The sequence below is a fragment of the Lygodium microphyllum genome, chromosome 9 (genome assembly GCF_053477565.2).
Source record: "Lygodium microphyllum isolate KBCC chromosome 9, Lygodium_microphyllum_v1.1.10, whole genome shotgun sequence".
Classification (NCBI taxonomy): domain Eukaryota; kingdom Viridiplantae; phylum Streptophyta; class Polypodiopsida; order Schizaeales; family Lygodiaceae; genus Lygodium; species Lygodium microphyllum.
The window spans coordinates 70,554,293-70,626,381 of NC_141143.1; the positions used below are offsets into that span (position 1 = coordinate 70,554,293).

General features: G+C 41.2%; 2 protein-coding genes and 1 long non-coding RNA gene across 4 annotated transcripts; 1 reads left to right on the plus strand and 2 right to left on the minus strand.

The window, feature by feature from the left end:
• Positions 1 to 5,877: 5,877 nt before the first annotated feature.
• On the minus strand, positions 5,878 to 7,411 carry LOC148031162 (uncharacterized). Its single transcript, XR_015691855.1, has 3 exons — positions 6,796 to 7,411; positions 6,660 to 6,712; positions 5,878 to 6,515 (listed from the first exon to the last, which is right to left on the minus strand). It is a non-coding gene; the product is annotated as an uncharacterized LOC148031162 (long non-coding RNA).
• An 85-nt stretch (positions 7,412 to 7,496) lies between these two features.
• On the plus strand, positions 7,497 to 31,939 carry LOC148031163 (protein DETOXIFICATION 16-like). Of its 2 annotated transcripts, XM_087684699.1 has the most exons (9): positions 7,518 to 8,231; positions 9,153 to 9,697; positions 10,472 to 10,558; positions 10,736 to 10,792; positions 11,314 to 11,552; positions 30,916 to 31,034; positions 31,276 to 31,362; positions 31,490 to 31,614; positions 31,698 to 31,939. In XM_087684699.1, exons 1-8 carry the CDS (start codon positions 7,824 to 7,826, stop codon positions 31,547 to 31,549), a joined length of 1,602 nt encoding a protein of 533 aa, XP_087540825.1. In that variant the 5' UTR covers positions 7,518 to 7,823; the 3' UTR covers positions 31,550 to 31,614; positions 31,698 to 31,939. The 2 variants fall into 2 exon arrangements, with proteins under 2 accessions (XP_087540826.1, XP_087540825.1); XM_087684700.1 differs by lacking the exons at positions 31,276 to 31,362; positions 31,490 to 31,614; positions 31,698 to 31,939 and adding an exon at positions 30,456 to 30,569 and having other exon boundaries at positions 7,497 to 8,231.
• A 4,709-nt stretch (positions 31,940 to 36,648) lies between these two features.
• On the minus strand, positions 36,649 to 57,526 carry LOC148031164 (transmembrane emp24 domain-containing protein p24delta3-like). Its single transcript, XM_087684701.1, has 4 exons — positions 57,067 to 57,526; positions 56,503 to 56,712; positions 37,376 to 37,452; positions 36,649 to 37,273 (listed from the first exon to the last, which is right to left on the minus strand). Exons 1-4 carry the CDS (start codon positions 57,271 to 57,273, stop codon positions 37,129 to 37,131), a joined length of 639 nt encoding a protein of 212 aa, XP_087540827.1. The 5' UTR covers positions 57,274 to 57,526; the 3' UTR covers positions 36,649 to 37,128.
• Positions 57,527 to 72,089: the final 14,563 nt, after the last annotated feature.

Genomic DNA, 72,089 nt, shown 5'->3' on the forward strand with positions numbered 1-72,089 from the left:
GCATGCAAGAAGGAAGGATTGACATGCATAAGGCCTTCTCTCTCTCTCTCTCTCTCTCTCTCTCTCTCTCTCTCTCTCTCTCTCTCTCTCTCTCTCTCTCTCTCTCTCTCTCTCTCTCTCTCTCTCTCTCTCTCTCTCTCTCTCTCTCTCTCATTGCATTGAAGGGGGCTGCCATGCTTTCTCGTAGACCATTTCAGGGGTCTTTCGATTTTATTGCAGGTTCTTCTTTTTTATTTTTGGTAAAGTGTAGTGGAAATTAAACACTAAAAGTCTCTTCCATTCCACAACTATGACAAGTTGTTAAAGGGTCACAATATCAACTAGATGAAAGCTAGAGTACTTGAATCGGATTTAGTCATGATTGTTAGTCCCAACCATGCATCTAGACTGGTTTCTAGGGTTGATAGAGGTGTGGAGTTGGATGCAATCATCAACAAAACTAGCATTGTTGGTATTGTTAGTGGTATGGATGTACAACAATGGGATCCCTCTGCAAACAAGTCCTGGACATTAAGTATGATGCTACCATGGTATGATTATCTACCTACTTCCTTTAGATTTAGGATGAAACTCTTTGTGTTATTGCCATGTTTTGGACAAAAAGCCTGATTATAATTCAAACCTTACATGTGCTTGAGGTGAAGCTAGCTTTGAAGGAAGCTCTTTCGGTAAAGGTTGGTCTACTGGTAAACCCAGATGTCCCAATGGTTGGGTTTATTGGTAGAGTAGAAGAGCACAGAGGATCAGATATTCTTGTTAAGGCATATTGGATATCCTTACAAAGGCAGTTCCCGAAATTCTAAAGGAGTATGTGCAATTGATAGTCTTGATAAGAGCTATGCATCTAAGAACTATCAAGTTAGTCTGAGTTGTATACTTGACTTTTATTGGCTATCCATTTCATATTTGGTTCCAATAGAGAGCATGCAAAAAATATCTTGAAAAGCAATTGGAGGATATGGAAGTTTTGTTCCCCGATAAATCTAGAAGGATAGTAAATTTCAACACGCCCTTGGCACACAATATTATAGTTGGAGCAAACATTATAGCATTAAATGTAGGCATATGAGGGCTCTCTCTCTCTCTCCTCTTTGTTGGGAGATCCGATACTCATTACGATCTTGCAATTTCCAAAACGGGTCACCCCTTCAATGACCTCAAGCATCATCATCAACACACCCTCAACTTCTGCACCTTCATCAATGACATAAGTTTGGGATATCTAATGGATTGCAAAAAGCCTTTGCTATTAATTTAAACTTCATGCGAATATTTTGATGTTTTGGAGCAGTTTGTAGTTTGCTCAAGCTCATTTTTTCTCTTTCCCCCATTCTTCATTTTTTTTTCTTACTTGTTTTGTTATGTACCGGGGAACTAATTTGCTTACTATGGCCACCTTGTCTTTAGTTCTAATGTAGATATAATTCTTACTCCATTTGACTCACATAAAACTTGCATTCACTATTTAAGAACTCATGTGATACATTGGAGTAGCTTTTAAAAATATAAAACATTGGCCAAGCCAGCTAGTTCCATATATTTTGATTACTCCCTTGAGTAGCTTTAAGGGCCAAGGATTATGTCAAATTTGGGCAAACTTCAATTCTCTAAGTGTTGGTCAATAAGGGTGGTTACACATTTCCTTGGATGACCGAGTTAATATTCAATTCGTCCACTTGACTTTTTATATATCTACAATGCATAAGCTTAACACAAAAGGTGGTATGGCCTAGTTCTGTCAACCAAGGATCACTTTTTAATAATGGAATTTATGTCGACTTATGGGTTGGGTGCGGATGCATTTTAGGGCAGTGTGGATACATTTTTGGGTGGGGGTATCCCCTATCCAAAAGTGTCTACCACCAAAGGATGGGGATCAATTGGATTTTAACACATGGTGTGATGAACATAGTTTTTTGGCAAATTTTGTCCGTTCGCATGATAGTGTATACCGATCTAAGGGTGGTTATGCACTGCCATTGCCTGCCCAATCTGCGCCCAATTGGTGGGCACATGAAAAGTTGACTTGGTCTTGTCTACCACCTGCTTACACATTGGGTAGTGGACACTTTTCGTTGTCAATAAGTGTCTGTCCATCTTTTGTCTGCAATTGTTTACACACCGGCCACCACCTACGCACCCGACACTTCTCGAATCACATGCGAATGAAGGGATGCTACGGATGATGATCATCATTCTCATAATAATAATTATTAGAATACTTGATTAAACACTTTAAAATGACTAATAAATCTAGAAGCATTATAAAACTTTTTAAAAACTGACTAATAAAATTAGTAATGAAAAAGAGAGCAGGGGTTGAACCCCTTCACCATGTTGTTGAGGCATGACTCTACCAAGCTCTCTGTGGAAAGGTGGAAAGAGGGAAATTTTTTTAGCACACCACCCCCCCTCTTTCCACCTTTCCACCTGCACTGCAGATGCTACAAATGTTTACTCACTGTTGTCTTCATCATCGATCTCCTTCGCACAGTCAGAATCACCAAAGACTATTCTCACATTTGTGTTCTCCCTCTCTCAAAACATGGCTCAAGCAATGTTGTCTCTTCGAGATGCCCCCCCAGGATGGCTTGCCATCTACTGCACCAACAACATACAGTATACCTCAAAGGGCCTAAAATGCATTTGCATATTTTTGCATTTGTTGTGATGTTGCCCACTTTTTTGTACATACCATGCAATCTAGATGTAGCCAGTGCATCGCAAAAGTCCACAATAGCCAACTGTATAAATGAAGTTGAGACTCCGTACAAATAAGCTATAAGTCCCAAATTTGAGCCGCTCACCAGGTGATGCAGAGCCACACAGACCCACTTCTCCATAGGTATTGCTCTTCCATAGTTTGTATTCTTGAGTCGCATTTGTGGTACTAACTTCGTGACGAGATATTCAAATGTACTCCTGCTAACTCATAACCTGCTTTTAAACATTCGGTTTGAATAACTCCCCAAAAGCCCCTACTCCATAAAAGTGTGTGGCCTTGGATAGGCCCAACGTGACCGTCGATCGTACTTTTGCTAACCTATCCTAGCTCAACATGCAACGTAAACTCGATCCATGCACTTCATCAAAGTATGCAATTGCATACTGTCATTGTCCCCGTCATCCAAATCACTTAACAATAGCTAAAACATTGCCATGACAAGAACTACAACATCGATGACACACATTATCAAAAGACTTTCATCGTCCATTTACCTATCAAAAGATTTCACGAAACTTTATGAGAGATGTATAGGTAGACTTAAAAACCTTTTTTTTTTAAAGTTCAAAATTCATCTACAGTTGAAACCATCGTTCCTTTTTAAGACTTTTGATTACATCTAACAGACTAAATACATAGGAGGTAAGTGTATCTATGATAACGAGCTTGCGCTCTTCAAATGCTTTTTTTTCCTCTGGGTTAGATTTTTGGTTGGCTATTAACATTGATCGGGCAGTGCTAGCCATGTCACTGAGAGACTCCTCTATCTTTATACCCTTCTTATTGCGTGCTCCTTGGTTGGTCGTTTGATCATGCCCGATCTTCGAAGGCTCATTGGAGCCAATGTCTTCCTGGGTATGGTCACTTGGATCATTGGAAACTGATGTAGTGTTGTCTACTGGAGAAGACAACCCACCAACAAACGAGGCATGTGCATCATTGACAACATTGGCACGATTCCACACATATTCATCCACAAGATCATACCACTGATAAATGATCATGTGATCATTGCATGATATGGCATTGTGAACCTTATCCTTTCTATATGATTCATAAATGTGTCCCCAATGTTTTATGCATGCCTCACCATCTTTGTTGAACTATGGAAATAGCGATGCTAACTGTGTGGCTACCTTGGACCATATATCCACTCCTTGCTTCAGTGGCTTTGAGAACTCCGCACTCATGGATCCTGGGATGTGAATGAGCTGCACTGTCCATGCATGCTTCCATTGCGCAAACGGTTTTTTTGTGGTTGTTGAATGATCTTGTGTCTCAGGTCCGTCATCCTGATTCTTTCCTTTCCACGCCCTCTTTGGTTTAGGAGGTTTTGGAGCATCAGACTCCAATGAAGCTCGTTGTTGTGGATGCTGCTTGTTGGCATTCTCAAAAGATAGCACCATTGGTTCTTGAGTCTGAACCAAGTCAACCTCTTCAGATGTGTCCTGGATTGCATCACAAGAATTTATCCCTTGTGGTTCTTGTTGTGGTAGTGCTGAGGGGTCATGTTGAGGACTATGTGTACTTGGACGAATAATTCCATTATTGTGTATTGTTGTGGTTCCCTCTATGCCTAATTGTCTTGGTGGTTGGAACGGTGCGAATGGACAAGGATTGATCAAAGGAGAGAGATTTGAAAACACGTTAATAGGAATACTGCCAACTGCACTATGGCTTGGAATGTGGCTTGGAACACCCACACTTTGACTTGAGAGGTACATGAAGTCATTATTGCATATTGCATCTTGGCTCATTTGAGTCAAGAATTGATGAAAATCCTCCATGGGAGTGCTCTCTCGAGAATCCATTGAGCTCCACCTTACGCATGAAAATTGATCTATCATTTACAATACGTGAATGGACAAACATGATTATTATTCTTTACATAATTGATCCATTATTATTATTTATGTAACAATAATTACGACAGCTCAAACAGACAAGTCCCTACAAATAGGCACCAAAATGGATACTATTTTCAGCATATGCATCCATGATTTATAGCAACATTCAATGCCACATTCGCATTGGTATTACGCTAATCAAGAGAGCTCAAACATGCTAAAATTTGAAGCCATGCACAAACCATCTATGAATGTCACGATGCGAAATTTTCCTTACATAATAGGCAGCACAATGGACAGTATTTTCAAACGATTTCAGCACAATGCTAGTATGCTAATTATGACAGCTCAAACAGACAAGTCCCTACAAATAGGCACTACAATGGATACTATTTTCAGCATATGCTTGCCATGATTTATAGCAACATTTGATGCTACATTCACATTGATATAACACTAATCAAGAGAGCATAAACATGCTAAAATTTGAAGCCATGCACAAACCATTTGTGAATGTCATGATGAGAAATTTTCCTTACAAATAGGTAGCACACTAGCCAGTATTTTCAAACATTTTCAGCACAATGCTAGTATGCTAATTATGACAGTTCAAACAAACAAGTCCCTACAAATAGGCATCACAATGGATACTATTTTCAGCATATGCCTACCATGATTTATAGCAACATTTGATACCACATTCACATTGGTATTACGCTAATCAAGAGAGCTCAAACATGCTAAAATTTGAAGCCATGCACAAACCATCTATGAATGTCATGATGAGAAATTTTCCTTACAATAGGCAGCACAATGGATAGTATTTTCAAACAATTTCAGCACAAACATGCTAAAATGGACAATGGACAGTTTCAAACAGTTCCATTTTATCTTTTTGCACAATGAACAATGGATAGTTTTAAAAAGATAGGCAGCACAATGGACAATCTTTTCAAACAGTTTCAGCACAAACAATAATTTCAAATAGTTGGCATACGACTACATTCACATTGATATTATGCTAATCAAGAGAGCACAAACATGCTAAAATTTGAAGCCATGCACAAACCATCTGTGAATGTCATTATGAGAAAATTTCCCTACAAATAGGCAACACACTGGACAGTATTTTCAAACAATTTTAGCACAATGGTAGTATGCTAATTATGACAGCTCAAATAGACAAGTCCCTACAAATAGGCATCACAATGGATACTATTTCCAGCATATGCCTGCCACCCATGATTTATAGCGGCATTTGATGCCACATTCGCATTGGTATTACGCTTATCAAGTGAGCTCAAACATGCTAAAATTTGAAGCCATGCACAAACCATCTGTAAATGCCATGGTGAGAAATTGTCCATGTGAATAGGCAACACAATGGACAGTACTTTCAGAATTGGTGCTACAATGGACAATATTTCAGCATTGGCGCCTTCTCCTCAAGGCCAAGAAAATCTCATTTCTTCTACTTTTACTCCTCTTCTGGTTATAGCAGAAATAGAATCTGCTATCATTCTTTCTCCTACCCCACTTCTTCATAAACACAAAGCAAACATTTGACCTGCTGCTGCAACAAAAGCAACCCCCTTCCGTGCGGATGCACTTGAAGCAGATGAAGAACATGCTTTCACCTTTGGTTGCGCCCCCATCAACAATACATAGCAGACAAAAGACCTGCATGATGGCAATTTCAACCACCTAAAGCAAGATACAACCTTGCTTGTTGCCCCTAATGTACTTACTAATCAAGATAATCTCTTAGTTAAGGTAGCCTCTCACCCTCCAAAATTAGGGCAAGTTGCATTACCTATGGGTTCCAACATAATTAAGCCAATTAAGCCCCTTGGCTTCTCCCTAAGGACCTCGTCCATTTCAATAACTTGCTCATCCTTCTTTATCACATTTCCTCCCCTCTGGTGGTTCGGGACATTTTTGTCCTACATGTGGGCAAAAAGAGCCTCTATTAATAAAATGATAGATGAAGCCAGAAAATTCTATCAATAGAATTTTAATGTGAGAGAGAGAGAGAGAGAGAGAGAGAGAGAGAGAGAGAGAGAGAGAGAGAGAGAGAGAGAGCATACCTGTGATAGATGAAGCTTGCAATCACCTGTGATAAGACCACAGCTACAAGCACCTACAACCAATTGGCCATGCATTAACATACAATTGGTTTCACTGACATGGATGGAAGCATAAGCATTAAAGATGGCTTCCCACCTAAGAACCCCAGATGAACACACAGGCATGGCAACCCCTGGCACGACGTTTGTACAACACCACAACTTCTTCACAATGGCTCCCACGCAATGGGCAACAGAGGGACGCGACCCCAAGCCTTGCTGATTGGCGAGCGAGATACCTGGAGCCCACAGCCTGGGCCTGCAAACGAAACTAGATAGGGGAGCTCCCCACCCTGCGGAACATCGAAACAAGGCGGGGGGAGCATTCAATACCCCCCTTGGATGGAGATGTCGGGTGCCTCCAATGTGTAAGAGGGGGACACCCTTTTTCACATTTGGTGCCTTTCTATTGGCCTGTAGACATGCACTTGGGCGGCCGCATTCTAGTGTGTAACCGGCCTAAGAAGAGGTTTGCACACAAAAATGGTCAAAGGAAAAGCTTGTGAATCCTTCCGTTCTCAAGAGCTGGAAACAGGCCAGTTTATCAAACTATCCAAAACTGGGGTAGTTTGATGTGTGAAGCTTGGTTTCCAAAATAAGACTGTTTTAAGTGCAGGCCTGTGGGAAAGGCCAAGGCCCTCTATGTATTCAATAACACTCGAGGTCCGGACAATGATCTTCTAACTCCATCGGAGCGATCTGATTCGTCCACGCCGGACGGCGGACACTCATAAATGGCGGCTGTGGGGACGTGTGCTCAGTTCACTGGTGCTGGTGGGCCGCTGGGCCAGTTGCAACAAAATCTCAAGGAAGCCGCAAGCGCTTCATCGATTGGTTGCCTGGACTCTGGACTCTCATAATTTCATTCATTCGTTGTTCCGTTGGCTCGTTCGTTCATTCATTGCAAGTGCGTGTCACAAGGAAGGAGTGGGTCTCGCCTTTTCATTCGTCGCAGTTTTGTCTGTCTGTCCAGAAACTCCACGAAGCACGACTGTCGGGAAGGCTTAGCAATACTTAGCGGTGGAAGAAGAAGAAGAAGAAGAAGAGGAGGTGAGGTGCTAAGAAGCAGACGTGGGACTCGGGAGAGCTTCTATTCCCCTCCCCTGCTTCTCTCCATCGGCTCCCATGGCGGATGACAGAGAATACCAAGCTTTGAGCAGCAATGGCAGTCCTGCTCCCCTTAACGGAGAAGAAAACCCCGCGGCCCTGCCCGCCTCTTCTTACTATGAGTCCCTCCATGGGAGCGCCTCCACCGGGGCCGTTTCCACCTATTCCGCCGCCTCCATGGATGAAAATGGCGGGCATGAGGGGAAGGAGCCGGGCTCAGGGAAAGTCAGTTTCACGTCTGAGTTCCTCAATTGGAAGGAGATGAAGACGCAGGTCTTGATAGCAGGGCCCATGATCTTTGTCAACCTCTTCAATCTCTGCATCCAGCTCATCTCTGTCATGTTTGTGGGGCACCTGGGCGAGCTCGCGCTGTCGCGGTCCACCATAGCCACTTCTTTTGCTAACGTTGTGGGAGTCAGTGTTGTGGTAAGTTTCATCCTCAACGTGTGCATGTTCAAGCTCTCAGGCAAGGACCATTAGAGCACATATACTAGCTGGAGATGCAGTTGCAAGCCACGCTTGGTGCACAGGACAGCAGAGTACAGTTCATTATCTAAGATGGTTACAAATAGAACCACGGTGCCACAGAATGGAATTGCAGAGTCCAGTGCATCAAGTCAGGACACAGGGAACAATAATTGTGCTCGGGAGTTACAATCCATTTGGTGAAGAGAGAGACGCAATTTGTGCTCAAAGAGTGTACTATTCATCAGTTGACGACATAGACACAAATTCATTCATGGTGTCCATTCTCACCTCATGAGCTAGCGTAGTACAGGAATATTGGCACGGTTTGCCTGGTGGACCTCAAAAGCTTGCAAAGCTTGGATTTCATTCATCGAACTGTCAAAACTGTCGCTTAAATTTGAATTGCTTGAATGCTGGATTCTAATGCTTCAATTTCTCCAATGCCTGGATTCTAATTCAGTAGAAGTTTTTGACAGTTTCTTGGGCCATGCGAGAAAAGGGGTTTCCCCCCTTTATTTCTCTCTTTATTGTTCAACATCATGAGCTTCCGCTTGAGAGATATTGTATGCCTAGCTAGGCGCCATTGGGGCCTGCCAGCGCCCACATCCACCCTGGGCCAGCAGCCCCCTGCCCCCAATTGCACCTAACTAGGTATTGCAGAAAGAAGCTCATGATGTTGGCATAATCCACAATGTGGGAATTTTTTGTGGTCCCTCCCTTGCAGAAGCTGAGGACACTGTCATTAATCACAATGTGGGAATCACAGAAAGAAATTATCTAAAGCTTCTTGTGTATAACGCGTCAATTGCCCTTCTTGTGTATAACACGTCAATTGCCTGAATGCCTGAATTGTAATGCTTCGGCTTTGCTTGACACCAGACAGGAATGGCAACTGCCCTAGACACTCTCTGTGGACAGGCATATGGAGCAAAGCAGTACAGCCTGATGGGGATATATCTGCAGAGGGCACTGCTGGTCCTGAATCTGACAGCCATACCATTGGCATTTATATTCGCCTTTGTGGGGGAGATACTGCAGGCTCTGGGCCAGAATGCGGAGATATCAAGGGGGGCAGGGGACTATGCACGCCTCCTGATCCCTGTGCTGTTCGCCATGGCGTGTTCGCAGGCCCATGTGAGGTTTCTGCTGGCGCAGAGCCTGGTGTTCCCGATGACGGCGACCGCTTTCATCACGCTGCTGTGCCACCTGCCGATCTGCTACGTCCTCGTGTACCGCACAGGGCTGGGCAACCGGGGGGCCGCCATAGCCACCAGCATCTCCACTTGGATCTATGCCGCCCTGGTGGTCCTGTACGTGAACTTCTCGGAGTCTTGCAGGAGAACGAGGTCTCCTCCCTCCCGAGAGGCGTTCCGCGACCTCAAGAAGTTTATCCAGCTTGCCCTCCCTTCCGCAGCCATGATCTGGTAATCTTCTACCATCTTTGTTGCACTAGGATATTCTTTGCTAAGATGATGAGCTAGGTCGCAGCAGGGTGAGTGGGGCGAATGGCTAAAACATTTCCTCTCTTAATCCTGAGGTCTCACCATGGCTGATAGGTGTGCTCAGGAAGACAGCGCTCACTGACTGTCGGTTTTAATTTCTGCAAATGGAAAAAGCTGATAATCTCATTGGCTCCATGTCTGTTCACCCTGCTAATCCTGTGTTAGCACCCTGCTTTTCATGGGTGCTAGCAGGGTGAGTGTGGCGTTAAGCTCACCCCACTCCCCCTGCTTAACCCTGGTGCAACCTAGCTCTAATAGGAGAAAAAAGAAGAAAAAAAGGGAAATTTTTGAAAATACTCCCCCTAAACAAAGCTAGGTTTAGTGTAATCCTATCTCTTTATGCCTTAAAATTCACCTCCAAAACAATAGAAAAGAGGTTAGCAAAACTTGAAAGCTTTTGGTATAATCCCCTTCAAATATAGGTCTTTCACTTATCACGTTTTTCATCGAAAGGTTTTTCACCTCTTGGAAAGTTTTTTCGAGCACTCCATCCAACATAGTCACATATGTATGTCTTGTTTGGGTGAGCATTTTTAATAATATTATGGCATAGTGGCTTAGTAAATGGGGGCCATATGGCTCGGTATTTGATTATCCTAAGTGGGTTTTCATGCACTAGAGGTGTCTTTATAGTCTTTAAACTTTGTGTCCCAATAGTAACTTTCTTTCCTTCAATTCTTGTACATCACCTTGCAGCTTGGAGTGGTGGTCTATAGAGATTTTGGTCCTTTTGGCAGGGTTGTTGCCAAATCCGACCCTTGCGGCTTCCACATTATCTATATGGTTTGCAATCTTTACTCTCTAAGTTAATACACATCAACTTTGCCATACTCTATGAGGTGGACCATGGCCATGGGACACACTAAGTGTCTTGACCAACTAACTTAGTGGGCAACTTAGCCAATCCTTCGATTTAGCTTGAATGGATAGCTTGTTGATGGAAAATTTGATTGTTTGCAGTATGAACACCGCAGCAACTCTCTTCCAAATCCCTTTCGGCATTGGAGCTGCTGTCAGGTAAGGTGGTTGATTAGCTTATGTAGTGCTATATCTTGAGATGTATTCTAATAACTCGAATGTGGTGTTTGAGCTATCTTTATCATTAGCACACTTCGTACCTTATGGCTACTCAAGAAAATTGAGCCCATGCTCTTTTTGTTGATAATTCGCAATAAAGCTTCATTATGCAAAATATGAGTGGACAGGTAAAAGTAGGATAGGTATAATATGTTTTGCTTTGTACTATGGGACTTTTGAATGAGATTACATGCATTTGACCACTTTTACAAGTAAAAGGTTTTAAACATTCTCCTTTGACAAGTAGTTTTAGATGGAATTTCTACTATAATTCCCACATTGTGAATTATGACAACATATGCGATAAAAAAGGGAGGGAAAAGAGTGGCTTTTCTTGCATGGAAAACTTTCTAAAACTTCTTGTGTGTAATTGATTTATTTACTTATTTTGAGGTGAAGTTTGGCCATTCAGTTTTATATGAAACCTTGGTTGGTTGGTTGGTTGTTTATGGTGGTGACAGCACGAGAGTGTCGAATGAGCTGGGAGGGGGAAGGCCGGACGTGGCTCGCGCGTCGGTGAAGGTGGCTCTGCGGATGGCCATCGCGGAGTCCGTGACGCTGGCCGTCGTCCTGGTGATCGCCCGCCGCCTCATCGGCCGCATCTACAGCAGCGACGACGACGTCATCTCCCACGTCGCCGCCCTCGTCCCCCTCATGGCCTGCTCCACCCTCCTCGACGCCATCCAAGCCACCCTCTCAGGTCCCCCCCTAACTCTTTCTACGTTCCATTTGCATTGCCCCTCTTTTTGTAATAACGATCGCCTGAATGTTTCTCTTCAATCAATCAATCCTCCATTATGATATGATGCATACGTCCATAAGAAGTTGTTGACATTTTCCCATGACATGGGAAAACGGGCTCTTTTTCCTTGTTGTTTCCTACAGTGCTCCAACATCATTAGCTTTTGTGCTTTTGTGAGAGAGGAGAGAGGAACCTGTACCTAGCTAGGTGTGGTTGGGCATGAGACTACGGTGCCTCCCTTACAAAAAGCTCATGGTATTCTCATAGTATGGGAATTATGGTGGGAATCTGTCTTCTGTGGATTATCTAAAACTTCTTGTGGTCCTATTAGTCTTGTTTTCTAAGGTTTTCATTTGTTGCAAGAACTAATCGATATATAAGCATTCTCAATCACAGTGAAGTCCAGTACTATCAACCCTCAAAGGAAGGCAAATCGGTGTATGCACTTGTGTGCTTTGTTGATCCTTTTGCAACTGACTTACTCTTTATGCCAAAAATTACTCCTTGATATATTTGTGCATCCCATGGAAACACTCGTTTTAAAATTGTGTACTAACCCTCATGTCAATTTCTTGTAAGCCCATTTTCTTATCAACAAAACAATGATAGTCTAATTTCAAGCTAAGAAAGATTGTTCAACCCTCTAGGGCCAATTAGGCACTTCATGGTTTACTTGGTTGAAATACCTCTTTCAAGGAAGAAACTAAGTGGGTGGATTTAAAAGTTATAGCCTAGTTATAACATAATAATCTACTAATATGTGACGGTATGTATAGTCAATGCAAAAATATGGTTCATGGCTTAAACATAGTTTCATTTGTTGCTCTTTATGGTAGATATCTCCTCCAAATTACTTTGGGAGATGAGACATGACAGTGTGAGAGTGCGCAACGGAAGAGAAACATGAACATAGAGAGAGAGAGAGAGAGAGAGAGAGAGAGAGAGAGAGAGAGGAGAGAAAGTAGAAAATGAAGGAGGAATATTGCATTGATTGAAGAATAATGCTAATATAATGGGTATGGGCTGATCAATCCCTGCACACAGCCCGAAGCGTCAATGAGCGTACTAGATTAGGCTAATGATGATGGTAGCGCGCTGCGCCAAGCACAGAGTGTCAAAGTGTGCACTTGCAAATAGGAGATAGAAAACTGAAGAGTGTATATCTACCAAGTGGAGATGCAAGCTATAAATAGGTAACATTTCTAAAATCTGACTGATTTGCACTTGTAGGTCCTATAAATGCTGGCTGACCAATATTAAATGCTGGCCACTCTTTGAAAAATGCTAGAAATAATAGGGGAGGTCTCAAAAAAATCCCAAATGTCAATGACAATGTTTGGTCAGTGTTGTTAGAGAGTCATTCCTTGGCCACGTGAGTAGTACGGACAGCACAGAGGAACCACGTCAGCAGGCGCAGGTGCCACATCATCACAATCAGACAGTTGCCACGTGGCATAGCAGCAATTTGGACAATCAACTACATTAATTACAACCTATTTGTTTTTTGCCTATTTTTTTGATATTTTCTACTATTTGTAGCAGACTTGGACACATTTTAATCTGATATCTGACAGAGATGGCCTGTTAAGACTGACAGCGCGCAGGCTGACGAAGATCGAGGTTCTCAAGGTGGAGACACATGTAGATATTTTCTTTGTATTCGTGTATATTTCTGCACTTCTATACAACATACTACACTGCAGATTTTCTGCATTTCACTGTCTCCTCTCTCTCTCTTTTCTCTGTATTCACTCTCTCAGTCTTTGTCTAATCAAAGGGGACTGCTTTTGCGTTTGAGTAGGCATTGTAGGTGAACATGTCTACAAAGACTAATTTAGAATTCCAGGCGATCATGGATAGAAAGGTGTCTATCCAATTGGCTCTTCCATCGTATTAGAAGCTTCATGGTGACAATTATAGCATCTAGCAAGTAATGATGTTGGCCATTCTAGAGTCTTATGATTTGGCGGAGCTTGTGGTGGAGATTAACAGGCCCTCGGTAAGAGATGAGTCTAAACTCTCTTCCATTGCTCATGCGGAGTTGACCAAGGCCCAATCTCATTGGGACAAACTGAATGCCAGAATTAGTTCTTTTCTTTTTCTGTCTTGCACTAGAGGCGTGATAGCTCCCATTGAGCACTTGACGGTGGCTCGAGAGATATGGTTGGAGCTCGACCAGATGTTTAACTGGATGACCCTAATGAAGAGGGTTTCTTTGGAGGTGCAGATGCGGACCTTGTCCGTGAATAAGTCTTCTTTGCTTCGGGAACACATCAACAAGCTTCAGTAGTTGTTGTCTCAGTTACCGCAACGATTCGGTATATTTTATTCTGCTCTTATTGCATAAGGGCAGGAGTCGACTCTTCGGTGGTGGGAAGAGTTGGTTTCTATGATTTGGCCAAGAGGAATAGTTGAAGGGATAGAATGCTTCCAAATTGGAGGCTTTGGTTGGTCAAGCCTCTCAGAAGAAGGGGAAGGACCAAAAGAAGGAGAACAACAAATCCAAGAAGGACAAGGAGAAGGAATTGACTTGCCATATTTGTGGTAAGACCGGTCATTGGAAGAAGGATTGCCTTGACAAAGACAAGAAAGACACCAAGAAGAAAGACACAAAGGATTCTGGAGCAGTGGGCTGCTTCCTCATCAATTGCTTTTCTACACTTAGTAGTCATTGATGACTCTTCACGAAAGACTTCTGATGTTGCGATGACAGCTCCCTAGGCTCGAGAGTGGATCGTGGATAGTGGTGCCTTATGGCACATGACTCTTGTAAGTGTTGCCCATTTGTGACCTTCGCATGGGCCGATTTTCATTGGAGATAGCTCTTTTGTGTCTATTGCTGCGCGGGGTGAGATGCAATTGGTTCGATGGACGTGGTGGTATCCACACTTTCAAAGTGTTGTATGTGCCAGGCTTAGGGTATCATTTGCTTTCGGTCCATAAGATTTGTTCTCTTCCGAAGTGTTGCATGTGCCAAGCTTAGGGTATCATTTGCTTTCGGCCTATAAGATTTGTTCTCTTGGCCTCTTGGTGGAGTTTAACAATGATGCTGTTCGAGTCCTTGATCGTGGATCGAGGAAGGTTCTCTCTGCAGGTTATGAGGATAGTGGCAACTACAAATTGAAGTCTTCTACAGCTCTTACCTCTCTTCTTCTTACCTCTCAAGCACAGTCTGAGCTATGGCATGCTTGGTTTGGCCTCTTGAACTATGAGTATCTTCGAAGGCATTGCGAGGATCGTTTGCCCGAGGTTTGTTGGACATAGTGATGAACCATCAGATGTGTCTCTTGCATTCGTGGAAAACTGCATCGGGATGCGATTTCCAACAAAGCTTCGAGATGGCCTACTTCACCTATGAAGCTTGTATCTACGGATCTTTGTGGCCTAATGAGGACCGAGTCCTTGAAGGGGAGCTTGTGCTTCATGTTGATCGTAGATGACTACAACAGGATGACATGGGTTTATTTCTTGACATTGAAGTCGGAGGCTTTCTTCCACTTCAAGGATTTGCTTCTCTTTGAGGAGAACCGAATTGACCGGCGACTGAAGACCTTGTTTAAACAAGGGCGGTGAATTTATGTCTAATGAGTTTGCTCGTTTTTGTGCAGATAGGGGCATTCACTAGGAGTTTGCTAACACCAACACTCCTCGAGAATGGCATTTTGGAGTGGAGGAATAGAAGCGTGATCGAGATGGCGCGCACCATGATGGAGCATTGACATACACCTTAGTTTCTATGGGCCGAGGTCATGGCTATTGTAGTTCACATCCTCAATCGATCCTCCACTTAGGCCGTTGGCAGGATGATACCTTTTGAGGCTTACTTTGGGACTATGTCTGATGTCTCTTATTTTCGAATCTTTGGGTGTGACGCCTATGTGCACATCCCGAAGACGCAGCATGACAAGTTCGAGGTGGCTTCCCGCTGACATGTTTTTGTTGGCTATAGCTCCCAATCCCAAGGCTATCGTTTGTTTGATCCCGTCAAGTGGAATGTCTACACAAGCCGAGGTGTACGGTTCATGGAAGTTTCGGCCACAAAGGGGGGTGAGGAGCATCCCATCCTTGGAGAGCTCGAGGAGAGTTGAGCTTCGGAGACAGTTCCTTTGGAGCCAAACCCTCTTGATGGAGATTCTTCTTTTGATTCAAAGTCTTCTCTTCCATCGGCCACCCTAGTGGAGCTTTCGCCAATGGATATTTCCGAGTCTTCTGCAGATGGAGAGCATCGGGGAGAGATCCGCTAGCCTCCTCCTCATTGTGCCCGTGACACACTCCGAGATTCAAGGATTGAGGGGGTCCCTGAGAAGCGCAGAGGTCATGGAGGAACCATGCACATTCTACGAAGCTTGGTTGCTCTAACTATTGTTTGATGACCTATGTTATGCAGGATCGAGAGCTCACTTCAGTGAAGAAAGCTTTGCAGTGACCATTGGCGGATGACTTTGGAAGGAAGCTTTGCAATCTGACCAGTGGTGGACGGCTATGGAAGCCGAGTTGGAGGCTATTGAGAGGAATGGCAAGGTATCTTGTGCCTCGTCCCTCTCACAAGAAGGTGATTGATGTCAAGTGGGTCTTTAAGACCAAGTACCTTAGCGATGGTTCTTTGGACAAGCACAAGGCTCGCCTTGTTGCTAAAGGTTTTGCTCAGTGTCCAAGCACTGACTACCACGATACTTTTTCCCCCATTGCTTGTATGGCGACTGTTGGAGCTGTTCTTGCCTTGGCTGGCCATAGGAGATGGCCTGTCTATCAGGTGGATGTGACGTCGGTCTTTCTCAATGGTAATTTGCAAGAGAAGCTCTATGTTGAGCAACCTCCTGGCTTTGGATTCTCGGATGGGAAAGTTTACAAGTTGAAGAAGGCCTTGTATGGCCTCAAGCAGGCATCGCGTGCATGAAACGAGAAGATTAACTCGTTTCTTCAATCTAAGTTGGGATATTGGCGCTCCAAGGCAAATCCGTAGCTTTATGTGCACACTTCCGCGGTTGGTCGTGTGTTGTTTGTGTTGTATGTTGATGAATTGATTCTGACAGGGGATTATGCACCAAAGGTCCAAGCGACTAGGACAGCTTTACATCAAACGATCGAGATTACGGATTTGGAGCTTCTTCATTTCTTCTTAGGTCATGAGATTTATCAGTCTCAGAGGGGGATTTTTATCTCTCAGCAGAGATACATTCAAGAGCTCTTGGTGACTTTTGAGATGGAGACTTGTCGGACCATTTCTACTCCTATGGATCCAAACTGGAAGGCCACTTCACACTCAAATTCTCCCTTCACGGATGCTTCCTGCTACCATCAATTGATTGGATCCTTGATTTGGCTACTCAACACTCGTGTTGATCTTTGTTTTGCTATGGGTCTTTTGGCAGGGTTCATGAGTGAACCCAAACAGGTGCATTGGTAGGCTGCCTTGAGGATTCTTCGGTATTTGAGGGGGACCTCAGACTTAGGGATTTCGTATCCCGCAAATATAGATGTTTTCTATCTTGTTCTTGTAGGTTGGAGCGACTCGGATTGGGCTGGCAATGTGGACCATTGGCGGTCAACTATAGACTACTGTCTTACCTTGGGTATAGATGTTATCTCATGGAGTAGCAAGAAGTAGCACACGGTAGCCCTTTGTTCTATCGAGGCGGAGTATCGGGCCACGTCTTCCACCACATGTGAAGTTGTGTGGCTTTGGCGATTGTTGGAGGAGCTTAGATGCCCCCAGACTCATCCTACTCTTCTACAATGCGACAATGAGAGTTGCATTGCCTTGGTTCGAAATCTTGTATTCCATGCTCGGACGAAGCACATTGCGATCCAGTATCACTTCATTCGAGAAGCTTCTGGATGGGACCATTGATGTAAGGTACTGTAAGATGGAGGATAATCTTGCAGATTTATTCACGAAGGCGCTTTCCCAAGCTTTTCTTTGGAGGCATGCCAGATCCCTCTGTCTTTTGACCTGTCGAGGATCTGAAAGGGGGTGTTAGAGTCATTCCTTGGTCACGTCAGTAGTAACGGACTGCGTAGAGGAGCCACAATAGCAGGCACAGGAGCCACATCAGCAGGCACAACAGCAGTCGAACATGTTTTTGGGCAGTTGGCTGCATTAATTACAGTCGATATGTTTTTCGCGTATTGTTTGTGATATTTTTTGCTATTTATAGCAGACTGGTCCAGCACTTGGAGACATTCTAATTTGACATTTGAGAAAGACGGCCTGTTGAGATTGACAGTGCGTGGGCTGACGAAGATCGAGGTTCTCAAGGCGGAGATACACGAATATATTTTCTCTGCACCCGTGTATATTTTTGCACTCCTATACAACATACTACACAGCAGATTTTCTGTGTTTCATTGTCTCCTCTCTCTCTCTTCTCTCTGTGTTCACTCTCTCTCAATCTTTATTCTACACTTCTGCACCGTTGCACTTTGACAGGTGTAGATAGACTTTGGAAATCAAAAGTTGGCCCAAGAATACACATAGAAAGCTCACTATTGAAAAAAATGTACCTAAATTGCTCGAGTTTCTATGTCTTTGTCAAACTCTAACTAGAGCTCACAACCACGAGATGATGGGACTAACATAACTAACATAAGCATGCTAACACTCCCTCCCAAATCTTGGGAGTGTCTGAAGACTCAACAATCTCATGTGATGAAGTATATAAGCATTGGGTAAAGGCTTCCAGAAGAGATCTGTTGCATTGTTTGCTGTGGGATAGTAGGGCATCTCTAACTCAAAATCCACGATTCGCTGTTGAACATAGTGATATTGGACCTTTGTATGTTTCATGTGAGCGTCATGTATGAAACACAGGTTTCTTTGCTAGAGCTAGAGCACTGTGGTTGTCCACATGTCATGAGGACATGTATTTTTGAAATCTCACTTAACATGTGGATTAATTTTTAACCACATGATTAAGTAAATGATGTCCATGTGAGGTGCAACTGGGGTTAAAGTAAATTTACGAGCCCAGGACCCAAAGAAATCACGGAATGTCAAAGGCAAAAGTTGCTATAAGTTATGCTGCATAGGTACTTGGTGGTATCTGGTGCCAGTTGTTGGCCTAGGTCATTCATTTGGCCATAAGTGTTAGTTGGTGACACGAGAGAGGCATTTCTATAAATTCAGCGTGCAAGAGAGAGGGAGGAGAGGCTAGAGAGGCATTTCTATAAATTCAGCCTGTAAGAGAGAGCGGAGAGGCTGCTAGTTTGATTTGCAGCCATTGGAGGATCTTCTGAGGCAGCTAGGGCAAAAGAAGACCAATCAATAGCAGGAGATAGCATCTATAGGCTGTTGAGGCAGGGCAACACCAGTAAATGACTAATTTTCTTCAGTTCTTTGCGTCTACATGCTGTTGTGGTAGGGCAGCAGCTGCATTAATTGATTTTCAGTCATTCTTCGTGACAAAACTTTGAATTTTCTCTCTACAGCTTTCCCCCTTATCTCCCAGTCATTTCACAGCCTTGCTCCGAAGATCTCAGCATTTGGACCCTTGGAGATTGAGAAATTAGAGTTTAGCAGTAGCCTTGGGAAGCGTGCCAGAAATTGGAAGCTCCAAGACTTGGATTCAATAAGGCTAAAGGTGAATTTCAGTTGAATTCAGGTGGAGGAGTAGCCAGCCATTGAACTGGGGGCATTTCCATCGTCTATGAAGTGGGTGAAGGCCAATTGAGTGCCCGAATCAAGCAAAATTGATTAAAGACTTGTTGGTCACTTTGGACAACAAAGGGAGTTGAAATACCGAAAGGGATTGGGAGAATCCCATTGTAAGTCAACTTTTTCTTCAATATAGCTAAAGAAATACTGAAAGGGGTATCAATTTTGGGGCCAATCGGGTGTGCATTGTCCAAGATCAGTAGGTAAATTTGTATTTTCAGTTTTGCATTTATTGTTTGCTATTGTAATTAAGTTGTAATCATGGATTTACCACCCTATCCGAGGAGAAAGACTGGTTTCACCACACACAACTTCGTAGGTCTAGGTTGGGAAAAGCAAATCTTTGCCAATATGTGGCGATGCCTAACCGCCTTCATAGTTGTAGAACACAATGTACGATACTCTATCTTTGTAGAAAAAAAGGCCACAGTAGGCTGTTTCTTAATGCTCCATGAGATAACTCTTGATCCAAGGGAAAAGACATATCTTATAGTAGATTGTCTCAAATCCATAGCACCTATCGAGCTAGAATTACTCCAACCAAAGACAATAACTCCCTCTCCATACATGATTCGGTAGGATTGAATCCACTGTAAATAATGAACATGCAATGTGGCTCTCCAATGCTCTTGAGTGGGGGTCCTCATGAAGGAAGGCATAGGGTTGCATTCTGTGTTTACAATATATTTTATATGGTATCGTACCGTATGTTCGTTTCATATGGTGCTATACGTTTTGCGTGTGTTTGAACTATATGCAAAAAACAAGGTCATTTAAAATGTCCATAGGTGTATTTTTTTGAAATTTTGTCTATTTTTTTGGTCTGATACACATTTAAACTTCTCTTCATTCACCCTCCTTCCTCTTTCATTCTTCTTCCTCTTACCCCTCATGGTTCACCTCAGCCCTTTTAAAAGAGCAGTCCCCTTCCCCCATCTCACCACACAAACGAGCCTCCATCTTCATCAGTCTCCCTCTCTTGAGCTCAACTTTCAAGTCTCATTTATACATATTACACCCTCTCCCTTTTCCAAAACCCTCTCTCTCCCTGTCCTCCTTTCTTCTTATTCTTCTCCACAATGCTTAGGCCTCTTCATGATCTATCTTTAAGTTGCACATTTTATATGCATAGACTGATTTTATATATAATTTTATATGCATTTTTTAAATGAATGTACGAAACAATGTATTTTATTCTTAAAATTTTTGTGTATGTTCTATATCGTATATATCCATGTATTGAACGTATCATACTAAACGTACAAAACCACCTAGGAAAGACATCAAGGCTACAAGAAAAGAAATATCCAACTAAGTGTGAATAAGCTAGATGAGGGAGCTAACAAAACACTTATAATGGGTGGCATCTGTAAGGGAAGCTTCGACTGTCAAAAGCTTGGACTTTGGGTCCAGGGGGCATGAAAATAGGCCAACAATTTGCCATACCAAACTTCGAGAGAAGGTCGGTAATGTACCTATGTTAGGAATTAAATGCCTTGTGCCATTTGATAAATCTCCAATCCAAGGAAGAACTATAGGATCCTTAGATTCATCATGTCAAACTCTTGTCTCAAAATCTTTAGAGTACAACCAATCTCTTGAGCATAGTTCCTTGTGATGATAAGATCATCCACATACAAGATGAGCAAAACATACTTGTCACCCTCAACCTTGTAGTATAGGTTGAGTCATGAGTCGATTGATGGAAGCTACTCTAGAGAAAGAATCGATCAATCCTTTGGTACCAAGCTCTAGGAGTTTGATTTAGGCTATAAACGTCCTTTTGTAATTTGTAAACATAGTTCCCCTTTGCCTACATAAGAAAAATTGGAGGTTGTGAAACATAAACCTCCTCCTCAAGGACACCATTCAAGAAGGTAGACTTTACATCCATCTCATAAACGTGCTAGCATTGATGGGTTGCAAAAGCTAAGATAGCTCGGATAGTAGACATTTGAGCCGTGGATGCAAAAGTCTCAAAACAGTCCAAACCTGCCCTTTGAGCAAAATCCTTGGCAATAAGCCTAGCTTTGTGCTCCTCCAAGGAACTATCTACAAGGTACTTGGTCTTATAGATCCACTTCACACCTATCACCTTCGACTTTGGGGGAGACAATTATCTCTTAAGTCTGATCACACTTGATAGAATCGAGCGCTTTGTGCTCCTCCAAGGAACCATCTACAAGGTACTTTGTAGATGGTTCCTTGGAGGAGCACAAAGTACCTTGTAGATGGTTCCTTGGAGGAGCACAAAGCGCTCGATTCTATCAAGTGTGATCAGAATTAAGAGATAATTGTCTCCCCCAAAGTCGAAGGTGATAGGTGTGAAGTGGATCTATAAGACCAAGTACCTTGTAGGTAGTTCCTTGGAGGGGCACAAAGCTAGGCTTATTGCCAAGGATTTTGCTCAAAGGGCAGGTTTGGACTGTTTTGAGACTTTTGCATCCACGGCTCAAATGTCTACTATCCGAGATAATTGTCTCCCCCAAAGAGAAACACTTGAATCCTGCATGAGCTGTCAGTACTAACGAGGAATTCAAATAGGCTCATCCTTTTGCGAGGGAGATTGAATAGCCTCTGGCACTTGCAATGCACTTGGATGTGGAAGGGACTTTCCCTTTACCAAGGGAAGGCTAACCCCTCTCACGAAGGAAAGATGAATTCTTCCCATATGAAGAAGGCTCTCTCTTTGATGGTGGTTGAGCTTCCCTAGAAGACTCCAAGGGGGAGGATGAAGGAGTGAAAGTACTCGATAAAGAAGAAGTAGTCGTATTTGTCAAAGGTGGTAGGGAAGCCAAGGTAGAGGGTGGCGAAGGAGTGGGAGGAGCTGAAGACAAAGAAGGGGTGCTAAGAGGCAACTTGGAAGGGAGAAGAGAAACTAAGGGAGGGGGATGGTGAATTGATAACGAAGAATCACTTGCAAGCGAATCATCAATAAGGTCTTGGGAGGCTGCAGCCTTGGTGAAGATCACATTCTTGCTCTCCTCAAGCTTTTGTGTCATCAAGTCGAAGAGTCAATAGCCCTTTGTGGTAGTGTTGTAGCCCATGAAAATAAGCTCCTTAGACTTCGAGTCAATCTTCGTCTTTCTTTTTTTCTTGTCACATGGACAAATACATCACACCCAAAAATGCGAAAGTGAGACACGGAAGGCTTTCAACCAAAGAAAGCCTCGTTACGAGTCATTGTTTTGCAACACAAAAGTTAGGGAGTAGTTACAGATGTAAATCATAGTAGCAACCACCTCACCCGAAAGGATATAATGAAGATCTCGATGCTCTAACATTGATCATGCCATCTACCATGTTCCAATTCGCACACCTCACCACACCATTCTCCGAAGGTGTGTTCAAATGGGTATACTCCACGTGAATGCGGCGATCCTTGCAACAATGAGAAAAGAGGTTAGAAGTAAGCTCTCCACCATGATCTGCTCGTACGCCACAAACTTTGGAAGTATTCTGTGTCTCTACAAACACCTTTCGCTCACAAAAACAAAAGTACATCTTGCTCTTGTACTTCAAAAAATAGGGCCACACATAATGAAAAAAGTCGTCTATAATCAATATTAAATTCTTGGCCTTTCCAAGGGAGGCTATGCCCATAGGTCTGTAAACGTCATTGTGAACCTACTCAAGTAGGGTAGAAGCCCTCCTTGTGGCAACCTATGGATGTGGTTGCTTATGTTGCTTGCCCCTCAAATAGCTAGGGCACAAAGTGTGAATAGGACGGAAATCAAGAAGCCTCTACTTTGAAGAAATGCTCTAAATGTAGAAAACACAAAACCAATCATAAGACAAAGCACAAATTGATAACATAGAACACAGTTAGGGTCAGGGTAACTCAAAGATAGTGAACACAATGAATAATGAAGTGAACGACTATTGAAAATACAATGCTCTTGGAGCAAATATAGTATGTAGCAAATACTGAACCTTGAACTCTCGTATCTTTGGGATTAAGGCAAAGGTTACAAGTTGCAAAATGTATGGTACTCCGAGTGGATTCCAAAACGCAGCAAGGCAGCCTCCTTGCATTGAACACTAGCAAACACAACCAGAGAAGCGGGATTATATGCAGAGGATAATGAGGAGAGAGAGAGACTAAAAACGCAAATACTTGGGGAGAGAAATTAGGTGATAGTTGGAAACAGTAGACAACTGTGCAAGAAGTGTAGGCGACAACTAGATAAGAGAACTCGCAAAAATGAGATTATGGGAGAGTGGTGGGTTGCATGCTTATTTTATAGGAAGTTTGGGACAACCAAATTAGGGTTTGGCATGCAAGACGCAATAACTCTCTAGGATTGTATTTCTTTTAAAATAATAAGGTTTCTTTATTAATTAGGTGTGTTTTGGGGCCGTTTAAGTCAAGTTGATGTAGTTTTAGCTCTACATTTCCTCTTAGGTCCAAAACGGAGCCACAAGAGTACGCGTTGGCTACTTAGTAACCTATCAAGATTATAGAGGTGGTGGTTATCTTACCAAGGGGATTGTAATGTCCCCATTACTTAGTTTATTCTAATGTGCGTATACATTCCAAAGAAAAATTGATTTATGTCGCACATTTATATTTAGAAGAAAAAAAAAAACTAGCTCTAATTATGAAACTAACTCTCATTATGAAGATAATTGATAAGGCATTATATGCCAGTTCATGGAAGAAAGACTTGGGAGACCCTCCCAAGACTAGCTTATTAAAACTATGTTTGTAGTATATAACAACAAAAAAAGAACTAGCCTAGTGGATAGTCACTTGGTAGTTAAGTGCACTTGGGTGACGACACTGTCGGGATGGGTGACCTCCTAATAAGATTTTCCTACAAGCTAGTGGGAGCTGCTTGCGCGCAGTCAACGACACCAACGAAGCCTTTGTTGCCCGTTGCCAAGTATGCCAAGGTCTATGCCTTGGTCATACGCCTGGAGTGACGCCCGACTACGCAGCGCATAGTGCGTCTTCGCCTATATGCTCGTCAATTTTTACCTTCGCGCTGCAGAAATGGAGCCCCTCCCTGACGTCATCAATGACGTCCTCAAAAACGCTAAAAGAAAGCGTTCGCTCTTTGTCATCGATGATGTCATTGAAAAACGCAAAAAAGGCAAGCGTCCTCTTTTCTATATCCCCCTCCCCTTTGCAAAACTATAAATTGGGAGCTTGGTGATGACCAGAAGAGCGACAACGAGAAATCTTGACAAGGATGAGACGTTGATCGAGAAGGAGGAGACTATTCCACGGGATGAAGAGACATCATTCCGTTCAACCCAAGGAAGGGGATACGCTGAAGGACTCTCATCCTCTCCTACCCTGATCCGAGAAGAGAAGACACCGAAGAACTCTATCCTATTCTATCATGGCTCGGAAGAAAAAGAATTTAGAAGCAGAAATCGCAAATATTCCTACTAACATGGAAGCAACAATTGGAGTTGCAAGCACAAGAGTCACTAACGGAGTCACGGGCGTGGATGACAACCCTTTACCAACCGCGATACCACACGTTTTTTTTTTCTAAAAAAGTTTTATCCAAATTCAATAGAAATAAGATAAGTCTCTTGAGAAATACTGACTTAAGACCAAGAAACTTGGTTACAATAACTAGGAAGTTAGAGACCCCAAAATCTAGATACCCCTAGTTAAATTCCAAGGGGAAGATTTCATTATGTAAAAAAGTGTCGATTACTACTAGAATTAAGCATCACTTGAAAGTTGCATAATTGATTGAAGTCATAACTGCTTGCAGACATCAATCTTGTTTGTGATCTTCTAGATTAGATCCCGATTGAATTAAGTGTTGGAACAACATAATGACCGGATAATCCACTAGGTAATGCCATAGAGGCAAACAATCCACACTCAAGTATGTTTGGGATGCACTTCCAAAGTGATAACTTGAAAATATGTGTTGGAAGGTGGAGTCTTCGCCATAGGTATACCATTATCCAAAAGCCAAAGGTTATTTTGAAGAGTCCCTTCTTGATGAGCATCCCTCGATCCAACAAAAAATACAGAATTAGTTGGCATAGAATTTGACATGATAGGGTTTGTACTTGGCATTGTAGAAAAGTACTCTGGAAATGGAGTGTAATCCGAGCCAAGTTTCACTTGTGGATGGCCAGTCAGCAGTGGAGATTTCGAAGATCTTGCAAGATCATTAATTTTGTGCATCGAATCTAAAGGAGATAACTCAGGATTACCTTCAACCTCCTGTTGAGCCCTATACATAAGAATGAGATCATATCCACCGATGGGAATCTGATATGGTCTGTGGATTCCATGGTAGTCCGATGGTTCTTTGCTCATCTCAGATTGGATAGTAGCAAGTTGAGAGACCCACTCTTGACTCTAAAGATTGAAGCAATGGTATGAATGCATTTGAAGTCATTTGACCCTTTTGTTCTTGCTTCTACGGATGAGCTTTCTAATCAAAGGCCAAGGTTTCTCAAAGAGTGCCTAGCTTTGATACCATGGGGAGAAATGCTCTAAACGCAGAAAACTAAAAACCAATTGTACAACAAAGCTTAAACCAATAAACACAAAACACATTTAGGGTTACGGTAACTCAAAGATTGAACATAATGATTAATGAAGTGAATGACTATTGAATATACAGTGATCATGCAACAAACTCACTATGAAGTGAATACTAAACCTTGAACTCTCGTATCTCTGGGATTGAGGCAAGGGTTATGAGCTGGAGAGTGTGTCGTACTATGAATGGATCCTGAAATGCAGCAAGGTAACCTTTGTGTCTAAAACTTCAACAAACACAGCCAAAGAGATTGGATCTGATATAGACAAGCGGTGAGAAGAGAGGAAGACAAAAAATCTAGGTATCTACAAAGAGAGAAAATTTGGGCGATAGTTGGAAACAATAGATAACGGTGTAGGAATTGTAGGTGGTAGTTAGAGGAGAGAAACTCAGCAAACGTAGGGTTTTCGATAATGGTGATAGTGTCTAACTGATGGCAACAACTCCAGATAATGTCACTAGCAGCAAATGCACGGTGCAGATTGTAGACGACAGCTCTAGGATACTAGACAACGGCTCTAAGATGTAGGCAACAGCTCACAAGTGGAGTTGGAGACTAGAATCGGGCGTTAGGTAGTATTAGACATCAATGGGAAGCTCTAATCTCAATGTTCTCCGCAAATTGGGTGTGGGCCGCAAAGTTACAACTCTTGAAACTTGCTAAAACCAAATTATGGGAGAGTGGTGGACTGTATGTCTATTAATTAATAGAAAGTTTAAAGCACCCAAATTTGGGTCTGGCATGTGGGACACAATAACTCTTTAGGATCATGTTTCTTTTTAAAATAATAAGGTTTCTTCATGAATTAAGTGCCCATTGGATAGCATCAAAGTTTAGATAACCATAGTAAGCATGCCAAAGCTACTTAAGTGGTTGGGAAGATCTTGTGGCTAAGGTTCTAAATGTGTAAAGCTTATCCTCATGGGATCTTATCCAAAGAATGGCACTTGTAGAGTCACCCTCCATTGTCACCACATCCTGTGTAAAGACCACACGAGTACCAAGCCGTATAAGACCATGAACAAACAAGACATAAAACCTAAATCCGGTACATAGAGAACTTTGGTTGAAGACAATTGCTTGTTTGGTAAAAAAAGAATAGTTCCCGCTCCTTGAGCGGAAATGGTAGAGTTGTCATGAATGGTGACAATGCTTCCTTTGGCATTCGTGTCTTGAAGCCAATCCTATTTGTAAGCCATGTGAGAAGAGACCTCATTGTCCACGAGCCAAGGCTCGTCTTGAGTGGAAGAAGCAAGAGTTGTACCCTCCTTGGCAAATACATGCACAAAGGTAGACTCTGTTGTGGCCTTCAAATCCTTCTCTTTTGGCTTCAAATGTGGGTACTTTTCCCAACACTTCTCTTTGGGATGAGTGCCCTTTCCAAAGTGTGGGCACTTGGGCTTTTTCTTCCTCTTCTCATCCTTCTTGTCCTCTTGCTTTTTGTCCTTGGCTTGCACCGCCTTCTCCTTCCCTCCACCTATACCTAGAGTAAAGACCTTGGTGGAGCCACTGGTCCCAACCTCTTTGAGTTGCTCATCATGCTCCAAGACAAGCAGTGAGAGCTTCTCCCATAAGAGTGTCTTGCAGGTCCTCGATGTGATAAGGCTAGTGTAGAAGACATTGAACCGAGGAGATGGCAACTAAGTCAAAAGGATCATAGCCATGTCTTCAAAGGATATCATCTAACCAAGAGAGGCAAGCTTACCCCTTATGTCTTCCATCTTGGTGATGTGTTCCTTCATAGGGGAGGAATCATCAAGAACAGATGAATAGAAGGGGGATGGGTGCAAATGGGGGATGACTCTTGTCGACAATATTTGTAATAATCGCGTCTACGCTCGGAAGAGTCTAAAATAAGTTTCTCCTCAGAGTCATTAAAGTTCGTGAATTAGCAAGACATCTTCGATTTTGCAATCACCTAGAAAGTTGCAAAGGGATGGAGACAACACGGGAAATAGAGGGCAATCAGCTACATAGAATGTAGATGTGTCCTCTATCAAAAGAAATTTGTCGCTTTGCACCCGAAGGAGGTTGCCTGCACCAAGAAGTTGTTGCCTCCACCAGAAAGCTATTGCCTATGCAAGGGAACAATCGCTTGCAAATGCAAATTTGTGTTTTCCGCAAAATGCAGAAATCAAGGGCTGCCTGATGCTTGGATAGATCGCCTTGCCTTGGATGATGTCGCCTGGTCTCTAGGAGGGTTGATTGTGGGCACTAGACCACACCTGCATAGGCTATGAATGCAGCAAATGCAGGCTGAAACTCTGTGTTTAGAAAATTTGGGCTGCTCCTCGGTGATGAACACTTGCTCCTTTGCAATAAATCTCTAGAATGTGTCCTCACTTAGGCAATGATACCATGTGAAAGTGCGCAACGGAAGAGAAACACACACGCGCACACACACGCGCGCACACACACACACACACACACAAAAGAGGAAGGAAGAATATTGCACTGACTGAAGAAAAATGCTAATACAATGGGGAGGACATGAACACTAGTAGGTGCCATAAATGATGGCCAACCAGCATTAAATGCTAGTCACTCTTTGAAAAATGCCATTAAAAATAGGGGAGGCCCCGAAACAATCCCAGATGACAATGACAATGTTTCTGGCAGGTGCAGGCAGATTGTGAAAAGCAGAAACAGGCCTAAGAATGCACACAGAAAGCTGACAATTGAAGAAAATGTACTTGAACTGCCATAGCTCCCATGCCTCTGTCAGACTCTGACAGGAGCTCACAACCACGAGATTACAGACTGACATGATTAACATAGGCAGGCTAACAGATAGAAGAGTTTCCAACTTCTAAATGAGAAGCTATGTATTCTCAACCCTGGAGTATGCACTCGAGCTTGAAAGGGCATGTTTATGCCTAGTTACTTGCACAAACTTTGCCTTGAAGTTTTGAACTGTCATATTGAAATTAGGATTCTTTGGAAGTCTTTGATGGGATGCTACCCATTCCGTTTGATGTTGCCCTTGATATACCATTGGAAAATCAGAATCTGCAGCAAGATACTCCAATGGGTGATGCCTCAGTTTGGCCTTGACTGACCCTGTTTCTCATTAAGAGATTGATGATGTGATGACATGTGAAGGTAGAGAAATGTAGGAAGCAAGATCAGAACCTTGCTGGTTGCAAGTACACTCTTTTGGATGGCAAGCTTTTTGTACATCTTCCTAGTCGTACACAGTGTAGCACCAGAGATTTTGAGGGTACTTATCTTTGTCAGTCCTCTTTGGCTCAGGAGTTTACTCCAGATAGATATGTGAGAGTGTGCAATGGAAGAGGTAACACAAACATGTAGAGAGAAGACTGCAATGAAAGAAGAGAATAGAAGGAGAAAATCTGCACTGAACTAAATGAAGGCTGAATATAAAAAAGGATTGGACCTTGCAGAACCATTTAGTGGTCTTTGATTATGGATAGTCCATAAGCTTAGTTTTCAGGTACAGATGAGTCAAGGAAGGACCCTTGGAAGGGTCTTAGGATTCAAATTTTGATAAAGACTGGGGATCAGTACAGGATCTCGAGAATGGTCTAAAGAATCATGTATATTAGGGATGCATGGTCTTGAGATTCAGTGTATTCAAGGAGTAGTTGCAGATATACGGCTACAGTGTTGGGATTTGAGCAATGAGACAGTAATGCTGTTGAGGCCAGGCAAAGCCCTAATCATGGGGGATGCATGAACCTGTAAGCAGCCACGTGTGTCATTTATGGTCGCCTGGTGCTTGTTAGCATTGGTCTAAGTAAGATGAAGACATTTGGAGCTCTAATAGTGTACGCTTTTTGTCATTTCTTTTTCCCTAGATATTTTAGCTGGAGGTCCACACTGCAGTTCAGTCCATGCAGCCTGTTTCCTTCATTTTTGGGCAGGCTTCTATTGTCTTGGGCAGGGTGGACAGTTATGGGCAGCTTGGCAGCACTTAGACCATTTGATTTGGCATTTGTTGCATGTTTTGCTGGTCTGACCTGTAGTAAATGTAGGTTCCCCAGCTGCTGCCTCCTTTCCCTATCTATAGGTGACCCGTCTCCAGTCTTGTCATTCATCATTCAGTCAGCAGCCATCCCCCCCCTTCCCCACTTGGTGTCCATATTGTTGCTGTAGTCTGCATGTTGGTGCCAATTGTTGCAGCCTTTTATCATTGTGTCTATTGTCAGTTTTGTTCCTTCATTCTACTGTGGTTCCTTCAATCTCCTTCTCTATTCACTCCATGTTCACTTTCCTTTCCACTAATCATTCTCACAAAACTTGATTTGTGATTAAGTAGGTTTTTCTATGCCTAGTGTAAATTTATGCAATTATTTGTGTCCTAGAAAAAGTAATTTTGTATGTCAGATACTGTCCCAAAATGCTTATTTTTTAACAGCTGTAAAGAACATGATCATCCACCCATTTTTAAATCCGATGTTATTTGAGCCATATTTTCCAACAAAACTGCATCGCAAAAAATGCTCTAAAAGCTGAAATACAAGTTTAAAAGTTGAAAAGGGTATATAGGGAAGCTGACACTTGTATATAAGTGCAACAAGGGGCAACCATGATCCATCTAAAGCTATAGGCTCCATCTTTATAAGTACTGTATCTACAGCCCCTTCTCAGCTGAATGTGGGAAGATCTTGCTTTGCTTTTAATGCCAGGAAAGCTGACAGCAGCATTGGTTTTCTTTTTAGGGGCTCTAAGGTGACTCATTAAAATCAAGACGAGGATGATGTCCTCTGAGAAGGGCGGGAAAGATGGAAGTTGACTGATTGCTTATTTGGATTTCTTTTGGTTGATGGATTAAGGTTTGAAAGACCTAGCTGTATTCTTTCCACTACAGTCTAAGCACTTCCTATGTATTAGAGATGTAGAACTTCTTCCTCGTTAATATTATTCTAACCACCTTAATCATCACCCCCCCAACCATCTCCACATGTGGATCTTTACATTTTGAGAGGCCCTTTTTATCTGGTAGAACATAGACACTGCAAACTTTCTTTGTGACAGACTTGTGTTTCATTTTCTTTTTGATATTCTTCTGACTCTATGTAACCCCCTGCCCTTTGAATGGAATTTTATTGCTTCATGCCGAATGTTCTATGAGATGTTGATAAGATTCAGAACATTAACTAGAAATTCACAACCTTGCAGGAGTTGCACGTGGTTGCGGTCTTCAGAAGATTGGTGCTGCAATCAACTTGGGCTCTTACTACTTAGTTGGAATACCAATAGGTTGTTGTGTTGCCTTTCTTACACCTCTTGGACCTGAGGTAACCTTCAATCCCTACTCTAGTCAATACGAAAGTGTGTAGACTCCAAGATGATTGATCTTGCCATCTGTGTTTGACCTGCCTATATTTACATAAAGGAGCTAGGATTTCTGATCGGAACCCATGGCAAAGTGGCCCATATTATGCATTACATAGTCTGCTCTTCAATTTGAACAACTGGCCTGAAATGTTTGTTATTTATAGTCATGATTGAGAGGACCAACATGACTCTTTGCTGCAGGGTCTATGGTTATCAGCTATTTGTGCCCCCTTTGTACAAGCGACTTCATTTGCAATCTTGGTTTGGAAAATAGACTGGGATCAGCAGGTATACCCATTGTTCCATGTCTCAATTTTTTCTATACTTGAAAACAATGACTGAAAGGCTTTAGGTAGAGTTCCGGTCTACCCTTGTCTAATAACTTGTTTATTTTTTAATGTGGTGTTGGTTAAAGGCACTGCAAGCTGCAGACCGAGTTGAAGGCTCATTAATAGATCCACTTTTACTGAACTAATGCACAAGCATGAAGGTGAGAGCTTAAGGACGGCTGGCAGTTCAGAAGGGCACTGGACTACAAAGGTTTGTGAGACAAAGTGCCCTGTAGATTTATTATGCTTGCTTTGTACAACAATGACACTGACCGAAAGAACCAATTCATGCAGGTAGACAGCATTTTTTAAACCAATGACCTTCCTACCCATTTTTGAATTGATCCGCCTCCAAGAGGGCTGCTATTTACATGCAGGAGGGGAGGTGAAGAGTTCTGCAATCAAAATGGAAATCAGATTTCCAAAAGCTTTCCCTCCAGATTTTTCAATTATGTCAGTGCTACTTCATTGATTCAGTAACTTGTTGTCAATGGATACTGATATTTCACAGTTGAATAGGCCAAAGTTACTATTTCTTCCCTACTCGATAATGAGCATGCATGTGGATGAATATACGTGTGTGCTGGGCAATGGTGAGATGTTTTGGGAAGCTAGTAATATGGTTAATATCCACATCATAAATTACTCTCTTACTTGAGACACTATTACTATGTATGGAAGTGATCAATTTTGTAGTTCAGGCTCTGCTGCCAAGAGAATAACGGGCCATCATCATTGACAACGGCTTAACAAAAATCCATGGTGAAAGGAACACACCCAACATGAAGCAAATGCTATGACTGACATAACATACAAGATCTTTGACAATGAAGGAGCAATGATGTGCACGATTGAGAATTCTAGGAGTCAGTCACCAATAAAAGGCGTTAATGAATGACCAAAAATGGATTATTCTTTGTATCTCAATTCTCAGAAGAGGCAAAATCTATGTAGAGCAAACGAATGTGTTCCGATTCTCTCCTATGCACCAGCGTAGTACTGTTGCTGAAAACGTACAGCTACTCAACCCTAGTGGGTAAAATGTGAATGATCTTCCCAGAGATAACCGGAGCAAATTCTACCCACGTAAACAAACTGGGGCCTAGAAGCTGTGGCTTCCACGAGCTGTGCCGAAGGATTTTATCCTATTATCCCTCCGCATTGATCTGCATTAGCAGATCTTTGTGTGTGATATTTGCTCATAATCCATCCGCGTTACATTTGGCATGGGGGAATACAGCCAATTGTAGCATATCAGTGCATCTGTTATTGCATGCACAAATATTGTTCAAACAATGAGACGTTGCTCTCGTTTTGACAGCATAGATTGGATGCGTGCTAGAACAAGCATTAAGGTGGGAGAGAGGCCAGAGACCACTTCCTTGGTCCCAGGTGGATTAGAAAGCAGCCTCCATAGTAACATGTCGAAGTAGGCTCCTTTGTATGTGATGTGAGGATGTCCTGTCCATCCACAAGATGCTCTCAATCTCAAGCCTTCAATTAAATGAGTCAAACGCAAGGTCTAATAAGAGTAATGGCTTCCATAAAGGCGATCATCATGGATTTGAAGCATAAATATGTTAGGCATTACCTAGTGTAGAGAGCTTTAATGAGAGTGTGTGAGAGAGAGAGTTGTAGCAGCATCTTGCCGAAGCAGCCTATGAGATTGGAATAGATACATTTAAAATTTGAAGCAACATCATGTTTCCAAAGTAGAAAATAACAAAGAAGCCATAAAATCCATAAAGAGACATCTAGCTAGAAAGAGAGTGAATGTGTGTGTCTATGCACTCATGCATGTGTGTTCATCATAGCATTAAACATGAGGGGGGGTATACATATTGTTAACATGTCCAATGCAATCATTGTTGCAATGAATAATTACATATTCCAAGATTTATGGCTTTTTGAACTAGTTTATAATTGCATTGTTATTGATACTTTTAGTGAATAGTTACGATTGCTAAGTAGTGTGGCAGAGGGAGATAATACTAAAAAACCATTGCATTGCACTCGTTAATAATAGATGGCTTCATGTTCATGATTTTTTAACCAAGAAGATAGAAGATAATCTTCCCTTACATGCCATGAACTAAAGACTAACCATCTCAAAATAGCAATTGCCATATTTACTATGGTGCCTAAGCAATAATAACAGATATTAGGAGATAATGCTTCATGTAAATGATCCTTTTGACTAGAAACAAAGATAAATAGATAGAAAGCTATATTAACATTCTCTAAGAGGTCTCTAACGAAGTGAGATAATTCAAAAATTTTGTTATACTTTAGTATGCCATTGTCAAAATGAAAATAAAATGCAAAGAATACAAGACTCCTACATAGTTTGATGACCTACAGAAGCCTAGTAATTAAACTTTTTGGCCTCTTTTAGGATGGCTTAGCTACCATGGTGAACTACTCATTTTCACTTTTGTCATCTTGGCAATGTTACCTGATCATGCTATGAGTTTTTCCCTTTACATGCATCTCAAAATAAGAGTTTACATGTTTGTTGTGAAGGGCTTAAACATCGAAAGGAGTTGTTCAAAAAAGAGGCATGTGAAGTAGAACTTTAATATGTGCAAGACAAAAGGAGAATCTACATCTGCCAGAGGATGTGGCATGCTCTTCTCTAAATGATTACCATCTTTCAAAAATGCTAACAACATTGCTTCTTTGTTCCACCATCTTTTGGCATTAAACAATTGAGATTGTCAACAAGCTTAAGGACAAACAAAAGCAACAATCTGATCTAAGAAGCTCAAGTTTGTTAAATGTCTTCATGAGTGATGATGTAGTATATCACACAATACACGAGTCTTCTAGACAAACTATATCTTGTTGCCTTGAATGTTGCACAACTTGCTTTAAAGCCAAATACCTATGCTTTAGAGTAACAACACCATTTTTTGTGCAATTCTATTACAAGTTGTCTAAAATGCTTCAATCGTCATTGTGCAATCAAACCCTCATACTTCGCTTTCTTGCAATTGCTTGAACATCATGCTTGGTTCTTACAATCAATTTCCATCTAATAGCAGGAGGGTATGCTTATGCGCCGCCCATTTCAACATTGCTATTGATTTGTAGCTAAATCGATTGTAAAAGACCTTGAGAGTGGTAGTGTACTAGACTAGAGTAGTTTGCCACCTATCCCTAGGCAAATGGTTGTTTGTTCTCTTGCACTTGTTAACCAAGGCATGCCATCAAGAAGGGTTTCAAGTTCAACTTGTTTTATGGAAGTAAGAATGGTATAGAGTTAACCTTCTAGTTACACATGCAACAATGAAATATCTCAAGCAAATGATGATGCACCATACTATCAGCTATGTTTTACGTGTTCTCTAGGCATAACTAATACAATATGTAGGACAATATTTAAAGAAAAAATCTTGACAAAGCACCTCAGATACTCTGAAAAGCAAGTAGAGCTTGCTTGAGTTTGGCTCAAAAGAGGCAAATCAATTGATTTTATTAGGCAAGTAAAGTTGTGCTATACCACAAGCATATATGCAAGCTCAACAATAGCCTCGTGTTGACATTGGTGCTGGACTCTTGAGGAGTTTCATGCATTCCCCAAATGTTGATGTTTTAGGCTTGGAAATACACCTCCCAACAGTCATCCCTTCAAAATTTCTATTTAGTCCTTTTCTTGGGTCTCCTCACAATCCTCTGCTATACAGTAATGTCCTTTGCCTATCCTGTGCTAATGCTTGGATAATGAACCCAACTCAAGTGCTAACTTTGTCCCAATGGTCTTAGGCTATCTCAAATTTGTCCAGCACACATAATGGTCCTATGCAGACATCTCCATGCATTGAAGCATTTGTCTCTTCAAACATTGAGCATTTCTATAGTTGTATTAGAAAGTCTACATTAGTATAGCAATATCCACCTCCAAAGATTATGACTTGCAAAAGTGGAAATTTTTGCATTATCCTAAAAATTGCCATATCAATATCCCCCTTTTCTATAAGGGTAGTTCACGTGAAGAAAGAAATTTGGAACGTTACATTCTCTTCCCCTTAGAGGAATCAATATGTCCCCATCTCGAGATAAACTGGGGATATTGATGGTTGAGAGTGCCTTCATCTACCCAAGTGGCATCCTCTTCGAGATAATCTTCCCACTGGACGAGGTAATCTCTCAAGGTTCTGGATCTTAATTGTCTCTCCCTAACATCTAAGATCCTGTCAGACCTTAGTTCAAGGACTCCTTGACTAGGCATTACAACTTGTTGGTCATCAAGTACATGGTTAGGATTAGGTACATACTTTTTCAATAAGCTGATATGGAACACATTATGAATCTTTAGGTTCTCCAAGAGTTGCAGTTTATAAGAACTCTCGAAATACTATTAGAAGGTTACCATCATTTTAATATTGCATGCAAAAAAACATTGAAAACAGCTATTAGCACTTAGAATTAATCAAAAGCACAATTAGAAGCTCAAGACTCATGATTGGTTTGCATTTGTTGCAAGTATATGACCATGAGCACGTACAACCTTTCAAACACAATCCACGTAGACCTAGAGGCTTTGTCACGTTCTCCCTGTCGATAACTTATCTAAATTTTGGCAAAGCAAAATCATGCACTCACAGAATGGGATCCAGAAAAGATGTATCAGTCCACATTAGAACAATCAGAGATACTTGCACCTCTGTTATTTTCTTTACTTGTTCACTTATCCTTTTGGTGCTAAAAGGGTAGTAAGATTTATTCATGCTAGAATCTGTTAAAATGGTCCAGGATCCTAGCTTCATCTTTACTAGTACAAAATTGCAGCTTTAGACCACGGGGCTGATATTTTACACCACCCCTTGACAAAGACTTAACAGTGCAGTAGAAATAAAGGCACAGTACCTACAAGTATTCCTGGCTTTGGAATCTGGTATCCTCACTTGTTAGAAAGCAATGATATGTATCTCTGAACTCATTAGTATCCTCCAAGTCCACAATGTAACTACTGTCATTTTTTCACTATATTAGGTTAGCTATCTGCTCACGTAAGAAAAAACAAATGCACAGTAACATGTCTTCCCAAAAGAAACTTCTCTGAGGTATGTTACCCAGGCTAATACCACACATCGCATCTATTTCTAATCATTGTAATGTTAAGCGTCTATTTTGACATGATAAAATCTTTACAGACATTTTTGAAGTCTATGCCAATTACTTTTTGTCATAAGTAGATCAAACTTGAGTTTGCTCACAGAAGGGCAAAGCCAGCCCCTTGCACTGGTGAAAGACAGCTGATGGAAACTCCATCGTAATGCTGAAAGCATATCATATAATGTGACCAATGATGAACAATAAGCAATTTTGAAAGAAACAAACTCCACGACAATTCTAAATATTGCATGCTCCGGTCTCAACAGATTGCTTCCTCGTACTGTGTTGTAAAACATATGGAAATGATGGTAGCAGTACAGATGGAATAAACATAATCAATGTGGTAAGGATAATGGATACTTAGCATGAAGATGAGCTCAGACCACCTGATCTCTGTTAAGAAATTTTCAGAAGAGAATAAAGCGACCATAATATTTCATCTCAACTGATTGTTTTCACGCTTCCGATTGTGGAACAATGGAAAACTGTGATTTCTATTAACAGCACATTTTGCTTGCACCCCTTATAAGAGGCTTCATGTATCATTCACACTTGCAAAAAATTGGTAGTGGGAAGTTACAGAAGACTTGGAACGAAATACCAGGCCTTAAATTAACTTTTTCTTTTCAAAAAAAGTCTTCAGATGCCATAGTTGTAAGCCAGCAACTAATAAGCAAATAAACAGAGATGTAATACTGAACCATGCCATTCGGGAGTTTATACTCTCGTTAACATTACGCATCTCCTCTTCCCTGAATGGAAAGTCAACATTGAAAACAGGTCAGAAATTCACCACATAAAAAACAAGATCTTGAAAAGCGTAAGCCAGCAGTTTGCCTTGGAAAGATGCTTACCTCTCTCTTAAGTACAGCATTTCACCATGAATATACTGCACAGTTTCTTCCAGCTTTCTTAACTCAAGTTCAATTCCCTGCCAAGGCCAGGTCAAAACTCTCAAATTCATAAGTCGTGATTCGATGTAAAAATTCTAAAACCATAGAAGCAGTTAAATGTACTCATCAAACAAATTACTGAGGAAACCCAGCACAAACACAGTTCCTAGCTTGTCAAATACTGAGGAAAAAAACCATCCGCATCCCTTTCAAAGGGGGACAATGTTGGTATATGGGTGTAGATTCCCTAGCCCCTGAGTCAAACACGGATATTAGGAGATCTAACACTCAAAATATCCTATGTTTTGATCAAGAAGGCAGCTCTATTTCAAGCATGCACTTCTTTTTCAGTTGTTTTTAGGTCTTTCAAGGTTACATCTTTTCTAAGTCTGCAAGGATAACAGCATCTAGGCGAAGTACTCCCATTTGAACACACCGTCTAAGAATGGTGTAGTGGAGCGTGCCAATTGGACCATGTTGGAGATTGCCCAATTGATGCTAGAGCATAAGAGTCTTCCTCACTCGCTTTGGGGTGAGGTGGTGGCTATTGTGGTTCACATCCACAATTTGTACCTCCACATCACAGGATACGACTCCTTGAAAGCTTTCTTTGGAAAGAAGCCTTATGTTTCCTATATTTGAATCTTTGGGTGCAATGCTTTTGTCCATGTGGACAAGAAGAAGAAAGACAGCTAACTTGACTTGAAGTCCAAGAAACAAATGTTTGTGGGCTACAACACAACCAGGAAGGGGTATTGCCTCTATGACCCGAAGAAAAGAAAGATTGAGGTGAGCAAGGACATGATCTTTGATGAGGCCTCAGCCTCCAAAGATCTTGTTGATGACTCTTCTTCTACATGTGATTCTTTGTCATCAACTAACCCCTCCCCCCCTAGGAAAAAAAAAACTCCCTTTCCTTCCAAGTTACCTATTTGCACTTCTTCGCTTGCAACTCTCCCCCATCCTTCTCCCTCTCCCCTTTTTACTATTCCGTCTTCAAGTATACCTCACCTACTCCATCCCCATCCCCTTGGGTTTCTTTTGGGGGTGTTGAGCTATCAAAAGGGGAGCCTTCCTCTTTGAATGAAGGGGATTTACCTTCTCCTAGAGAGGAGTCCCTATTCTAGACAGGTGCATTGTATGTATCGGAGGCTACTCAATCTACTTCGCAACAAGATGAGCCTATCACCATTCCTAGATGGTATCGGCAAATTATGCAAGAATCACGTGTTTCCCACATTCCTGCTACCCCTTTAGGCCCACGTAAATCAACTAGATTACAGGCCCAACAGGATAGTTCACTTTGTGTGAACTATGCTCTTATACCATAAATTCTTTAGAATCGTGAGCCTACTACAATTGATGAGGCTCTTATACAAGATATCTAACGTTGTGCTATGTAGGAGGAGCTCGATTCTATTGAGCGTAACCATACTTGGGAGGTGGTTCTTCATCCACAAAAGCAAAAGATAATAGGTGTGAAGTGAGTCTAAAGACCAAGTACCTGGCAAATAAATCCTTGGACAAACACAAGGCTCGGCTTGTTGCCAAGGACTTTGCCTAAAGGGCAGGGTTGGATAACTCAGAGATCTTCACATCTACAGCTCGAATGTCTAATATTCAAGTTGTCTTGGCTCTTGCAGCCCATCACTACTGGCCTGTCTTTAAAATGGACGTGAAGTTTGCCTTTTTGAACAACATCCTAGAGGAGGAGATTTATGTCTCACAACCTCTTGGCTTTCTTATGCAATTAAAGGACTATGTTTACAAGTTGCAAAAGGCCCTCTATGGATTGGAGCAAGCTCCTTGAGCTTGGTACCAAAGAATTGATCGATTCTTCTTACAAAGTGACTTTCATCAATCAAATCATGACCCCAACCTTTATTATAAGGTTGAGGGTGACAAGTGTGTGCTCATCGTCTTGTATATGGATACTTGATTATCATAGGGAGTGAGTCGTGACTTGCAGGAGGTTGATCAGACTCTGGAGATCTTGAGACAAAAGTTCGAAATGGCGAATCCTACACTTCTTCCTTGGATTGGAGATCTATTAAATGGCACAAGGCATCTTCATATCCCAACACCACAAGTACATCTTCAGAGTTTGGTATGGTTGAGTGTCGGCCTATTTCTCCCCAATAACTTGAACTTTGATACGATGGAGTATTGGCCTATTTCTTGCTCCATGTGTTAGAGATCAGTCATCCCCCAAATCAACATTTCTCAGGTGTAGTTAGTTCTCTCGGAGGTATTCTTGGGGAGCATTATTCATTGTTCCTATCAGTCAGTGGGCATTTTCAACAAACACAAAGTATGAGCAATTTGTCAAGCACGCAATAATGCCACGTGGCAGCTGGAGGACTGATCGTTGGTTATTTTATTCGTTTATGTCATAGTCTGCAACTTTTTGATCAAGTCAAGATTTTGTGGTTCTTGAGGGAGACCCCCAATCTTGGTATTTATTATCCAACAGATAGTTGAGATTCCCCTTTGGTTCTTATAGACTAGACGGGTCCAGATTGGCCAGAGATATTGACCACCAGAGGTCAACAATAGGATATCATTTTACTTTGAGTGCAGGTGTTATCTTGTGGAGTAGCAAGAAGCAGCCCATTGTTGCTCTTTCTTTCACAAAGGCGGAGTATAGGGCGGTGTCTTCTACCACATGTGAGATGGTATGGCTTCAAAGGTTACTAGGAGAGCTTGGTTGTCCTCAAACAAGTCCTACGACGCTTCATAGCGATAATGAGAGTTACATTACTTTGGCATGGAACCCTGTGTTTTTATGCTCGGTCGAAGCATGTTGAAATTCAATACCATTTCATTCAAGAGAAGATCTTGGATGTGTCACTGCAAGATTGAGGATAATCTTGCAGATTTGTTTATGAAGGCACTTCCTCAACTTCTTCTACGACAGCACTCCAGATCCCTGAGCCTTATGCCATGTCCAAGATTTGAGAGGGGGTGTTAGAGATTAGTCATTTCCTAGACTAGCATTTCTCAAGTTACCATTAGTGCAATCAATTCTCTAGGAGGTACTCGTAGAGGGCATTATTTATTATTCCTCTCAGTTAGTGAGCATTTTCAGCAAACACAGTGTACGGGCAGTTTGTCAAGTACGTGGTGATGCCACAAGGCAATTGAAGGACTGATCACTGATTATTCTACTCATTTATGTTGCAGTCGGCAGCTTTTTGATCAAGTTAGCCAATTTTTACTAGCCAATTGTACTATTTCCGAAGGGCGCAAGCAGTACTCAAATAGTGTGCGCATCAAAGGTCTATTCAGCTATAGAGAGTGTGTAGAGAGAGTGGATACTCGAGATGTGTGTGTACTAGTGTGGTACACACAAAGAATAAATGAATATATTTATACTTAGGGTGCGGTACACTTACACCCACAAGGGTGTGTTCAAATGTGCAAGTAAATATACACAAGAGTAGCTTAAGGGCCTTTACACCCAATAACCTCCCACTTAAAGGTCCTAAGCAAACCTTTAACCAACTCCCAATAGTCAAATACAATGCTCATGTTGAGCCTTTGTAAATCTTTTAGTGAGAACATCTACAAGGTTATCCTGTGTTTTAATCTTAGCCAGTGTGACTAGACCATCATCTAGAACCTGTCTGATAAAATGATACCACACATCAATATGTTTGGTTCATGCATGAAACATGGCATTCTTAGCTAGGCATATAGCACTCTGACCATCAAATCCAAATACATGTGTTTTGGTGTACAGCCCAAAATCCTTAACTAAACGACCAAGCCAAATAGCTTCTTTCGAACCTTCAGTGACTGAAATATATTCAACCTCAGTGTGGTACAAAGTACTACTATCTTTTGCAAACTAGAGCACCAAGAAATTGCCCCACTAGTCAAGGCAAATATGTACCCGCTAGTAGACTTGCGAGTATCCAAGTCACTTGCCATGTCTACATCACAATACCCCTACAAATCTAATGTACCCTTTCCATAGCAAATACATTTTCTTTGTGTGTCTTTAAGGTACCAGAAGATGCACTTCACTGCTTCCCAATGTGCTTTGCCAAGATTTGACATAAACCTACTCACAACTCCCACTGCATAAGCAATGTCAAGTCTAGTGGTAAACATAGCATACATGAGAAACCCACAAGCTGAAGCGTAGGGAATACCCTTTATAGAGCTGGCTATCTTATCATCTTTTGGGCAATCTGCTTTGCTAACCTTAAGGTATGGTGGTAAAGGAACACCAAGTGACTTACCATCTACCATAGAAAAACCAAAGTACTTTGGTGATGTACTTTTCTTGTGAGAGAAAAGAGAGCTATTGCTCTCTATCTCTCGTCACACGCGTGCCCAAAATGTGTTCAGTTGCACCCAAGTCCTTCATGGAAAAGACTAAATTCAGTTGTCTCTTTAGTGCATTAACCTGGCTTTTATGCTTACCAACAATAAGCATATCATCCACATAAAGCACAAGGATTATGAGTTTTCCATCATCAGCCTTCTTTATATATAAGCAATGATCTGCATTGCTTCTTTTAATCACATTTTTTATACCACCACGTAGGAGCCTTTTTTAAACCACACAAGCTTCTCTTAAGCCTACACACCAAATGCTCCTTTCTTAGCATAACAAAGCCCTACGGCTGTTTCATGTACAGCTCTTCTTCTAAATCACCATGCAGGAATGCAATTCTAACATCCATCTAATCAAGTTCAAGATCCATAGATGCTACAATAGCAAACAATACCCAAACCATGGTCATTTTGACAATAGGTGAAAAAACTTCTTGAAAGTCAATCCCCTCTTTCTGTGAATAACCCTTAGCCACAAGCCTGACTTTGTATTTGGGTTTACCATACACACACTTGATTTTATAGATCCATTTGTTAGAAATAGCTTTCCTATCTTTGGGCAATGGAACCAAATCCCAAGTATCATTATGATACAAAGACTTCATTTCTTCTTGCATAGCTAGCTTCCACTTTTTCTTTAACTCACATGATAATACCTCTTTATATGTGAGAGGCTCACCCTCATCTGTGAGTAAAATGTAGTCCAAAGAGGGATCAAACCTCTGTATAGGTCTCTTGACACCTATAAACCTTCTCACCCAATGACCTGTGTTATTAGGTAATGGATCCACATCCAAAGGAATGTCAATGACCTCATTACTTGGCTGTTGAACTGCAGTATCAAGTTGCTGTAATACATTTTCAAGCTGCTGTAATTCGTTTTCAGCATGCTGATTTTGTTGCCCAAGCTGATTTTCAGCATCCCTTTGCTGCCCATTGTCATTTGGCTCAATGATTACACACTAATTATCATAACTAGCATCAAGTGGAGCTGAATTTTCAGTGCTTGGTGGCTGATCATGGCTGATCATGCTAAAATTTTACTTTCTTTTTGTCCAAATCACTAAATGTGGCATTTTTCAGCAGTTTTGACTCATTAAATTTGACATCTCGTTTGCGTGGCACCTTTTTTACACTTGAAACACACTCTATAGCCCATTTCACCTTCATCTCCATAACCCATGAAGATGCCTCTGTGGGATTTCATGTCAAGTTAAGTTTTGCTATCAACAGATACATGTACATAGCATTCGCAACCAAAGACCTTTAAGTGGTCATATGAAGCAAGTTTACCAAATCAAACCTCTTCAAGGATGCCACTTTCAAGTGAACAATGTGGAGATCGGTTGCAAATATGCATCACGGTTTTAAGTACCTCTACCCAAAACGATTGTGCGAGATTAGTTGTGAACAACATACACCGAATCTTCTCACATAAAGTGTGATTCATTCGCTTAGCCAAACCATTAAACAACGGATTATAAGGAGCTATAAGCTCCCATTGTTTGTTCTTATGCATTTTAATTTTAAGCCCTTTTGAGTACTAACAAATGCATAAAACCTTTTAAAGGCGTCCAATGCCTTGCATTTTTGCTTAAGCAAGTAAGCCCATAGCTTTCTAGAATGGTCATTAATAAAAGGCACAATAACAGAAACCACTATGATTTTTTATTGACATGGTACATACATCAAAATGGACTAAATTCAAAATACATGCCTTCCTAGAGGCTCCATGAGAGTATGAACTCTTTACATATTTTCCCAAAACATAATTATCACAAAACTCAAGGTTTTTCACATCAACTCTTCCAAGTGAAGAAAGTGTCTATAAACCCTTTTGCCTCGTGTGTCCAAGATACTTGTGCCATAACTCCATGTGTGACTATACTTCTGCAACTACAACAAACTTTCTGAGAAGTGCCTTGCAATGAAGATAATATAGAGTTCCCTTTTTACTGCCTCTAGTGACTACCATGGATCCTTACTGTATCTTCCACATTCCACCACCAAAGGTAATGAAGTAAACCCTGTTGTCTAGCTGCCCAACAGAAAGCAAGCTCTTCTTAATGCCAAGAACATACCTAACATCATGAAGAATCAATTCCTGACCATTTTCAAAAGCCAAGTGTATGGTGCCCATTTCTTCAATATCACATGCATGATTATTCCCTAGGTAAACTTTCCCAAGGTTACCTTCTACATAAGAATAAAAACACTCCGAAGATGAGTTACATGAAATGAAGCACCACTGTTAACAATCCACAATTGTGACAAACCATCATAAGAATATAACAAGGCATCTATCACATCCTTTTAGTGATGTACATGTCTTCCACTGTCATAGCATGTGGATCTAAAGATGACATTCGAAGCACTCTCACACCATGGACCCATAGTTCAAGCTTTTGGCTACATGAGATTTCCTCTAGATCCTGCCCATTACAGGTACTTTGCCGGTTCATTGATTTGGTTTATTCACACTTGGCTGAAATTTTTTTCCTTTAAGGTGGCATTGCTATCTTCTTCTATGAAGACTCCTACTACACACGCTCATTGGACAGCCACTTTGTGCATTTTGCACTATTAACAAGGAACTCAATCCTACGGGATCATGTACAAAGATGGGCCACTCTTTCTGAATGGAGTGACTCAAAGTGGGCAAGTAGATTCACTATAGGTTATACTCTCTCTCTTAGATTGAGAGCTATCTTGTGGAGAAGAGGGGCCACTCTTTCTGAATGGAGTGACTCAAAGTGGGCAAGTAGATCCACTATAGGTTATACTCTCTCTCTTAGATTGAGAGCTATCTTGTGGAGTAGTAAGCACGAACCTACTATAGCACTTTCTTCTACAGAGGCAAAGTACCATGCCCTTTTTTCTACAACTATGGAGGCAATTTGGCTCTATCGTATGTTGGCAAAGATTGGCTTTCCAGCAACACGACCCACTCAGCTACGCATAGATAACTAGAGTGCCTTGGCTTTGGCAAAGAACCCTATGTTTCATGCTTGCATGAAGCACATACTTCAAAATCATTATGTACGAGAGCAGATTGTGGATTTTAAGTTAGCAATGTCCTACTATCCTACAGTGGACAATGGAATAGATCTCTTCACAAAGCCTTTGCGTAAACCTTCTAAGCTTTATCACTTGAGATTGTTGGGTCTTTAAACACTCCCAAGATCTAAGATAATGTTAGCCTATCTTATTTTGTAAGTCTTGTTATCTCTTGGTTGTGAGCCCTAGTCAAAGTCTATTAACAGGGACATTTGGAGCTTTGACTATGTTTTCTCCTCCATTTAGTATGCATTCTCAATATTTGTACTGCACTACCAATTACTGTCTAGACCCAAACTACTACAAATTTTTCAAGCCCACCATGTTATCATTTCACTACATTTATTGCCATCGGACCGCATTAAATGAAATCATCCACTTTTTTGCATTTCCTACTATTTATAGCAATGGCTATGGTTGGGCAAATCATTGTCCTTTGTCCCTTGCAAGTGCTCCGACTGTTTGCTGCAATCTTCTCCATCTTTGTCGTGGACTACACCTTACACACTGTTGAGCCCCTTCACTATCACCGTCATTGTCATTGTCTCCGTCACCATCACAAGTGTTGTCATCATTCTTCAACCTGATTTGATGCCCTCACTGATGCCTTGGGTTGTGTATAGGGATTGATTAGTCCACGTTATATTCAACTTTCTTTTTTCTTCAATACAGATTTCCCTTCTCTTTTACTTTCTCTTCTCCTCTCCTTTTCTCTCCATGTTTGTGATTCTCTTCCATCGCACACTCATAAGATCTTGGGTGGGCAACTAATGATCAATCCATCTTTTACATTTAGCTTTCATCTAGATTTAGTGTAGATTGTCTTCTTTCACTCTCTTCTTTGATTGCAATCTTTGCTTCTCCTCTCTCTTTGTGTTCGTACTCTTCTTGCCTTGCACACTATCATAGTGCCACATAAGACGGTCTATAAACAATGCATCTTGATGACACAATATAATGTCCCACTATCATCCAAGCTAATTTTGCACGATGGCCCCTACAACCATAGCTTGTAGAAGTCTATCTCAAGTCAAAGCTATATAAAAGAGAATGCCACCATGTAAAAAGCTCCTATTTCTTTCGTCTTCACCTCTACTTTAAATAAGATCTTATCTTTAAATTTCGAATGATGAAGTTAGCTACCATCTATGAGAACATCAAAGAAGGAGAGGGCATGTAAAAAAGAACGGGTGATGAGACTCCTAGACAAGGGGAAGTGTTCCAACTGCAAGAAGTCGAGGATGAGACATTTAAATACAATTTAAATAAAAATATGGGATACACTCTTCACTCCCTTCATCAAATTTCTACTCTCTTTCTATTGATGTTGCAATGTCTTAAGTTTTTGGATGGGATGCAAATAAACTAACAGTGTTGATATGGACGTGCAAAGATCCTCCACCTTTGAGCCACTTGTCCTAAAGGCTCCTCTACAAATGAAGATCTTGAGTTTTATCTACTTTTGCCAAATTGAAAAGAGCACAAGGTCCACCTCCTTGTGAAATTGGCCTTTAGAAGACTAAAGGGCAATAAACCATATTTTAGCAAGCATTAAATTCAACTTACAATAAATTCAACAAGAAAATTCTACATACAATTAAAGCTGCAATTCTTGCACCACACGACACTTGTTGGCCCCAAATCTTGGAGCTCCTTTAGGTTACTGTTGTATGCTAGAATTTGGTTAAAAATGGCTATATTTCAATGATATTTTGTAGCACATCAACTAATCCATGGATGCACACCTACCTTTTCACCTTCAATCTTGGCCTCCAACTAGCTATAAAGCATTTCATGAGAACAAACACTTCAGTTAGCCAAACCTTAAAAGCAACAACTAGTTTTTTAACCCAATTTTGTGGAGCATTTACCTTGATAACTGTCCTACATAGTTTCCATGCAATCCCACACTACTCTCACAAACAGAGAAGTTTTTTGCAATGAAACTGAGAGAAATTCACTTTCTTTGCAAAAAGTCTTCTAGAAAGTGGACAAGACTCAATATCTTAAAGGAGAAGATATGATCTTTACATAAAAACAACAACATACCTTGTTGTAAACAGATAACAAGTTGCCCAATGGATTCCCCATACCAAGAGGAGAAGATTGGCTACCATCTATATTCTCTCTATACTATCAGCTCATGTTTCATAAATGAAACCTACAATTTTAACAACAAAGAAGAGAAGAATGGTTGTCTCCAAACTTAGGCTCAGATTTGAGATCAAGTTTCTAAACGAGTAACAACTCGATCATTAATTAGATATTATTTTGAATTAAGAGCTAATTAATGGCTTAATCATTAATCATAAGTGAACTACTCAATGGACAGAACTTGAACATAATTTCTGCTTTATAACTTAAGTCAACTACTTATTAGGTGAAGCTTTTAAAGTAACTCAATTCTAAGATGCAAACTTTCAATTTACTGAAAGTTCCACATTGCACCTTACTTCTTTGGCCCTATCCTCATACCATATAGCATGTATATTTGTCCACTATATGCTCGATGTCAAATCCTTCACTACAATTGCAATGAACACCGTGTCAAAAGCTAGAGGTACTAGAATTAAAGATCAATTTAATTAAAAATCTTGATTAAGTTTAATTATATCATTAGGCTCATTTCTCATTCTAATGAGACCTTGACTAACCAGAGACAAGCTTCCCTTCAAGTTCAAGGTAATATTTGCATTAATTATCTATGCATGTGAGCCTAATGGAACACAAAAAGATACTATACCTAACATTCCCACATCTTACTGTTAAGATAAAGTGTTGTATACTTAGAAGGACCAAGGTAATTCACAAATATGGATGGGACTTCCTAAAAGAAGCCAAGCTCCTTGGGATTTCCATTAGAAGGCATGCCCCAACGACAAGGGATAAGTGATAGGACAGGGTGATCAAAGAAAAAAGGATGAAGCATTCAGAAGAGGTCAAAGCTCTAGCTTGCCACAAAGATTTCAATGCTTGACAAATGAGAATCAACTTCTTTGGTGATTCTAGAGAGTGCCCAAAACACACTAGGAGCCCTCAAACTTGAACTACCATCAAAGGTGGTGTCCCATGCACAACACATATGCTTGGTAGGCTTTTGAAATCTTTAGAGCCAAGAAGGCAAGCTATGCTTGAACATTGATGAGGTGGAGCTCACTTTAGGAACCCACCTATTCAAGTCAAAGGTAAGGGGGTCATAGACCACTCAAAGTCTCTCAAGCTTGAGTGCTAGAGTCCACAATCCAGTAGGAATGCACATTGCTAATGCGTCAACAAATATTGCAACAAGCCCTCATGAAAACCTCTTCATAATATGGGATGAAAGCAGGCTAGCAAACAAGTGTGTCTAATAGATCAACTTATGGCTCAAAAGGACTAGTCCACATGCTACGGATGCTCATGATGACAATGGTTGTTATTACATACAGGATTGCTCTTTTTGTCTTCTGCTGGTGATACCCACTCAGCTCTAGGGAAACGAGCACGAAAGAGATCCTCTCCACTCTCCATCCAACCACACCTAGGAGATTGCTGGCTAAAACCAAATCGTGACTCCCCCACCAGCCATCAACTTAAGGTGAGTTATACTATTTTTAAACTCACTTACTTCCTAGGCTCCCCTTGACCCCGTTCGGGCGCCCAAGGCCCCCGGACGGTCATCCCTCGCGCTTGTTTCCCAACAAGTTACACAATAAATGTAACATTTCCTCCCCCTTAAGAATCGGTTTCGTCCTCAAAAACGATACTTGGAAGGTCCAACTATAAATTGGCAAACCTTTTCCCTAAAGTACTTACTCGCTCCCATGTTGAGCTTTCTTCTAAACAATCTTTCTATTTCACCAGATATTCTTGATAAATAGTATTCCTTGTTCGTCTATTACGAACATTTAAAATTCTTTATAATTCATGTGGAATAGATTGGTCACCTAATAGCTCCTCAATGTTATCATTTAAAATTAGATTATTCATATCACCCAGTTTCTTTCTTAGCTTGCTTACATGGAAAACTAGATGTGTTTTACTACCAACAGGTAGTTGGAGCTTATAAGCCTGTTTTCCCACCCTCTTAAGTATTGTGAAAGGACCACAATACCTGGGTGAAAGCTTTGGACATCGTCCCGTTTTCATGGTTTTAGTTTGTTCAGGCACCTTAAGATAGACCAATTCTCCTTCCTCAAAGGAGATGTCTCTTTGATGAGGATCTGCATAAGCTCTAGCTTGATTTTGAGCTTTCTTTATATTTTCTTGAGCAAATTTTAACATACTATTCATATCCTCCAAAGAATCCTTGGCTGCCTAAACCTTTTCCTTATGCAATCCTACTGCATGAGGAGCTCTGGGCTGAAACCCATACATTAGCATAAATGGACTATATCCAGTGGAAGAGTGCTTGACACTATTATATGCAAACTCTGCTATTGGTAAATACTCTTCCCAATTATTTTGTCTTTTACTTACATATGCTCTCAATATATCTTCAAAAATTTGGTTAAACCTTTCAGTTTGCAAGTGCTCCGCCGTACTCATGCTAAGTTTAATATCCAGCTTCCTAAATACAGCACGCCAAAATTGACTATCAAATTTTCTATCCCGATCAGAAACTATATTTGCCGAAGGCCATACAATCGGTATATGTTCTCTATGAACAATCTAGCCAATTTTAGTGTTTTTACATCAGTTGAAGTTGGAATAAACCTAGCCATTTTGGTTAACCTATCCACAATCACCCACACAGAGTCGTGCCCCCTCTGTGTTCTGGGTAACATGACAATAAAGTCCATGGAAATACTCTCCCATTTTCCCGAAGGAATCTTTAATGGATGGAGAAGTCCTCCCATTTTTAATCTTTCAACTTTATTAACCTGGCATTTATTACATTTGACCACATAGCCAAGGACGTCCTTATTCATTCCAGGCCAATAAAACTGCCTTTTAATAAGACTATAAGTCTTATTAACTCCTGGATGTCCCGCACTAGGGATATCATGACACTCAAAGAGTATCTGGCGCCTTATTTCTTCATCTTTCAGGACACATACCCTACCCTTGTAGAGTAAATAACCATTATCAATGATAAAATTCTTCCACTTGAACCCCATTTGAGCAACCCTTGATACTCCATTTCCTTGTTGAACATCCTCATATGTTCCTTCCTCAGTGGAGGCTCTTCCATTTGGATCCCCATTTTTTATTGCTTTCCATATGTTGGAATATGCCGGATCAACCTGGCATTTCCCTTTTAAGGATTCAAGCAAATCGGAAGTGAACTGAGTAAAACTCAATTCATTTAAAATGGGCATTCTGCTAAGCGCATCAACCACTGTATTATACTTTGCTTTTCTATACCTTATCTCATAGTCGAACTCTTAGAGGAGTTCGGCCCATCTGGCTTTATGCCCCTGTAGATCCGGTTGGTCATTAAGCCACTTAATGCTTTCATGATCCAACAAGATCAAAAGTTTGGCACCGTACAAATAGTGCCTCCATTTCTTCATTGCATGTATTACTGCATACAACTCCCTCTCATAAACAGAATAATTCCGTTTTGTACGGTCTAATTTCTTGCTTTCAAAAGCAACCGGTTGACCCTCTTGTAATAAGACCGCACCTACTGCCCTATCTAAAACCAACCTTCCTTCTTGGAATGGGTGGTGATAACCAGATTTAAGAGTTAATTACAGCAATAAATAAATGCACATAAAATGAAATGCACACTATACCATAACATTCTTGAACAATAGACACCCTGTTGGCCCCAAAATTGGCGCCCCTTGCGGTATTTCTTTAGCTTTCATTCAATTGGAAGGAATACAACTTGAGGCTCTTCAATCTCCTCCTGCTAACCAATTGCTTTTGCTGTCATAAATGACCAGCAAGCCTTTTGGGTCATTTGCCCCTTGATTCACCCAGGACTTCTTCTCCAATTTGACCCTTGGCTGGCCAAATGCTACCCCAAATCAATTCGGGATGGGCTGGCTCCTAAAATCCCTTGATAATCTTCAATTATCAACCGCTGATTTCAGTCCCTTAAGCCTTCGATCTCTGGCATGGATCCCAAGGTGGCTGCTGTAGAAATTACAGATCAGCCGACCAAAAATGGTTGAGATCTCCTCCGAATGGCTTAGAATTGCTAGAATGGCTGAGCATAGGCTGAAGGAGATGAGAGAAAGCTGTAGAGAGAGAAAATTCTGAGATTTGTCGCGAAGAACTGATCAAAATCAGCAGCTACCCTGCTGTACCAGCCCCAAACGGATGCACCAACAACAATAGGAGCATCAATGCTGTGATCTTTAGAAGAAAGTGCATCAGCAGCAATTGCCAACTTCCCAAGGTCAAGAATATGCAATCTCCATCACCAAAATGGTCTCCAATGGCTGGGAAATTGCCCCAAAAGCTGGCAGCAACAATCCAACACCTCTTCCCAACAGCTCCAAAATGAAAAAACGAGATTTCCCTCTCCCTTCAGCCCTATTTAGCCTTTCCCCCACTTGCATGGGAAAGTTTTGCCAAGTGGCAGCTTTCTTAATCCATTTTCAGCAATTTCCAGTCATTTAATTAATTTTCAGAATTAATTAATTCTGAAAATTAATTCAACCCTTAATCCATGCCCAGAAAATTGACCATGCCCATCCAAAAATTAATTGGCTAGGCCATTTACAACCCAAAGTGGTCCCATTCATTAATTGACCCTTGGACATGCATTAATCCATTAATTAATGCCTAGTCCCTAGTGTTACCACTGACACTTAATGGCCAATTAATGGTCCTAGGGGCAAACTGACACCAAAATTCACCTAGAATTTAACAAGTGTAACTTGTTACAACTTTTGCCTTTGACACCCATCTTTTTCACAAAGTCCTTCGACCTTCAACTATGAAAAAGTAGCTTGCACCTCACATGTGCAACACGTGCATCTTTTAATTGTACATTTGATTAATCCTTTAATCAAATGTCAAGTAAACATAAGCGAAGCATCAAATTTTCACGTCCTCATGACACTATCACTGGTATCAGCTTCAACCATGAATGGTTTATTGGGATCCATAATTAATAGTACTGGAGCTATAGCAATAGCTACCTTAAGTTTTTTAAAACTTTCGTTTTGGTCTGTCCCCAATTAAAGCTCTTCCCTTTCCCTTTAAGTTGGTCCGTCATTGGAACAGCTATCTTAGCATAGTCTCGAATGAATCTACGATAAAATCTAGATAAACCTAGGAAGATATGCAACTCTTCCAAGTTCCTTGGAAATGGCCATTCAATAATTGCCCTTACTTTTTCTGGATCCATCTTGATTCCCTCTTTCGAGATAATATGTCCCAAATATTTGACCTCTTGTGCGAAAAAATCACATTTAGTTTTCTTCGCATAAAGGGAATAGGTTCTTAACAATTGGAATACTAACCGTAAGTGTTCCAAATGTTCTTCCCTTGATTTACTAAAGATCAAGATATCATCCAAGAAGACTACTACAAAGTGTCCTAGATAGGGCCGTAACACACTATTCATCAGCTCCATAAAAGTAGATGGTGCATTAGTGAGACCAAAAGGCATCACCAAAAAATCATAATGCCCGTATCTAGTACGAAATGCTGTCTTAGAAACATCTTGGGCCTTAATTCTTACTTGGTGATAGCCTGATCTTAAATCAATATTTGTGAAGAATTTTGCCCCTTGTAATTGATCAAAAAGATCTTCCATTCTGAATATAGGAAATTTATTCTTCACCGTTATTTTATTAAGTGCTCTATAATCAACACAAAGTCGCATAGAACCATCTTTTTTCTTCACTAATAAATTTGGCGAAGCCCAAGATGAATTGCTGGGTTGTATAAACCTTTATTAAGGTAATCCTTAATTTGTCTTTCAACTTCTTCATGCTGTGTTTCACTTAGCCTGTAAGGTGGTTTAGAAATAGGGTGTGTATCCTTATCTATGTCAATTGGGTGATTTACATCACCCCTATCTGGTGGAAGGCCACTAGGTAAGTCACATGGAAACACATCTTTAAATTCATCTAACAAACCACTTAATTCATTAAGTACATTCAACTCACAAGCATAAGAAAATTGTTGCTTTATATTACAAGAAGTAAAAGTATCCTGTACAAGGAGGGACCATGACATATATACCTCACAAGCTTCCTTCTTTATCAGCTTCTGAACTTCAAGGAAACACATCAAAGTGTTATCAGATACTTCATGTTCACCTTGAATCACAAAAGTCTTACCATCCCTTTCAAATTCCAGTGTTACGCTTTAAGGATGGTTCTAATCCCCATAGCCACTCCCTCCCTAAAGCAATATCGGCTCTTTCCATATTCATAATCTAGAAATCAAGCTTATCTTTATATCCGTGAATCTCGATTTCCAAATTGGATACCATTGTATCCCATATTTTATTATCCTGACCTTGCATCATACGAACAACATATTGATGCTCACTCTTTTGTTGGGGAAGTTTCAACTTTTTGACAAGTGCATAATTTATGAAGTTGTGGGTGGCAGAGTCATCAATCATAACTCTAACCCTCTTTCTAGCTATCAATCCATGTACTCTAACTAAATCATATGGCCCGAAGGTAGGTTGCCACATAGAAGTTGACATACAACACCTGTGTTGTATGTCCTTGTGCAAGACCTCTAAAGATTTAAACTTTTCATACCCCTTTAATTCCAAGGTCTACACTACATGGATTTGTTTCTCTTTTCCCTTGCCCTTGTCCTTATCCTTTCCTTTATCTTCCCCCTTTTTCCTTTGAGGGCAATTCCAAGCAGCATGGTTAGGAGATAGGCAATTAAAACAGAGTCTTTCTTTTTTGCCTTATCAAAGTCATCTTGACTTAACTTCGGCCTTACATATTGTTTCTTTTCAAAGGGTTGTTTCTTACCCTTAAAGAATGGCATTTTCCTTTTAGATTTGCCTACAAATTTTAAGGCCTCAAATTCCTTAGTCTTGGGCTCCGTGTCAGTGAGACTAGTGAGTGCACCTGGACGTGTATTATCTTCATTGATTAATGCAAATTTAATTGCCTCTTCAAGCGTCTTAGGTGAACTCCTTTTCACTTCCTTTTTACAAGTCTTATCTAGTCCCCTTATGAATCCTCTTGTCTTTTGAAATTCATCTATTCCTTTCCAATTTGAGGATTATCTCACGATACTCCTTGAGATATGTTAGCAAAGGTCTTCCCTTTTGTCTGACAAAATCCCAATCTTCCCAATTTCTTTCCATTTCATTCTCAAGAAGGAATTCTTTTAAAAAGACCGATTCAATTTCAGCCCAAGTTTCAGGTATTTTATTTGCCTCCTTTAAAGTTATCCACCATTTATATGCTTTCAGCCCCAAGGTTAGATTGGCCTCCAGCGCTTGGAGATGTGGTGGAGTATTCTTAAGTTTGTGCAAATCCTCCCATTTTTGGAGGAAGTTAAAGATAGTATCTTTATTCTTATATTTTTCCTCCCCACGAAACTGAGGGGGTTTCATATCTTTTAACATTGGATTATCCCTCGGCTTTTGGTAGGATTCCCTAGCGTCTCGCATAGTCATATCTAGATCTTTCAATGAAGATGAAATATCTGAGGTCTCTACCTTATCTTTATTCCTTTCTAGTAATAAGGCTAATTGGGATTTTATTTCGGTGAATGCTTGAGTTAGCAGCTCCATTTGAATCCCCTGTGCTTGCACACGAGTAGTTAAATCATCAAATTATTCTCGTGTAGCAAAAAATTATTCCCAATGTTCTTGCATTTCAATTTCATAGGGATCCACCATAGAGTGGTCCCCAGAACTAGAGGCTTCTGTTGCACCCTCTCTCCCTTTTTCCCCCATCTATACACTGGAATTGGAAAGAAAATATAAGGAATTTGCAGACAAAGGTGGGGTACTTCCCTGATTACGAAGGTAGGACAGATATCAATGGCCTTTATAGTTCAATGGTAGAAAGCACGTGAGAAACAGTGCAACTTTCCTCCAATCTATAGTGGAGCAACAGTGCAACTTTCCTCCAATCTATAGTGGAGGATGCAGGTCGCGTGGGAACAAAACCTGTCGGCAGGAGTGCTGGGTAAGGGTGTAATTAAACACCACAGCCAGGTTGCGTGGAAACAAGGTCGTGGCCAGAGTGATAATTAATGTGGCCCGTGTTGACGCAAAATGTGGCCGCAACGACTAAAGACAGGACCCGATCACGTGGCCGCAACGACTGAAGACGAAACACGATGACGCAAAACGTGGCCATAGCGACTGAAGACACGACACGATGGCGCAGAACGTGGCCCGATTGCAATCGTCACCAACACCGGATGTGGTTGAAGTGGCTCAATACCAATATTACATACGGGACTGTTCTTTTTGTCTTTTGCTAGTGATACCCACTCAGCTCTAGGGAAACAAGGGCAAGAGAGATCCTCTCCACCCAGCCACACCTAGGAGGTTGCTAGAAAGAACTAAATCGTGACTCCCCCGCCAGCCATCAACTTCAGGTGAGTTATACTATTTTTAAACTCACTTACTTCCTAGGCTCTCCTTGACCCCGTTCAAGCGCCCAAGGCCCCCAGACGATCATCCCTTGCGCTTGTTTCCCAACAAGTTACACAATAAATGTAACAGTTGTGCATGGGTATGCGCATATACACAATTTATACACGCATGTGTGCAAGTGTGCCCACACACATGCGCACACAAAATATTGACTATTGCAACCAAGCATCCAAGCAGCTTTCTATTCTATTGTACTATCACAGTGATATTGCATAGATGTGTAGTTTAGGAGCTCTACCACATGTAACGCGTTCCTTATATACACACTCAGCCCTCCCTCTTCCCTACATTTGGCCTGCTTGGTCCATTGTGATGGTTGTCTGTATAATCTACACACTCACCCCTCCCTCTTCCCTGCATTTGGCTTGCCTGGTCCATTGTGATGGTTGTCTGTATCATCATGTATCAAAGGAAATGTACCATAATTGAAGTTACAGCCTAGTGAAAACTCCCACAAGGCAGCTGAGACAACCAAACACTTTATGGTGAGCCCACTTAACTCCTTGAGGCCCATTTTGTTGCGTTTCTAATTGTGATAAACCTCCTTAACTAGAAGAAGGGTATTGTGCTGGAAAAGCATGATAAGACCCTCCAGTGTCATACTCTCTAATTACTTTCAAAATGCAACATTATTTTCTTTTTGCATAGTGTGTTGTTCAACTGAGAACACCCAGTTTCTGTGACACCACAAACAGCAGCCTATAAGTCAACAAAATTGACACCATTTGGCAACTAAAGCCTTCCATAAACCACATGATGTTTATTGGGTCATGGAATATATTTAAAAAAGTAGTATGTCACTAACGTCTCCCATGCAGCTGGCTATTTGACAATGAGACAAAAAACCCACAGACTCAGACCAACAGGGCGTGATTTTCTGAGACCCTTCATGCTTCTAGTGATGTAATCAGTTTCTAAAAATTGTGTGCCTTTGTAATTTCTAAGATTTGTGAATTTGATGTTATACCCCTGTAATACCAATGTCCATTTCCAAACTTAACAATCCTGGAGCCTGGCTGTTTGAGTACAAACAAAGTTGTACCAGGAACTTGTATATCCTGGTGATGTACTGCAGAAGAAATCAAATAACTCACACAGCACAAGCATAAATTAGAAAAGCAGATGTATAGATTGAACACAATCGCCTTACCTCAATCTTTTCCCGCTTTGCAATGGTGGCCCAATCTTTAGCAGTGACCCCTGACTTCCAGTCAAAGTCAATGCTAAGCTTATGTCCTTTCGTGGGATCTGGTATCCAGAAGCAGGTCAAGTAGTTTCCCTCCTCGTTTGTGGTAAAGGAAAAACTACCTTCATTTACATGATCCTGAAGGTGCATGGTATTTCCATGGGGAGAAGTGACCTGCATATTCAAACTTGTGAAATTAACACAAGGCCTATTCCGAGCGTGCAATCTCCACACAAACATGTCAATACTGATGACTACTGTAGGCAAACATTAGAGCTATATTTGATGCTATGCGTGATGACCATGATTCAAGACAATGATGCATTAGCACAAGTGTCCACGGTCACTGAAGAGTATTTAGGCTTGCAAGGGTGTCTCTTCTGCGTGCGTGCGCACGTGTGTGTGTGTGTGTGTGTGCGCGCTCCCATGTGCGCACATGCACATGGGAGCATGTGTGCAGGCGTACGGAAAAAAGTATGTGTGAGACTGTTACATGACGATGATGACTTATGAGCGAGGGAATTTTACCTTGACAGAGATGTTTGGAGAGTTCTCAGAGACAACACGGTAATTGGCGAGGACGAGGGCCTTGAGATTGAGCTCCTCTCCGAAGCACTTAGTGTCTCTTGAGTCCAGATCGAAGCGTATGGAGGCGACGCCCGTCATCAAGCAGGCAAAAAGGGACAAGGAGGCTATGAGGATGATGATGGGAGGGGGCAAGCACAGTCGTCCCATTGTGTGTGTGTGTGTGTGTGTGTGTGTGTGTGTGTGTGTCTCTCTCTCTCCCCTCGCAATGAAAAGAACTCAGACACACAAATACGCCTGATGAGGGACCTGCTTGCTGTGCTGCTCCTGCCTTCGATTGCTGGCCCCGATGAATCTTCCTGTCTGAGTTATACTAACCAGCTTTTGCTGATTTCTTCCTGGCTTTCAAGTTCCCGCTTTGACTTCCGTCTAATCTTCGGTTTCTCTGCCCACATTCCTCTCGACCCCCTGCCCCCAGAAAACCCAATATTATTATTATTATTATTATTATTATTATTATTACTTTTTTTTTCCCTCCTCTCCTATTATTTGGTTGTACGCTAATTTTTCTTAATGGCGTCCTTTTAAGAAATCTATCGCATTTTTTTTAAAGAATACATAAATATTTTTTTAAATCAAACAAGTTCAAAGGAACCATGGATCAATTCTTCCTTTGGTCTTTTCGATGTGCGGTGGACACAAGTCCAAGGCCCAGTACATATCATTCATTGTGGTAGGCCTCTCATTGTTTGCATCTTTTAAAAAATACACTATACAATCTATGCCCAAATTCTCTTGGCGCTTCGCATAGGTGTTCTCCTGGTGCACAAATATGGTATCGGTAACATAATCACTTCGTCTCTCCTCTTGGTGGTGGTGGTGGTGGGGGGATAAAGGGAGGAAGGTGAGGTAGAGATAAGCTAAGGAAGAGGAAGCTACAACGAGGTTAGGCAGCTAGGCATAGATTCGAGTAGAGGTGAAGAATAGAGACCCAGGCCACCCAGCATGGTATTAGGATCAGCTAAAAAAGAGGAGGCAACATAAGGGCCAAGGCACAGGAGCTTACCTACAACAAATGCCCATCCCATTACTCCATAATGCACCTTTAGAAACAATTTATCCATAACACGCACACCTAAATATCCAATTAGTAGTAGACAAAAACACACCGCACAAATGACATTAGCCACATCCTAGCTCAATTCCCAAGCCTCTTCCAACCCTGCATAACACCACATCCCAAATCAGTCTACTAGTCCCACATAAAATTCAGGCACATGAGCATCCTCTAATCAAAATGCCGATGACAAGAAGATAACCACTTGTATCATCACTTGCTAAATCTAAATTTTGGGCTATATATGATGAAAATTTTCCAAGATAACCACTTGTATCACAATTGAGAGTGTGTAAGAATTCTTCAAAGCCAATAAGTAGAGAGTGACGAGCTTCGTTAGCATAAAAGCTTTTAGAAGGGATATGATTTAAACCCTTAGAGATTAGAAGCCTAAGATTTTCATCCATAACAAAGATAGGATCAAAAGTACCAATGTGACATGTGTCTTTGAAGTAAAATCTATTATAATAGGAGTTGCAGTTACAAAAGGGAGGGGAAGTACTACAAAAAGTATCCATGGGCTTGTACGGGAAATTTTTTAAAGATGGTAGAAACCTCCATCTAAGGATGAGAACATTAAAAAGATTTGGAGGGAGTGGTAGATTGAGTAATTAGAAGAACTCTCTAAAGCTATTTTTTTGCTTAACAAGATTGAGTAACCCACTACAAAAAGAAATATGAAGGGTCATAGCATGAGGCTTGAAAAAAATACTATATTTGCAACCATGAAGTTGAATTAAAGTAATTTGCAACAATTAGTTAAACATCAAACATTTAGCTATTGAATTGTAATCTTCAAGTAGAACTCCTTTTCATTTGAAATTGTGAGATGTGTTAAGGCTATTGTTAGAACCTTGGGCTAAAGTAGTGATGCTCCTAGATCCAAAGTTTCTAGGATTATAATGGCCCCTACAACCATCAATTGCCACAAGAGGAAACTTGTGAGTTTCTCTGTAAATAAAGAGGTATTGCTTACAAGATTTGAAGCGATGTCAGAGAAGTTTCTTTCAATAAGTCATGCCCCTTCACCTTTGATGTTGCCAAGAATATTTTGAGAACCATTATTAATCATAAGGTTCTTTGCTACATTAAGACCCGTTTCATGAAAATAGGAGAATACAAGGGTTGCCTTAACTACATGATGTGCCTCTATGGCAAGCCATTTGAAAAATAATACCATAGAGCTCCAAATTGATGTCACTTGAAAATTTGTATCAATATTGTACATGACAAACCCCATCACATGATTGAACCACAATATTGAGTTATTTTTACAATCAAAGCCAGATTAAGTGGCATTGAATACTCCATATAAAAACTTGGAGTCGTTCCTTCCTTCATTGGCTTGGTAGACTTGGTAGATACACACACACACACAGCATAGGGCAAGCAACATCATCAGCTAGATTCAAAAGACCCATAGTCAAAGGTCCATTAAATATTATAGTCTTGGTGAGAGGGGATGTTCCTTCATGAGCCAGGCCATAATAATAATTAGTTGTATTAGGAACATCCTCTTCACCAAGTAGCAAAGGCCACATTTCTGTTGGGATAGGTGCTATAAGTGTGAACACCCCATAAGCCTAAGGCTGCTATTTGCAAGAATGAATATATATTTCTAAGAGTCTTGGAGGAATGAAGGCATTGACATAAGACCCTTGGTCATAGCCTTTCAACCAATTATGTGTATCCTAGGTAGCATTCAAGAATTCAACATCAGATTCTGAGAATTTAGAAGGGATAAGAGCCTTCCTTAGGGTAGGATCAGTAGGGGGAGGGAGTGGCAACATCCGTAGACTTGGTTTGGGATTTCCCTCTGAGGACATTATATTGTATGAGAGAAGAGATTTTGAATGATGTCTTTGGAAAATTTCATCCATTGATTGTGATTTTGATTGTCCTCTATGATGAGTGCATCTAGGTTGTCAGCCAACATTTTCAATTTAGAAACCACATGTCCTAGGTTGGAGAGGGCTATATGTAGATTTTAAGCCAATTTGAAGTATTGAGCTACAATAATAAAATCCTTTTCAAATTAGAAAGAGCTTGGAAAGTAGCCATATTATTGTTTATAATAGTACAACTACTGCTTCGCAACAACTTCGTGTGAGGTTGCCATGAAGTAGCCTCTCGAGGGAGGTGAAGTTACTATGACAACTTCTCTCCCCTCACTTTTTTTCCACATATTGTATTTTGCTTTCCTTATCTTTCTTTCTCTGCAATTTATTCTCATTCTCTCTCTCTCTCTCTCTCTCTCTCTCTCTCTCTCTCTCTCTCTCTCTCTCTCTCTCTCTCTCTCTCTCTCTCTCTCTCTCTCTCTCTCTCTCTCTCTCTCTCTCTCTCTCTCTCTCTCTCTCTCTCTCTCTCTCTCTCTCTCTATGTCTCTCTATAAATTTAATCCTCTCTCTCTATCTCTAATTTTATACACACACACACACACACACACTCTCTCTCTCTCTCTCTCTCTCTCTCTCTCTCTCTCTCTCTCTCTCTCTCTCTCTCTGCCCCCAAAATTTATTTCCTCTTCCTCTTTCTCCTTTAATAAATTATTTCCTCTTCCTCTTTCTCCTTTAATATCCATTCTTTAACTTAGAATAATCAAATATAATGTAGGATATAGAGTGAGCATCTAATACACAATGCAAATATGCAAGGTGAATGGCCTCGTGGACCTAACTCAATGCACAAGCTTTCGGACTTTGCCTAGGAGACAAAGGACGGATGTGGTACACTAGTCTAGATATTGCCAAATGCAATGACTTTAATAACCTCAAGAGTCTCTTCATCAAGAGATTCTTTGAGGCAGGATACTCTGACAACCTCATTCGTTAGATTGATGAACATCACTCAAAAGGACAAGGAGTATATCTGAGATTATGTCACCCACGTGTGAAGTCTCTTTAAGAGAATTCCATCCATAGAGCGACCTAGCAAACAAGTGGTCTCCACGGTATTCATAAGTGGAATCCTAAGCAAAGAGCTTTACAAGGCCTTGGTGAGCAACTCAACCCTGCAAAGGGATGTGCTAGCTAGGGTCTTCGAAGAAGCCATACAAGTGGATGACCTACTCAAGGAGAGGAGCTCAATACCCACAACTCAAGACAACACTGTCTCTAGAACTTCACAAAGGATTATGAAAATTGGTGAAAGATCTAACCAGAGCATCCAAGACAAGGGAAAGAATGTCGATCAAAGCCAAGAGTTGGCAAACTTGGAAGCTAGAGTTGGCTAAGCTTCAGGAGATGATGAGAAGGCCCACACAACCTCATGTGCAATGTGTGCATTGCAGAGGAAACCACCTTCCGACCAAGTGCATAGATCCTAGATCTAGACTCTGTGAGAGTTGTGGTAGGTTTGGTCATGATGCAATGCATTGCCGATCGCCGAGGCAGTTGCCATACCCTCAATCATACAATCAGCCTTGTCACCTTGGGAATAGACCACCAACTTATGGAAGGGGAGCTCCATTAGCTCTTCTAGCACCCAATGATTCAAGGCCAACTATCCCTAGGATGGACATCAACCCCACAAGGATACCTAGACTACCTAGACCCTTCGTGACCCATCCATTGAGTGAGACTCTAGTGCATTATGTCGAGGAGCCAAATGAGGAAGAGACATACATAAATCCTTATTTCTCCTATGATGAAGAGGGTAATCCCATTCTAATGGATTTTAGACTTGTACTAGTGATGGTGTTAGGTCGAGGAAGGGGTAGAGGCATAGGAGGTCAAAACCAAGAACCTATCGCATGCTGGACTTGCAACCACCCAGGATACATCTCATCTCGTTGCCTTGAACAAGAGCAAGCTAATCGAGAAAAGGCCGACTTGAGATGCCCTAAGTGTGGAATCACTCAATTGTATGTCGAGTGCCCTAAACGAAAACCGTCTACCAGTTCAGTTATCATGCCATCCGTACCTTTGGGGCTATTTGGAATCGAGACACTTGATGGCGAGGCCACTCCCATCTCGTTGAATGTCATGACCAGGGTGTAGACAAGGTGCAGACCAGCATCTCATTACCTGGACCTAGTAACCTTGACATAGCCTCCATAGGGAAGAGGAGTTGTAGGAGGAGAAGAAAGAGAGCTCAAACACAAATCGCACTCAAAATTGATAATGCCACTATGTTACCAAAGGGGAAGTATGTCATGGATGTAGAAGCAGAGACATTTGCTCCTAAGACAATAGAAAAGGGAAGTACCAAGGTTGGAGAATATCCTGATTTGAGGCACCAATTAGAAGTGGTTGATAAGGTCAAAGAGTGGGTGAAAGAAGCCCAAGCGCACCTAAAAGATGTGGAACCCATCATGGAAGATGAAATCGATGAGCTCTCTAGTGCGAGCACACCAACCTCGCCTACTTGCATAGAATCTAGAGAAACATCTGCACCCCATGTAGCACTACAAAGACAAAGCCTAGGCACCATAGGCAGGCAAACTGCTCAAGAGCAGTGGCAAAAGAGTGTAGAGCGTAATGAAAGGCAAATAGCCAGTGGCTTGCTTACAACGTTGATATCGGCCCTAGTGACTCTACCAATGGGGGATTTGCTTAGGCAAATGTCCTCATTGTGGCAAGAGTTAAAGCAATGGGTAGTGTTGAGAATCAAGCTCGTGATGATCAGTATCACTGACATGACCGATCTTATCTAGACAGATGTTGTCTTAGCTATCACTCTACATGTGTGTTATAATAATTGAGTCAATTAGACTCAACTATAGTTAGTGGTACGATCAGTTATAGCAACCTAGTGTGTTTATTAATTATTTGTGATTAGACTTTAGTAAGCATTATGGAATAATGAGAAGAAGAGAACAATGAGAGTTCACTACTCTCAGTTACAGCTCCATGTCTTTGTCTCTCTCTCCCTCTAAATCTTGAACATGATCACCTAGGCAGAGGTGGCTCCTGGGTGGTAGTTGCATCTCTAACAAGGATAAAGACTATCATAATTGCGGAAGATATGCGCATATTGCAAAGGATTGCCATAAAAAGTAAGTTGATATGACTGCAAAAGGTAGGCAACATGGACATTATGCATCTTCCAGTGGTACTCAGGATGACCAGGGAGATAGACTGTTTGGTATGCGACATGTATCAAAGAATATGCCTAAGCAAGACAAAGATGAGAAATGGTACATAGACTCGGGAGCATCCAATCATATGACTCCTCATGGAGAATGGTTTGATGAGTTAGTAGCAGGGTCTCATGGATTTTTATGCACTGGTGATGATACAGAGCATGATATTCAACATATAGGGGTGTGGTTCCATTGCTCATGCGGCCTGATGGTAGAAATAAGAGCCTACATGTTGTACTACATGTACCTTCTATTACCAAGAATTTGCTGTTGGTAGGACAGATGGCAAAACAAAAGCTGCAAGTCAAATTCAACAGGGATGTTGTTTTATTGAAGAATATGGCAATGGCTATAAATTGATTGCCAAAGGTAAGAGAGATGGCAAAATGTTTACTTTGGATGCATATATCCCGAAATTGAAGGTAGTAATGTTTACCCATGATAATGGAGTAGTTTGGGATGTAGAAATTTGGCACAAATGCATCAGTCATGTTAATGTACAGAAACTAAAAAATATGCAACAGAAAGAGGTTGTATTTGGCTTGTCGAAGTTCAAGTACACTGATCTTGGACATGTATGCTTTGCTTATTGTCAGTTTGGGAAACAAGCAAGATTCTCGTTCGCGAGACATGTTAGAAACAGTTCTCAGCCTTTGCAGTTGATACATTCAGACGTATGGGGTCCTGCCCATAATGTGTCTTTTGGTGGTGCCATGTATTATGTATCCTTCATTGATGATTTCAGTTGACACACATGGCTATACATTTTGAAGCACAAGGATGAGGTGCTCGATGTCTTTAAGGACTTTAAGAAGCATGCTGAAAATGAACTTGTTATATCTCATGTTTGAGATCTGGATGGAGGTGGAGAATATGTATCTAGAGAGTTTGATAGGTATCTTGCTAAATATGGCATAAAACGGCAGCTCACATGCACTTACACACCTCAGCAAAATGGTGTGGCAAAGAGAAAAAATCGGGTGCTTTGGAAGCTGCCAAGGCAATGCTTAACGAAAAGAAGTTGCCAAATGCTTATTGGGCTAAAGCAGTGGTTACTACAGTTTATGTGCTAAACTGAACACCTACATCTAGGATTCATGATTTGACTCCGTATGAGAAACTATATGGGCACAAGCCCGACATTAGTCACCTAAAAGTATTTGGCTACATTGCCTACGTACATGTGCCTGATGAAAAGAGGAAGAAGTTAGACTCGAAAGCTGTAAAAAGTGTTTTTCTTGGCTGTGCACAAGAGAGAAAGGCTTACAAATGCTACGATCTATCTATTCGGAAAACCCTGATTAGCAGGGATGTAGTTTTTGATGAGCTAGCCTCATGGTATAGTAATCCGAATGCAGTAGTCTCTGATGGACTAGCCATCCCTCCTTATGTTGAAAATTATCCTTCAGCTAGTATGTCCATGAGTGGACCGACAGCAGGTGATGGTTCATCTAGTGTTAGTCCTTGGACAAGACAACTCCGTAGTTGCACTTTTGCATCCACTGACACGGATATGCTAGTGAGGGGGAGATTGGATAAAGGTAAAGAAAAGATATTTGATAATGTGACTAGCCCACTTACATTTGGATATGAGTCACCTGGCAGTGACTGTCTTGATAGAATTGGGTATACCATTAGTTATGACGCCTAGTGCAAGGCAAAGTAGGTATGTGCTGCCTCATGAGAGGCAAACCCAGAGTGCACTGTAGTTGAGGAGGTCTAAAAGGGTCAGAAAACCAATTGATAGGTTGACATACAGTGGGTATTTAGCCAGACATTATGCATATACGACTAAATTTTCAGGTTACAGAGAATCTACGAAGTTTAGTGAGGTAGTTATAGATGAGAATTGGCGTGCTGCCATGGATGAGGATTAAGCAACATTGATTGAAAATGAGACATGTGAACTGGTCCATTTGCCTGAAGGCAAAGTACCCATTGGCTACAAATGGGTTTATAAAGTGAAATGCAAGTCATATGGTTTGTCGGAAAGGTATAAAGCCCACTTGGTTGCAAAGGGATATGCACATCAATACGGCCTAGATTATGAGGAGACTTTTAGCCCGATTACCAAGATGGCAACAATGAGAACAATCATTGCATTAGTGGCAACAGTGAGAACAATCATTGCATTAGTGGCTTCTAAGGGCTAGAAATTATGAAAGATGGATGTCAAAAATGCATTCTTAAATGGTGACTTGCTTGAAGAGGTGTATATGGAGCAGCCTGAGGGTTATGTACACCTTGACTATCCGACATATGTGTGTAAGTTGAAAAAGGCCTTATATGGGCTAAAACAAGCACAGAGAGCATGGAATGCTCACATAAGCACTTATTTGTAGCAGCTTGGTTTTCAGTTAGGTCAAGCAGATCACAGCCTGTTTACAAAGAAGACAAAGCATGGCTATGTTTTTCTGGTGGTTTATGTCAATGATTTGATCATCACTGGAGATGATGATCATGGGATTACTGAAATTAAAGTAATGTTAAAGGCTGAATTCAAAGTCAAGGATCTTGGTGAGCTTAAGTACTTTCTCGCGATTGAGGTTGTGTCTACACCTCAAGGTATGTGGCTATTACAAAAATAGTATACTCATGATATGTTGTTGAAATATGGCATGATGGAGTGTAAAGCCATGGAAACCATTGGATCAAAATGTTAAACGTGCAGTTGATGTTGGGACTGAGATCGAGAATGTCACTATGTACAGACAAACGATGGGTAGCTTAATTTACCTTACTATTATCCATCCTGACTTGAGTTATGTGGTGGGGATGATTATCCAATTTATACAAAAACCTTGTAAGCCATACTTAGATGTAGTCAGGAGGATTATGTAGTGCGTGAAGGGTACTGCTAATTATGGGCTATTTTATGAGCATGGAAAATCATTCGACTTGACAGGTTATATGGATGCTAATTGGGCTAGTTGTCTCTATGACAGGAGGTTAACCGGTGGTTATGCTTTCAGTTTGGGCAACAATATGATTAGTTGGAGTAGTAAGAAGCAGTCGACCATTGATTTATCCAATACAAAGATAGAATACAGTGTGCAGCCTTAGCAGCATGCAAAGCAGTTTGGCTTGTGAAATTGCTACATGACTTGGGTATACATTTAGATAGGAAAGTCACATTGCATTGTGACAATCTTAGTAGTGTGATGTTGGCTAGCAACCCCGTTTATCATGCTAGATCCAAACACATAGAAGTTCATTACCATTTTATTAGGGAGATGGTAGTTGCTAGAAAGATTGATCTACTCATGTGAAGACAAAAGACCAGGTAGTAGATATCTTTACCAAATCACTTGGTAAAGAGAAGTTTGTGCATTTCAGGGAGCTACTTGGAGTACAACAGTTAGCTTGAGCTTGAGGGGGAGTGTTGAGAATCAAACTCGTGATCAGTATCACCGACATGACTGACCTTATTTAGACAGCTATCATCTTAGCTGTCACTCTACATGTGTGTTGTAATAACTGAGTCGGTTATACTCAACTATAGTTAGTGGTACGATTAATTTAGTGACCTACTGTGTTTATCAATTATGTGTGACTAAACGTTAGTAAGCATTATGGAATAACAAGAAGAAGAGAACAACGAGAGTTCACTACTCTCTATTACAGCTCCATGTCTTTGACTCTCTCTCCCTCTAAATCTTGAATAGGTAGAGGGATCTAACGAGCCAAGAGTAGCTGATTAGCATGACCATGATGCAGGCATGCAGATACCGAGCCTAACACTAAATTCAATGCCTAGGTCCTTGCACGCAAATGATTTTTGGGAGGGCACAAAGATGCATGCAGTCCTATCGGTGGTAGCATTAGGAGACATCATGAGGAAGGGGATTGTAGACACATGAACGAGAGTCAGTGCACTTAGCCATACAGTCCTACAGGAGTGGGATAACCCATCGATGGAGACCACAAAGGTTTAACGTCACACTAGCTAATGGCATGAAAGCTATGCCATTTGGAGTGTTAAAGGACTGGCCCTTGAAAGTAGTGGGAGTCCAGTTCTGAGTGAACTTCATATTCATGAAGGGAGTGGACTACAAAGTCCTACTAGGCCGACCTTGGATGCGAAACACATGAGTAATCAAAGAATGGGATAATGGTTTTGCATTCCTAGGTGATAGGTTGGAGATAGTAAGAGTCAAGATGGACACCTAGAAGACTACACTGGTCGACTTGGATGCCATCTCCTCTATCTTGAAGGGAGACTCATAGGCCAAGAATTCATATGGGGCTATTAACGAAGTATGTTCCCTATCATGAAGACGAGTGGGATTGGATGCATGTGCTAGCTGTTGAGAAATCGAGCTCCACTCATGATATGCCAGGGTGACCATTGTGTATTTATGTCACCGACTTGTCAATTGCAGATGCGGTTGGTACACCGCCCATGAATAATAGCTACATGACAGCTATCCTTATCTACTCTAGTTCGTGGCTCAGTTAGTATGCCACCTTAGTTAGTTGAGTTTGGTTTGAGACCCATATATAGGGTTCTTCTATTTCTATGTACTAGATTTCTTTTTGGCTTACACAACTAAGAAGAGGAAAACTGTTTTCAGCCTCCACCTTTGTGTGTATTCCCCCATTGTGCAAGCAAGAAAGCTACAAGTGAGACTCCTTCCTTCTCTCCCATAATCTTGACATGGTATCAGAGCCTTGTTCGTGGTAAGGAGCTCAAGAAAGCAAGCCAAGCTCGCGGTGTTCTGGTAAGAGGAGTAGCATTGTTTTCATTTTCTGTTTTGGGAGCAGATCTTTGCAGGTAGCACAGCCGGAAATTGCAAGAGTGCATTGTCTCAGGTTGAGACGCCCTTCGCGGTGAAGCAAGAGGGCAGTATATGCTGCGAGCGAGGGCTTTAGCCATCGGTGACCCTGTTTTTTTGATTTGAGGCCATTTCGGGGCCTGTTTTGGAGGCGGAAGTTTTCTGCACACACTCAGGAAAATGCCCAGTTTTATGCTGTGCAGCCACTGTTCTACAGGAAGTGACTATGTGGTCAAATACCACTTTTGTCAATTTTGCAGATTTGCCCTTGTGAGGCTGAAGCTGTGTTCTTTGCAGTGACATAATTTTTTGCAGTGTTCTGTAATGGCGTCTGATTCTCTTTCACAGATTGTCACTAAAAAGCTTGACAAGACCAACTTCCAAGCATGGAAGTTTAGAATGACGAATTTCCTTATGGGAAAAGGATATTGGGAATTTGTTGCAGGAAATGAAGAAGAACCAGTTCTTCCTGATGTTCCCAATCAACAGCAAATGCAGGCATTTAAAGCATGGCATGAGAGAGCCAGGAAAGTTATGTACTAGCTGTCTATCAGCATTTCAGACTCTATGATTGTGCATATTCAAGATGCAAGTATGCCAAAGGAGGCATGGGATACTTTGTCAAAAATGTATAGCACAAATACGCAAGCCAGGAAAATGCAGCTCAAGCAAGAGTTGCACAATGTGCAAAGAGAAAATATGAGCATCAATGACTACCACATGAAGGTGAAGAAGATTGCAGATGCACTTGCTTCCATTGGGTCGCCAGTGGAAGATGATGATTTAGTTTCTGTGACCTTGAATGGTCTAGGAAAGGACTATGCACAGTTCCGAACATCCATTTCCGTCCGTGAAAGATTTTCTGATTTTGAGGAGTTGATTGCTCTTCTAATTTCTGAGGAGCAGAGAAATGGTGGTGTATCTTCTTCAGGAGGAACTTCAAAAGAAGCTCTCTTTTACTCAAATGCTGGAAGAGGTAGAGGCAGAGGTAGAGGAGGCCGATCTGGAGGCTGTGGTAGAAATCAGAATATGCAGCAAACTCAAGAAAACCAGTCGTATGGAGGAGGACGTGGTAACTCTAGAGGCAGGGGAAGCCAAAGAGGTCATGGTGGATGGCAAAGAGGCCAAAATGCAAACAGCAATGTTGAATGCTACTACTGTGGTAAAATGGGTCATATGGCTAAAGACTGCTATAAAAAGCAGAATGACATCATGAATGGAAAATTGCAACAAGGGAATTATGCATCTTCTAGTAGACAGGGTGATGACAGAAATGAGCATTTGTTTATGGTGCAGTACATGAACAATTCTGTGACAAGTGCAGAAGAAAGCAACGATGTGTGGTATGTTGACTCAGGTGCATCAAACCACATGACAGGTCATGCAGAATGGATGGAGGATGCAAGAAAAATGGAAAAATCAGGATTTGTGGAGACTGGTGATGATACTGCACATCCTATTGTGCAGATTGGAAAAGTTCATTTGTCTATGCAGGATGGGAAAAAGAAATACCTGTCCGATGTATTTCGTGTCCCGAATATCACCAAGAATCTGGTTTCTGTTGGTCAAATGGTTGAGCATGGCTTGCAGGTCAGATTTAATCCTCATGGATGCTTTGTTGAGGATATGAAAAATAAAGGTCGCTTGATAGCAAAAGGAAAGAAGAAGGGCAGAATGTTTAGGTTGGATGCAGACATGTCTGAATTGAGTGCAGCAATGTTTGCACATGGGACCAGTGTAGTTGTAGATATTGATATCTGGCATAAACGCATTGGTCATGTTAATGTACAACGACTTAAATCAATGCAGGCCCAAAATATTGTTGCAGGATTGCCTAAATTCAAGGTTGCAGAAATGCATAAGGTATGTGAAGCCTGCCAATTTGGAAAACAGGCAAGGAAACCATTTCCTAGACATGTTCAAGAGAGTGAGAAGCCATTGGAATTAATCCACTCTGATGTGTGGACTACTAAAGCTGCATCTCTTGGAGGCTGTCATTATTTTGTCACTTTTATTGATGACTATAGCAGAAAAGTTTGGGTGTATTTTATGAAAAAGAAAAGTGAAGTTTTTGGGCATTTCAAAACTCTTAAAGCTATGGTTGAAAAAGAAACAGGCCTGCAAATAAAATGCCTAAGGTCAGATGGAGGGGGAGAGTACATCTCAAATGAGTTTGCAAGGTTCTTGCAGGAGCATGGCATAAAGCAGCAATATTCATGTAGTCATACCCCACAACAAAATGGAATTGCAGAAAGGAAAAACAGGCATATTGGAGAGGTATCTCGTGCCATGCTCAACGAAAAAGACTTGCCAGATTTTTACTGGGCTGAAGCAGTTGCTACAGCAGTCTACATAATGAACAGGACTCCCACTGCACAATACATGGGATGACTCCAGAGGAGAGGTATACTGGTAGGAAACCAGATATTTCTCATTTGAAGATTTTTGGTTGCATTGCCTATGTTCATGTGCCAGATGAGTTGAGATCCAAGTTGGATCCAAAAGCTAAGAAGTGCATCTTTATTGGTTACTCTCTGCACGGGCAGAAAGGATATAGATGCTATAATCCTTCTACTCGTAAGTTTACAGTGAGTAGAGATGTTGTTTTTGATGAGATAAGTAGCTAGTATAAACCAGTAAATGTGATTGATGATGTAGATGCACAAAATGGTAATGCTGCACAGAATTCACAGCAGCAGTCACAAAATATTAGTGGACGTGGAGTGTCTTCTAGCAGTGGTTTATATTCTTCGCCGTGGATTGGCAGATTGAGATCAGGAGAATCTCCTCAAAACAATGCAGATAGTGGTATGCAGGTTTCACGAAAAGGAAAAGAGAAGGTAGATCAGCCCATGTTTGATGTGAATGCAAGTCACTCTTATGTGGATGGTGAATCCAGTGGCTCAGAACAGAGCATTGATGATGAGTTGGGTATTCCTTCTATTGTTACACCTGGAGTAAGGAAGACCAGGGATGTTTTGAGAGCACCTGGGAGTGAACCTACTTTGCGCAGGTCTAGCAGAGCTAGGTATCTTGTGGATAGGCTGAAATATGATGGATTTACAGCCATTCTCTATGCATATATGGTCAAAGTGATACAGGAACCAGAACCCACTTCTTTTGAGCAAGCCATGGGAAAAGAAAAAAGGGAGAAAGCCATGGATGAAGAAATGGATGCCTTGGAAGCAAATGCTACATGGGAGTTGGTATCTTTGCCTAAAGGTAAAAATGCAATTGGTTGTAAGTGGGTTTATAAGGTGAAGCACAATGCAGATGGTTCTGTGAACAGATACAAGGCAAGATTAGTAGTCAAGGGGTATGCACAAACATATGGCATTGACTATGAAGAAACATTCAGTCCGGTTGCAAGGATGGCAATCGTAAGAGCAGTCATTGCTATGGCTGCATCAAAGGGATGGTCTTTACATCAGATGGATGTAAAGAATGCCTTCTTGCATGGTGATTTGCAAGAAGAGGTCTATATGGAGCAGCCACCAGGTTATGTGCATGCTGTTCATCCTGAGTTTGTTTGCAGGTTGAAGAAAGCCTTGTATGGCTTGAAGCAAGCACCTAGAGCATGGTCTGACAAGATATGACAGTATCTTGTCACTATTGGCTTTCAGATTTCCAAGGCAGATTTCTCACTTTATGTGAGAAAAACAAAGAAAGGTATTATGCTACTTGTCATTTATGTTGATGATTTGATTATGACAAGTGACAGTGATGAAGATATCCTTCATGTGAAAATGCTATTGAAGCAAGAGTTTGAGATGAAGGATTTGGGAGAGCTGCGTTATTTCTTGGGCATTGAGGTGATTAGATCATCAAGTGGGATACAGCTCTTGCAAAGGCAGTATGGATTGGACATGCTGTCCAAATATGGGATGACAGGCTGTAAGCCTATTTCAGTTCCTTTGGAGCAGAATGTGAAGCTGAGCACAGATGCAGGTGAGCTTCTGGAAGACCCTATTATGTATAGACGCATAGTAGGAAGTTTGATTTATATGACTATTACCAGGCCAGATTTGAGCTATGCTGTTGGATTGGTAAG

Coding starts and splice junctions, on each gene's coding strand:
- LOC148031163 (XM_087684699.1), top strand. CDS start 7,824: ATGGCGGATGACAGAGAATACCAAGCTTTGAGCAGCAATGGCAGTCCT. Junction 9,698..10,471: donor CCTTCCGCAGCCATGATCTG/GTAATCTTCTAC, acceptor ATCACCTTGCAG/CTTGGAGTGGTGGTCTATAG. Junction 11,553..30,915: donor CATCCAAGCCACCCTCTCAG/GTCCCCCCCTAA, acceptor ACAACCTTGCAG/GAGTTGCACGTGGTTGCGGT.
- LOC148031164 (XM_087684701.1), bottom strand. CDS start 57,273: ATGGGACGACTGTGCTTGCCCCCTCCCATCATCATCCTCATAGCCTCC. Junction 56,713..57,066: donor CTCCAAACATCTCTGTCAAG/GTAAAATTCCCT, acceptor TTGAATATGCAG/GTCACTTCTCCCCATGGAAA. Junction 37,453..56,502: donor CAAAGCGGGAAAAGATTGAG/GTAAGGCGATTG, acceptor TGGCCTTGGCAG/GGAATTGAACTTGAGTTAAG.